This window comes from Trichosurus vulpecula, chromosome 5 (genome assembly GCF_011100635.1).
Source record: "Trichosurus vulpecula isolate mTriVul1 chromosome 5, mTriVul1.pri, whole genome shotgun sequence".
Lineage (NCBI taxonomy): Eukaryota > Metazoa > Chordata > Mammalia > Diprotodontia > Phalangeridae > Trichosurus > Trichosurus vulpecula.
Window position 1 is genome coordinate 194024386 of NC_050577.1, and position 54443 is coordinate 194078828.

At 41.7% G+C, this 54443-nt stretch overlaps 1 protein-coding gene across 1 annotated transcript; it reads left to right on the forward strand.

Annotated features, from left to right (window-relative positions):
- The first annotated feature begins 7927 nt into the window (after window positions 1–7927).
- Window positions 7928–48077, forward strand: CD4 (CD4 molecule). Its single transcript, XM_036761207.1, has 10 exons — window positions 7928–8071; window positions 22564–22729; window positions 22866–23039; window positions 42633–42791; window positions 43461–43709; window positions 44932–45273; window positions 45836–46060; window positions 46415–46533; window positions 47156–47223; window positions 47546–48077. The coding sequence occupies exons 2-10, from the start codon at window positions 22681–22683 to the stop codon at window positions 47553–47555; spliced, it is 1395 nt and encodes a 464-aa protein (XP_036617102.1). The 5' UTR covers window positions 7928–8071; window positions 22564–22680; the 3' UTR covers window positions 47556–48077.
- Window positions 48078–54443: the final 6366 nt, after the last annotated feature.

Genomic DNA, 54443 nt, shown 5'->3' on the forward strand with positions numbered 1-54443 from the left:
TACACAGGAGGAACCTATCTGCCAGTTGCAGATGGATAGTTGATGCCAGACAATAACCCAGATGGGGAGGATTTGCGTCAAAGTCCAAACAAAATGAAAGCTAAATTTTGGTGTTCTCTCTTTTTTTAAATCTTAGTATTTTATTTTTATTATTCCCCAGTTACATGTAAAAACAATTTTTAACATTTTTAAGCTTTGAGTTCCAAATTCTTTCTCTTCCCCCATCTCCACCCCTCTTCATTGAGAAAGCAAGCAGTTCAATATAGGTTATACATGTATAGTCATGCAAAATATATCTATAATAGTCACGTTGTGAAAGAAAACACAGACCAGAAATAAAAAATCAAGAAAAATAAAGAAAGTTTAAAAAGTGTGCTTCAGTTTGTATTCAGACACCATCAATTCTTTCTCTGGGGATAAATAGCATTTTTTATCATAAATACTTCAGAGCTGGCTTGGATCACTGTATTGCTGAGAATAGCTAAGCCATTCATGGCTGATTATCTTACAATATTGCTGCTACTTTGTACGCAGTACATTTCACTTTGAATCAGCCCATGCAATTTTTTCCAGGTTTTTCTGAGAGCATCTTGCTCATCATTTCTTATAGTACAATAGTATTCCATAACAATCACAAATACAACTTGTTCAGCCATTCCCCAGTTGATGGGCATCCTCTCAATTTTTAATCCTTTGCCCCCAGAAACGACCTGCTATAAATATCTCTGTACATATAAGTCCTTTTCCTTTTTTTTCTCTTTTAGGATACAGACCTAGTAGAGGTATTTGCTAGGTCAAAGGGTATGCATGGTTTTATAACCATTTGGGCATAGTTCCAAATTGCTCTACATAATGGTTGAATCAGTTCACAACTCCACCAGCAGTGCATTAATGCTTCATTTTCTCCACATCCCCTCCAACATTTGTCTTTTACTTTTTCTGTCCTATTAGCCAATCTAGTACATATGATGTAGTACCTCAGAATTGTTTTAATTTGCATTTCTCCAATCAATAGTAAATTAGAATATTTTTTCTTATGGCCATAGATAGCTTTGAGTACTTCTTCTGAAAACTAATCATGTCTTTTGATCATTTATCATTTGAGGGATGGCTCTTATTTTTATAAATTTGACTCAGTTCTCTATAGAGACATTTCTCAAACATGTTTGAGAAATGAGATCTTTATCAAAGAAACTTGCTTCAAAATTTTTTTCATAGCTACTATTGCTAACTGTATTTCCCTCCATCCTATCAACCCCCCCATTTATTCTATCCTCTCTCTCCTTTCACCCAGTCCCTCCTTAAAATGTTTTGCTTCTGACTACCCCTTTTCCCCAATGTGTCCTCCCTTTTTATATCCCCTTCTCCTCCTACTTTCCTGTAGGGTAAGATAGATTTCTATACCAAATTGAGTGTGTATGTTATTCCCTCTTTGAGCCAATTCTGATGTGAGTAAGGTTCACTCACTCCCCCTCACCTCCCTCTACTCCCCCCCACACACTGTAAAAGCTTTTTCTTGCCTCTTTTATGTGAGATAATTTACCCCTACACACACACACACACACACACACACGTATATATACATATATATATATATATATATTCCTTCTAACTACTCTAATAATGAGAAAGATCTTATGAGTTACAAATATCATCCTCCCATGTAGGAATGTAAACAGTTCAACCTTATTAAGTCCCTTATGATTTCTCTTTTCTGTTTACCTTTTTATACTTGAGTCTTGTATTTGAAAGTCAAATTTTTTATTCAGCTTTGGTCTTTACATCAAGAATGCTTGAAAGTCCTCTATTTCATTGAATATCGATTTTTCCCCTGAAGGATTATACTCAGTTTTGCTGGGTAGGTGATTCTTGGTTGTAATCCTAGCTCCTTTGCCCTCCAGAATATCATATTCTAAATTCTCTGATCCTTGATGTAAAAGCTACGAAATCTTCTTTCTGGCTGCTTGCAATATTTTCTCCTTGACCTGGGAAATCTGGATTTCTCATAAAGTCACTAGCTTCCACTTGCTACAATCTAATTTTTAAAGTAGTATTTTCTTCAGTGGTCTTTTGGACCTCCTTTTCCATTTGGCTAATTCTGCCTTTCAAGGCATTCTTCTCCTCATTGGCTTTTTGGAGCTCTTTTGCCATTTGAGTTAGTCTGTTTTTTAAGGTGTTGTTTTCTTCAGTGTATTTTTCAGTATTTTTTTGGGTCTCCTTTAGCAAGTCATTGACTTGTTTTTCATGGTTTTCTTGCATCCTTCTCATTTCTCTTCCCAATTTTTCCTCTACTTCTCTAACTTGCTTTTCCAAATCCTTTTTGAGTTCTTCTATGGCCTGGGGCCAGTTCATGTTTTTCTTGGAGGCTTTTGTTGTAGGCTCTATGACTTTGTTGTCTTCTTTAGGCTGTATGTTTTGGTCTTCTTTGTCACCAAAGAAAGAATCCAAAGTCTGAGACTGAATCTGGGCGCGTTTTCGCTGCCTGGCCATATTCCCAACCAACTAACTTGACCCTTGAGTTTTTCAGTGGGGTATGACTGCTTGTAGACTAACGAGTTCTATGTTCCACGTTTGGGGGGTAGGTGCCAGCTCTGTCAGACCCGCACTACTCCTTCCCCAAGAACCCCCAGTCCAGACTGGGCTTAGATCTTCAGCAGGCTGTTGCACTCCTGCTCTGATCCGCCACTTAATTCCTCCCACCAGGTGGGCCTGGAGCTGGAAGTAACAATAGCTGTAGCTGCCCCACCTCCACTGCCCCCGGGGCTGGAAGCCGAACCTCGAACTCCTTCCACTCCCGCAGCTTTTCCCACTAACCTTCTCCACAGTCTTTGGTGTTTGTGGGTCGAGGGGTCTGGTAACTGCCGCAGCTCACATATTCAGGGCGCTAGGGGCCCCATCCGCCCGACTCCAAGTTTGGTTGTTCCACGTCGCTCAGGCTGGGCTCTGCTCCACTCCGTTCCCAGCTCCCAGCTCCCAGCTCCGTGTGGGATAGACCTCACCCAGAGACCATCCAGGCTATCCTGGGCTGGAGCCCTGCTTTCCTCTGCTGTTCTGTGGGTTCTGCCGTTCTAGAATTGGTTCAGAGCCATTTTTTATAGGTTTTTGGAGGGACTCAGTATGGAGCTCACTCTAGTCCCTGCTTACCAGCCGCCATCTTGGCTCCGCCAATCCAATAATTTTTAAATTATCTCTCCTGGTTCTTTTTTTTTTTTCCAGGTCAGTTGTTTTTCCAATGAGATATTTCACATTGTCTTCTATTTTTTCATTTTTTGGTTTTGTTGTATTGTTTCTTGATTTTTCATAAAGTCATTAGCTTCCATTTGCTCCATTCTAATTTTTAAGGAATTATTTTCTTCAGTGAGCTTTTGGACCTTCTTTTCCATTTGGCCAATTCTGCTTTTTAAGGCATTCTTCTCCTCATTGACTTTTTTGGACCTCTTTTACCATTTGGCCTAGTCTGTTTTTTAAGGTATTATTTTCTTCCGTATTTTTCTGTGCCTCCTTTACCAAGCTGTTGACTCGTTTTTCATGATTTTCTTGCATCACTCTCATTTCTCCTCCCATTTTTTTCCTCTACCTGTCTTACTTGATTTTTGAAATCCTTTTTGAGTTCTCCCATGGCTTAAGACCAAGTCATATTTTTCTTGGAAGCTTTGGATGCAGGAGCTTTGACTTTATTGTCTTTTTCTGAGTGTGTGTTTTGATCTTCCTTGTCACCATAGTATCTTTCTATAGTCAGAATTTTTTCTGTTGTTTGCTCTTTTCCCCAGTCTATTACTTGACTTTTAACCTTTTATTAAAGTAGGGCTTTGTTTCTAGGGTGGAGGGCACACTGTCCCAAGCTTCAGTGGTTTTGTGTAGTTGTTTTCAGAGATACTGCTAGGAACCTGTAAGTTTTCAGTTTTTCCAAGGTGATATGATCTAAGGAGAGGTGTTTACTACTCTCCTGGCCTGTGCTATGGTCTGGGAGTGACCACAAGCACTCTTTTCTACCCTGGAACTGTGAAAAGGGTTCCTACTCCACTGTGGCTGCAAGCTCTGCTGTACTAGTGCTCCTTCTCACCCTAGGATTGCCACCTACCTAGATATATGCATGGACAACACAGCAGAGCCCTGCCTCAGTGCTAGCGAACTGACCCCTGTAACCTCCTTCTGACAAATTGTTAGGCCCCCTTACCATCTGTGAGCTGAGAGCTCCAGAAGCAGCTGCTGCTACTGCCACTGCTGTTTCAGTGGCTCCCAAGGCCTGCTCCTGGTTTGCTGGGGCTGGAGCTGGGCTGGCTCGGCCTGTTCCGGACTGTGCTCCACTCTCACCCAGGTGTGATGGACCTTTCCTGCTGACCTTCTAAGTTGTCTTTGGCATCTGTAGGCTGAGAGTTCTGGAAACCACTACTGCTGCCACTGATTCAGTTGCTCCAAGGACTGTTCTGGGTTTGCTGAGGCCCAGTCTGTGCTGGCATGGCCTACACTGGACTGCGCTCCCCTCTGACCCTGTTGCACAGATCTTTCCTGCCAACCTTCCAAGTTGTCTTGGGCTGCAACTTTGTTCCATTACATCTTTTTGTGGGTTCTGCTGCTCCAGAATTTGTTTAGAGTCATTTTAAAAGGCATTTGGAGGGGCTTGGGGGAGAGTTCAGGTGAATCCCTGCCTTTATTCTACCATTTTGGCTCTGCCTCCAGATTTTCTCTTGAGGTTTGGGGAAAGATGCCAAGACTTCCTCAGCCTGAAGCAAAAAAGAAGAAGAAAACAAGCATTTATTAAGTGCCCACCATGTGCTAACCACTGTGCTGAGTGCTTTTCAAATATCTCATTTGATACTCCCACCAACCTTGGGGGGTAGTTGCTGTTTTTTTCCCTATTTTACAGTTGAAGAAAATGAGACAGGCTGAGGTTAAGTGACTTGCCCAGGGTCACATGGTAAATGTCAGAGGATAGATTTGAATTCAGGTCTTTCTGACTCCAGATCCAGAGCTCTGTTTACCTTGAGCCACATAGCTGTCATTGGGGCTGCCTATTATGGAAAGGGATGGTGGGAAAAGGAAACTGTGGTCTGTGGCCTGTGCTCAGGAAATGGAAAAAAGCAAATTGTCCACCCATTTTTACAAGCCCAACCCAAAGAGAGTAGTTTCTTCCATAAAAGTCCCAGCCAATCAATTCTTTCCCAGTCACTGAGACCCATCTTCCATGAGGTGCCAAGGAGCATGTCCATACCCTCCATAGGAAGATGTAATCAAAGGCTTACCATCTTGTAAGCTCAAGTTAATTAGGCAACTCCCCAGGCTAGAATAAGCAGATCCCAGGCCCTTTTGAATATACCAATCACACACAGGCCAGGGGATACACTTATGAATTCATCAATCTTTCTAGCTGTTTCTGACTCCCTTCCATGACCCCAGTGGGGGAGTCTAACCACCTTGCATCTAGCAGTTAGGAAGCAGAATGAGCTCCATCACTTCGTAAAGTGTCACCTCATCAGTCTGATGCCTCAGTGTCCTCAGAGCTTTGCCCATCGCCTGACGCTTCCATTTTGGGGTCTGACTGCCAAAGACAGGGGAAGATGGAACTGAGTATCCTAAGGCATGAATTTAGAGTTAGACCACTGTGGCTTCCTCTCCCCCAGTGCAAAGATCTGTATAGATGTAGATATGGATATAGATATAGATATAGATTTTAATTTATTTTTTATTTTTGGTTTACAACACTTAGTTCCACAAGTTTTTGAGTTCCAAATTTTCTCCCTGTCCCTCTCCTCCTCCCTCCCCCCGAAGAAGGCATGTAATCTGACATAGGTTCTACATATACCTTCACATTAAACTTATTTACGTAATAGTCCAGTTGTAAAGAACAATTATAACTAATGAATCATGAGAAAGAAGAAACGAAACCAAAAAAGAAGGGGAAAAAAGAGAGCAAATAGTTTGCCTCAATCTGCATTCAGACTCTGTAATTCTTTCTCTAGATGTGCGTAGCTTTTTCCATCATGAGTCTTTGGAGCTATCTTTGAACCTTGCATTGATGAAAGGAGCCAAGTCTATCAAAGTTAGTCCTTAAAGATACCGTATATCTGTAATCATGTATAATGTTCTCCTGGTTCTGCTCCCCTCACTCAGCATCAGATCATGTCTTTCCAGGTTATTATGAAGTCCATCTGTTCCCCATTTCTTATAGCACAATGGTATTCCATTACATTCATATAGCACAACTTGTTTAGCCATTCCCCAATTGATGGTCATCCCCCTGATTTCCAGTTCTTTGCCAGCACAAAAAAAGCTGCTGTAAATATTTTTGTACATAAGAGTCCATTTCCCACATATGTGATCTCTTTGGGATACAGCCCTAGATGCGGTATTGCTGGGTGCAAATATATATTTTTTAAGATACAGGGTTTCCTCACAGGTCAGAGTCACTGGGCAAAAACCTATTGCTTCCTGTCCTTTCCTAGAGGAGGAGCATCAGCTCCTTTTTGGACCTTTGGAGGCTTTGGATGTAGGAGCTTTGACTTTATTATCCTCTGGAGGTGGGTTGGGGGGGGGAGGAAATCTTTCTGAGGAAGTGAGGAGAGGGCTCTCTTCGCTGCAGTCTCCCTCGTGACTGACAGTTTCTGCCACAGCTGCAGATGTCAGCTGCCTCAGCCATCTAGAGATCTTCGGCATTGAACTATTCAGATCTATAATGGGGGAGGGGTGGGCAGGCCCTAAGTACAGGGAGGGAGCAATGAATCTGGGAAAGGATCAAGTGGTGTTCAGAAGGATGTATATGTTTGTGCTGGGGGAAAGGAATCAGAATCTGAGGGAGTCAGGATCAGTTCTTCCCAGTGATGAAAGGAATCTCCATCTGGCCCAGTCTTAGCCAACATTTCCCACTCTAGCCCCTATAGGGGAATCCAGGCAGAGCTACTACCAAACTGTGTTTGGTAAAGAGCCAAACATAGACAGCTGCACCTGGAGGTCCTTCACTTTCCCTCTTGACAGGTTCTTGTCTCCTCTCTAACAACCTAAATCCTGAGCTTGAACATTCTTTCAGTTAGCTATGTCAAAGCTAGCTGCCCTTCGAGGCCAAAGGAAAACCTGAGGACCTGGGAGTAGGAGCACCTGGGTCTACTCTCTGACTTTTCCCACCTTAGTTTCCAAACCCTTTTGTTCTTTCCCACCTCCTCCATCTTGGAATACCTTTAAAACATCTTTAAAATTAGTAGTAATGAGGCAGTAGTCCATTATTAAAAAGCTTCTTGGAAGCCCTGGAAAAACCATTCTCCTGTCTCTCAACTTCTAGGAAAAGAAAGCAATCAGTATGTTCTTTGGTCTCCTTGGACAACACATGATGAAAGAAGTGAAGCATCAGGTCCAGAAAGGCCCACTGGGAGGGGAGAGAAAGGCGGAGAGGAGAGGAAAAGAAGGCAGAGGAGAGCTAGAAACAGTTAGAAAGATTAATGAATTCGTAAGAGTGGTTGGGTATATTAGTTATGAAGCAGCTTCTTGTTGTGACTGGACTTTCTGACAACCTTCCTGTAAAGTGTAAAAAAAATACTAATAAGTTCATAGGCATATCATCATATAATAAGTCATATATCATATGTCCACAGGCCCATCATTCACCCTGGGATAGTTCTAGAGATTCCCCTAACTCCTTTTCTTATTCCTACATGTCTATGTTCCTCTCTTCCTAAATTTTTCCTAGAAGCCCAGTCCAGACGACAGTGTCAACGTCTTTTGCAATTTATTGTATTTTGTTAGAAATTCTGATAACTGCAGTTTCTATTCTCTATTTTCCCTTGACTCAAGCTATTTCACTTTGACATTTTACCCTGAGTCCTGAATACGGAGAGATGATGAGGGGTGGGAACCAAACTAGGGAGGTGACGTGAAGGGGTAAGCTAGGCCCAAGAGTTTGGAGAGCTCTTTGCTGACTGATTTCCTGTGTTTTATCACTTCATTTCAGTCTTGACAGATGGCAAAACCCTCTCCCTACTGTATTTCTGGGTAAAGCTTCAAGTTCTCATGAGGACACACCTGCATCAACCAGTGGACCAGATATTGATCAAGAAGGGGGAGAAAAAAAAGACAACTTGAGGTAAGATAGACAGGAGTTCTACTTTTCATTCCTAGGTTGAGGGATCTAAGTAGGTGAGAGAAATAAGAACATATCATCAGATTCAGGGCTAGAAAAGCACCTAAAAGTGATAAATTTACCCTCTCCCCAACCCCTTTTGCAGATAAGGAAACTGAGGGCTGAGAAATGGTGGGGAACCTGGGATGAAGAGGGAGGATCAAGGAATAGGGATCTCTGGTGACTTGAGGACTTTCCATGGCAGGAGAAGCAAAGAAACATGCCTAACAGGAGATGAGGGGGTGGTGAAAGGGGAAAGAAAGGTGTGGAAATCCAATGTTGAATGCCAGTTCTTGGAAAGAGAAAGCACCAATTAAGGTTGAGGAGGAAGGAGGTAGAGGGGAAAAATAGGTATGGTGCAGCAGGAGAAGGTGTATATAAATGGAAGACACTGAGAGTGGGGAGGAGAGAGGAGAGGAAGGCAGAAGAGAGGAGAAGAAGGCAGAGGAGAGGAAGTCAGAGGAGAGGAGAGGGAGGCAGAGGAGAGGAGAGGAAGGCAGAGGAGAGGAGAAGAGAAGAAGGCAGAGGAGAGGAGAGGCACTGGCTTCTGTGGCCATTCTCTCTGGATTTTGGAATGGTAGAAATGACATGCCATAGTGTGGTGAAGACACTGATAGATTGAAGTCAAAGGACTGGGGTTCAAATGCTATTTACTACCTTTGTGGTATTGAACAAAACACTTTACTTTTCTAGGTCTTCAATTTCCTTTCCTATAAAATGAGGGAGTTCGTAGAATCATAGGATTCAGAACTAGAAGGGGCCTCAGAAGACATCTAATGGAACCCCCTCATTTTACAGACAAGAAAATTAAAGACAGAGAGGTGTTAAATGACTTTTGACTAAGTTCCGACAGGTAGTTGGTAGCAGGGCTGGCTCATGGACCCAAGTTTCTCTGATGCCAAATCCCTCAGTCTTTCCATCGCCTTCTTTGAACTGGATGGTCAAAAACAGCTCTTCCAGCTTTCAGTTCTGTGATTTTAGGCTTCTTCCCCAGCTGGTTCCTACAAAGCAACAGCTTTCCACCTATGCTTCCTAATTCTTTCCTCAGGACTGAAGCCAGCTCAGTCCCTGAGGCCCTGATGCTCTCCAGCTCCTCTCTTGACTCCCTTTAAAAAATTAGCTTTAATATTTTTTTGTTATTCTGAAGTTGGAAAAATCATGAACAAGTATGAATATTTTCATATATACCAAACAGAAAAAGAGGATTATGTGTGAAACTGTGAATCTATTATATATGCTAACATCTTTTTTAAAGTACAACAAATTCAACACATTCATTTCAAAGCTGTTGTGCTTGTCTGTTTCTCCTTCAGAACCTCATTCTATTCTCTTCTATGATTTTAAAAACCTTACAATGACCTTTTTTTGGTCTTTTCTTTCTTTTGGCATCAAGGTCAACAGTCCCTCTCTTCCCTTCTAACCCTCCCCACCACCAATTAAACAAAACACCTTCCCTTATAACGAATAAGCAGTGTCATGAAAAACAGATCCACACTTTGGGCGTTTCTGGAAATGTACTTCTTGGTCTTTTCCTGAAGTTCCCTACCTCTCTGTCAGACAGTGGTCGGGATGCTTCATCATCAGTCCTGCCTTCTTTTAACAGGCTTATTCTGGGAGGGAGTTCAAGGAGAATATAAGTCTGCTCCTGAGCGACAAGGAATACCCATATTCCCTCTTTCAGGGTTCTCCTTCACTGCAATTAGGTCAGCTCTGCTTTTAAAATAGGGTCAGGACTAGGATTTAATAGCCTAGGGTCCTGGACCTGCCTGAGATGAACCTACACCCTGGGCAGAATAAAGTGGAGGCTTGGGAAGTACAGAACAGGGGAGAGGGGGGGAGGGGGGTTGGAAGTAAGCATTTCATCTTGGCCTCATTTTCCTATGAAACGCTAGATTTTTGTCCACTAGACACAAAATGGCTGCTATCAGGCCCTCTGTGTCAGGGTTAGAAACCCTTTAGAACTCTTCCCCTTTGCTCCCTCTAGAAAAGCCAAACAAAGCACAGATGGGGAGGGGGTGGGGAAGCAGAATGGATGGCTTCCTTGAGTGGAGAAGGTCAATTTGGAGATTATCTTAAGTACAAAATACCTCTGGCTTCAAATGGGGAACATTTGAAGAAGAGGCCTCTCTGACACGGTACCCTGGGCCTTGTCGCTAAGTGAAGAGGAGATGGAATGGTCGGCAGACCACAGGATGGGAAACCAGATTCCTTTTCTGAGAGGCACAGATCAGGTGGCGGTGGGGGACAGTGGAGCTGAGGGGAGGAGGGAGCTGATCTCTGCTCGGCTCCTCTGGGTATGGTAGGGTATGAGGGGATGGTGGTGGTGGTGGAGCTGTACCCCTCCTCAAGTGGGTGCCAGAGTCAAAGGAGAGGATGGTAGAGGTTGCAGCAACTAGACCACAAAGATCCCTTCAGAGGGGTCGTGGTCTCTAGGAAGTTCACTTAACTGAAACCAGTAAGGGGTAGGTGGTTGATAATTGTGTGGGAGGGAAACTGGGGGCACATCCTATGGTAGGGGTAAGGGGGTAAATGGGCGGTCATAAGGAGGAGATAAAAGTGCCTGTGGGATCACATACAGATGATGTGGTGAAGCTGTGCCCTCTTCCTCTCCCCTAAGCCTACTCCCTCCGTCCCAGCCCCAGGGGCTGGGGACATAGTGCCAGACAACCTGGAGTGCTCTGTGTATGTGAATATATATTTCTATAAACATAAATGTGTGTGTTTTATTATCTCTTCTGTCTCTTTATGCTCCTTCTACACCTTTCCATTTTGGTTCTCATTTTTTATTTGGTCTTTGCCTCTATGTTGCATGCTCTTTCTTTCTCTCTGTCTCTCTGTCTGTCTCTCTCTGTCTCTCTGTGTCTTTCTGTCTGTCCGTCTTTCTCTGTGTGTGTGTGTGTGTGTGTGTGTCTCTGTCTCTGTCTCTCTGTCTCTCTCCCTATCTTGGCTTCTTTCTTTCAGTCTCTATTGTTCTTGGATTGTGTGACTGCGTGGGGTTTGAGTATGTGCATTCTGTGATGTATGTATGTATATCAATTGTTTTAATGAGCTGCTCTGGGGCTCTCTATCTTTATCTCTCCCTAGACTTCCTTGCTTTCTCTCCATCTGTCCTTTTCCCTTTGTTCACGTGTACCCCTCCCTTTGTCACCTCCCCTGTCCTCTGCCTCCTGGGCCCATTTCTGAATCGTGGTGTTTTAAGTTGTTGTTGTGGTGGTTGTTTTCAGTTCGAAGACCTGTTTCAGATCAAAGCTTACCAAATGTCTTGGTTCCTGCTAGGGAACAGGATGGTGTTTACAGACAAGAAAAAGAAAGAACAGAGTGGCAGCCGGTGATGAAGTTGCTAAGAATGGAGCAGAGGGGCTGGGGCTTAGAGCAAGGCTGGGAGGCACAGCCTCTTGAAGTATGAGACAGAAATGCAGTAGCAGGGAGTTCTAGGTATCAGCATCAAAAAGCATAGATACAGGCAGATATACTTAGGGCCAGACAGAGAGCTATGCAGAGACCCTTGGCTAGATACACCAGAGCTCATGTAAGCATCTCTCACAAGGGCTGAGGCACAGGATGTGGAGTCTGTCTCCATGGTGGCTGGAGATTGTGACAATCAAAGACCTCTCTCTGGGGCCTCCCAGGCTCAGCGGAAATGTGAGCTCCAGGCCTTCAGCAGAGGCAAACAAGCAGCTGGAAAACCTTAGACTCTGGTGAGCCCTGGGCCCAGAGGTAGCAGAGAAGAGAAGACAACCCCCACACAGACCCAGGAAATATGGGCTCTGGGGTGGGGGAGATGCAGGCTTAGAAGGAGAGTGGAAAATGTGGCGGGGAGACCCCCAAGGAGGGGAGGATTTGGTGTTGAAAGACAATAGCCCAACATGAAAGGAGGCAAGGGAAGGCAATCTCCAAGCTAGAAAGTCCTTCCTCCCTCCCCCACAACCTGTCTAGCATCCAATATCCATCCTTCTCTCCTCCATCCTGCCCCAGGCCCCATTCTCAGTGCTATACCAATTTTACAAATGACCTACTTTCAGCCCTTCTCAACTCTCATTTATTCATTTGGCAAATGTTCATTCTATGTCAACTCTGCAAGTCTTTGCGTACCTACATATTCAACCTCCTCTTGCTCGGAATAGCTATGATGTTTATTTTATTTCTTTTAATTTTTGTTGATATCTTTTATTTTTATATCATTATTATTCCCAGTAAATCTCTCCTATTCCTCCATACTGAAAACCATCCCTTATAATAGACAACGATAAAGAAAGGAAAAAAGCAGTTTAACAAAACTAACCAACGCATCACACTGGCTATTATATACAGTACTCCCCATCAATAGTTTCCCACCTCTGCAAAGGAGGTAGGGAGGTACATTCTCATATCTCTTCTTTGAGGTCATGCTTTGTCATTATGATTACATAGCAATGTTTCTTTTCTTCTTCTTCTTTTTTTTTTTTGCTCTTTTCCTTTATATTGTTGTAGTCACTGTGTATATTGCTTTCCTGATTCTGCTTCCCTTAGTTTGGATCCATTCACTGTCTTTCCCTACTTCTCGGTATTCTTCATATGCACACTTTCTTACAGTGTAGTAATATCCCATTATATTCATGCACCACAATTTGTTTAGCCATTCCCCAATTATAGTCCATTTCCTTTGTTTGCAATTTCCAGTGAGGGGGTGGACAGGGTAGATGGTCCCTTGTGGGTGTGTGTAGGTGCCCAAGGCACCTTTGTCAACTCCCATTTTGCCCTGCTTATAGGCTTCTTTCCTTGCTAAATTTTTCTCCAGGTTCATAAATAGTCTAGCAGATATGAATCATTGTTAATGACCACATACTTTAAGTCAGGATCACATAGCGTTAAAATAAGGTATATCAGGCCACGGTAGAACTTGAGGCAGGGAGAAGGAGGGTGACTTAGGTTTATTATTCCTCCCTTTGAACTTTACTAATTGGTGGGGGAAAGGGAAGCAGGAAAATTGGAGAAATGAGCTGGGAGTTAGGCATCCTTTCTATCAAGCTCTGCTGCTGCTGGTTCTCAGTGAGTTCGATTTTCCTTTGTTTATTCCCAGACTCACTTCTGCAGTTTCCCACTTTGTGTAGCATGAAGGCCAGTATACCTGTCACAGTTCCTCTGAGCTTGGCAAAGAGAATCCCAACCCACACTTCCTACTCCTCTGATTCTCTACGTGGTTTCTCCCTGGGAAAAAGTTCCCTCAGGGCCAAAAGTCCCCCACCCCAAATTTAGGGAACTGCTCAATAATATTCCTGTTACATACACCAAGTCTCCATGGTACGATCAGTTCATTTTTTCAGCTTCCTCCTCAACCCAGCTGGCAGTCTCAGTCCCTTAGCACCTCCTCAGAGAAGTGTGAAGGAAATGGTTTACATAAAACCATAAAAATTAGAGCTTAAAAGGATTTTATATATAATCTAGTCCAACTCTCCTCCTTTTTACAGATGAAGATTCTGAAGTCTAAAGAAATTCGGTGACTTGGCCAAGGTCACACAGGTTAATTAGTAGCAGTGCTAGAATTTGAACCCATATCCTCTGCATACAAATCTAGCTCTTTTCCTACCATACAACATTCCCTTTCAATGTGCTCAGTGTTTGTTCACAAATTGGGATGAAGCTGATTCTCTCCGGGCTTTCGTCTGTTCCATGTCAAGTGCAGTCTCAATGTCCCAAGATCCGTAAAGAGCAATCAGAAAGCCGTTTCTCCTAGAGTTTGGAAACAGGAAACCACTAATTTCCCTCTTCTTGCTATTTCCTTACCCCCAACCCTCCCCCTTTTTTCCACCCCAACCAAATTCACACTCCTTCTTTCCTAGAACTGAGGAAGTTGGGGGTGGTGAAATGCTTGGGGCAGGGGGAAGTGTTCTAGTAAGGAAGTGCAGGGGTGCAGGAAGGATGTAGAAGTGGAATACAGGAGTTTAAGCAGTGGAAAATGTGGATGGTTGACAGAGATCTTTTCTCTTAGGATACGGATCTGGCCACTCTTGTGTTTGTGTGTGCGTGTGCATCCACTTCAGCTCATTGGCAGCTAAGCTGATCTCAAAAGTGATGTACACTAGCAGTCAAAACTACTCTTTCAGCTAGGTTTGTTTAACTCTTTTGGGGGAGTAGACTTTGTGTGTTTGTTCATTGGGATATATCTACTATGTCAAAACAGATAAAATGTAAATATTTTTAAAAAGAAGAAAAGTTAATCTTTAAAATTTTTTTAAGTTATCAAGCATCTGTTTTCTCTCCCTCCTAACCTTCCATTGAAAAGCAAAATCCTTGTAACAAATATACATAGTTATGCAAAACATGTCTCCTTATTGGCCGTGTCTAAAAATTTGTGTCACATTCTACATCTTGAGTCCATTACTTCTCTGATGGGAGGTAAGCCGCGTGCTTTGTCATGGGTACTCAGGCATCACAGCTGCTTACAGCATTGAAAGCATTTCTTAAGTCTCTCAAGGTTGCCTTCCTTTATAATGCTGTTATTATATAAATTGTTTTTCTGGTTCTTTTCACTTCATTCAATAATAATGATCGCTAGCATTTATATAGCACTTTAAGTTTTACAAAGTGCTTTGCAAATCTTATTCCATTTTTATCCTCACGCCGACCCTGGGAGGAGTTGCTAGTATTGTCCTCACTCTGTAGCTGAGAAAACTCAGGCAGGCAGAGGTTAAGTGACATGCCCGGGGTCACACAGCTAGTAAGAATCCAGGTCCAGTGCTCCATCCCCTGGGTCACCTAGCTGCCTCTCAAAGTGTATATAAGTATTTCAAAATTTCTTCGAAGCCATCCTTTTTGTCATTTCTTACGGCATTATATTACATTCAATTTTATTCTATCAGTAGAACCAAACTCTTCCTTTCCTCTGATAGTTATTTTGGAAGGAGGGTCAGTTTTCACAAGGGGTATTGTTTCACAAGGACCATAATCAGTTGAACCATTCAATCATTTTTACAAATATACATATATATATATATATACACATATGCACATACACATATATAATATATATTTGTTCAGCCATTTTCTAATTGATGGGTGCCCTTTTAGTTTCTAGTTCTTTGCCACGACAAATAGAGCTGCTATAAATGTTTTTATACAGATGTGTCCTTTAAGAGAAATTAATCTTCCTAAAGAACAGCTTTGGTCATGTTTTTTTTTCCTCTATTCAAATACCTTCAGTGGGTCCTTATTGGGAATGACATATTTATTACATCATTGTGGTATTCAAGGCCCACCACAATAAAACTGAAATCTCCCTCTCCAGTCTCATTTCTTGTTTCAACTGTATGTCAACTCCCCACTCCAGCCAGACTTATGTCTTCGCTTTTGTATTTGTTCTCTGCATCTTTGTACATGCTGTTGTAAAATGCTTTGTGAATCTTGAAAGGGGAGGTGGGGACTGGGACTGTGATTCCATTGATTCAGAACTCCCAGGTGAGGAAAAATCCTTCTACCAATTCAGGTCAGTACTAGGAGGTTAAGGGATTCCCAGGGCCACCCAGCAATGTCTTCCTGGCTTTGAGGCTAGATCTCTGATCTTTTATATTCCATGGCTTCTAAATATGAAGTTACTACTGATGCAGATCAGCAACTGCTTTACGAATTACAGCCATAGAGAGTCCCTGGGGGCACTAAGAGGTTACATGATTTGCCCAGTCCCATAGCCAGTGTGTGTGTGTCTGTGTGTGTGTGTGTGTGTGTGTGAGACTGGAACCCAGAGCTCTCTGATTCATCTGGCTTTCTCTCCTTTACTCCATTGTGCCTCTCCTGGGCACCTCTTTTTAAAGAGGAATGTTGACAAACTATAGTGCATCAGAGGAGGGTGACCCAGACGGTGAGAGTACTGGTGAACTTGCTATTCGTGGTGTCAGCAGAATTTTGAATGCAATCCTGACTGGATCGGTCTCTAACCTGGGAATGGTCTAAGCAGAACAGAGCAGGCCAGAAGCAGGTGTGTCAAGACACAGAGTAGAGGTATAATTCATTTCACAGTGAGGAAAATGACTTACAAGCAAGGAAGCCCCCCCCCCCCCAACCTCCTGAGAAGGAGACCTTGATATGTAGGGGTAAAGGCAATGCTTATACACAGAAGTGGGCCGGACTATGACATAGTCATTCTTAGGTCTTGCATAGCAGTTTCCCATGGCAGGCTCATGCATGGACAATGCAGGCATTCCTGGGTCCTGTGGGAACAATCTCCAAGTTGATTGTCTCACAGCAGGGTACAGTACCTGGTTCAGTTCACTTAGCTGTTACAAGGAACAGGGACTGTGAACAAGTCAAGCAAGATGATGGATGACTCTCAGGTCCCTGGGAAATAGGGGACAGTGAGCACCTGGTGCTTGGTTAAGGCGATACACTTTGCCAGAGGGTGAGGTCATCCAGAGTGCAAAGGATTGTTGTTATGCCACACTCAGGGCCTTACTGGGCCTTAGCTCTGAGAAGCAGGGTGTCTCCAAAATATCTTGACATTTCCCCCTTTTGGCCAAATGGAGAGGGTATGAAAGAACCCCTATCCTTATGGCCAAAAAGGGAGAGGCAAATAAGCCAAGATACCACAAGAGGCCAGTTGGGCTAGGACAAGATGTTGCCCAGTGGGGAGCGAGGTAGTTCCTTAAGGGGACCTATTGGGGCCCAGGGTATCATTACTAGCCACTGTTTGCTTACAAGCAGAAAAGGAGGGGCAAGAACGTAGGGGTAGAAAATGGTAAGACATAATTACATTAAGTCAGGTACAGATCAAACTACTTAGAGAGCTCACAATGGACTAGTTCTAAGAAGGGAGATTTACAAGTCACCGAGGTAACCAAGAAAACTTAAACATAAATATCTTGTAGTTAAAGACCAAAGCAATACAACAGTTATCACCAATATTAATTAACATCAAGTCTCCTTGTATCTTAGTAATCCATTTTCAGTATCCATTTTAACCAGCACATTTTGAGTCCCAGATGTCTCGCATAGTTATCTGATCCCTAAATATCTTTTACTTAATATAATTTAGTACAATCACTTAAGTTTGGTTCTCCAGTTTTGAAATCTCAGAGAATCTCAGTTCATCTACCATTTGCTGTTTCTATCCTTACCTAAATCCTGTACCTGATATAAGAATCTTTTAAAAATATATGTCTAAATGAACTCTTCTGCCCTTTAAAAATTATCAGACAGATACTTTAAAAATGGGAAAATAATTTCACCTTCTTTACTACTATCAATATAATTTATGTGTAAAATCCAATTAATCCTTAATTAATAAAACCTTAATCCAATTCTGAGTATTTAATTCTAAAACTTAAAACTAAAACTCAAAACCTTAATTTCCATGATAGATAAATTTTGGAAGCCAATCACACATGTATATATTTCTTAGAGAAAACAGCCTAATCTTGTTGCTTTTTTCAAAATTTACTATTCCGTTTAATTAGAAAATTTTTGCATCACACCTTTGTCTTATTGCTTTATTTTATCATTTCCTCCTTCGGAGAATATTATCTCTATATTATAATTTGACCACAAATATAGGTTAAAATTGTAAGCTGTTCATACTAGCATCCTATTATAGCAACTTAGAGATGTTCTAGTATCCAGCTATTATTTAATAGATTTAATACTGTCCTTACAAAACTTCTTGATTATACAATTTGTTATAAAAAGAAAAAGAGGTACATGGTTATAACAATGTCACATATCATAACAGAGTGGAAAATTCTCTTAGCTCTGCTTGATTCCAGACATGAATCATATCTGACAGCCAATCATGTAGTCAGAGGTGTTATAAGCAAGGCTTAGAATTAAAACCAGGTGGGGAATTTTCCTTTTCAGAAAGGAAACAGCACAACGGGGAAATAGAGTTGGGAGATCCTACACAGGCCGTGTCTAAGGTTGTCCCCAAAACCTTTCCCCATCAGACATCCACCATTAAGCAGTTTTCAGACTGCCACACATGCCATTTCTACTATTGGCTTCATGACAATTCAGACAACTATCCCTGTAATCAAAGTTCACAATAATAGTAAATTACAGTATGGGAAATTTTTTTTTTACCTTAAATAGCAAAATTTCACTAACCACAACTCAGGGCTTGAATGTCTTTCCTGATGTTTCCCTAGCAGTTTCATTAATCCTTTACTTATAAATTAAAACTACCCATATTCTGGGACTTCAGACATACAGCAAATACCTAATAGTTAACTCATCATCACTATGTGGAAGGTACATCTTTAAACCACCTTATACATTTTCATAATAGCCAAGATTTTCAAATGAAAAATTGCTATTATAGTAAATACCATCATTATCATTATTAGTTGTAGTATTACCTGTTTTATAACTAAATATACCTTATTAAATATTTGTTTTCAAATATCTATTTTTAGCACATCCTCTTAAAAGCCCAATTCAAAATCTAATAGCATTCAGATTAAAAGAGAAGTTTTATCTAACAGTATTTCTATTACAGTAGTCTCTCAAATTTCACAATATGAGAATTTAGAAATACAATACAATTTAGAAATACAACAATAAAACAAACTATCATGTATTTAAAATATGAAATAAAACTTCAGATGATAACAATTGCATTTCCAAATTATCACACAAAAATCATCGATCTTATTACCTTTGGCATTTTAAAACCACTTTAGAGTTATCAGGCATGGAATAATTACATTCAATTAAAGAAATAATAATAATTACAAATCAGGAAACTGGGGAAACAGAGATAAGACAACTTGCTTAAGATTACACAGCTAATTAGTTTTTGCAAGCAGAACAGAGAAGGGTGGGCTTACCAGGGGCAGAGGCAGGCTGGCTGGCTCCCCCACCTTGTACTGCCATGCTAGGTGCTGCCGGGGCACTAGGACCCTCCTAAGCAGCATCGGGGCAAGGCCCTCCAAGGGCTTGACCATCCTTGGAGACACCAACTAACTGGGCTTTGGGGGTGTAGCAGAGGGCATAACCTAGGGGATTGGGTGGCTGGTGGCAGGGCCTTCCCATCGGTGGTAGTTCCTGGTGGCAGGGCAAGGTGAATGCTGGCCACAGGGTCTGAGCCCCTTCCTTCCCCCAAAAGCTGCAGGCACTGGGGTCACTTGCAGCTGTTGGGGCAGGGTGGACAGGATGTACTGTTTCCCCACAGTTCTCTAGCATTCTCTTTTTTCAATCTGATCTGAGATGATAGGGTTAACAGAATAAAAGGGAAAGGGCTTGTGAGCTGGGGTGGGGTTAACAAGACATGATCTTAAAGTGCAAACCATTTACCTATTTTTTTCTTCACTTTCTTCATTTTGGAATTTCTACCAACTGGCTTTCCTTCATTATCCTAGAACAACGAAACTATTAATCTTGCTAATTACTTTAAAAAAAACTTTTAAAAAGCTTTATAAGGGGCAGCTAGGTGGTGCAGTAAGTAGAGCACTGGCCCTGGAGTCAGGAGGGCCTGAGTGCAAATCTGACCTCATACACTTGACACATGTACTAGCTGTGTGACCTTGGGCAAGTCACTTGACCCCAATTACCCTGCCCAAAAAACAAACAAAAACTTTTACAAGATTTAATCCTTATTTTTCCTTAAAACAAATTCTACAGTGTAGTACCCCAAAACTTGCAAAGGTATTTCAGAAGGGAGTGAGTTTCTATAATTACTTCAAAGTCTCAGGAGTTCTCTACTGCAATCTTAAAAATGACTAATTTCCAAACTCCTTAATGATTAATCTTCAAACCTCCAGAATCTGCTAAAATGTTTTTAGCAGTTCTACGACTTTGATTATCTGACTTTATTTCTGTAATTCCAACTTGGCCAACGGTTGAAATGACAAGGGGAAAAAGTGTCTTATAGGTTTTTTCTTATAACCTAAACTCCCAAAGAAAGCCTAAAGTGGGGGGCGGGAGGGGGTGCGGTTAGTCCTGCTTACTGGGACAACTGCTTCAGCTATGAAAGTTCCTCATCAGCCTTTCCCAGTGTTCTGACTACAGTCCTTAGAAGTTTTTCTGGCTGGTTGCATTTTAAACCTTGCAAGGTAATAGAATCTAGTTCGCAGCCCGAACATGACACAGACATTCTGCATCTTACAAAGATGCACACACGAAATGACAAGACAAAAACAAACAACGAAGTGCACAGAACTTATTCTACCTGGTTGACACGAGGCATACAGATCAGAAGTATGAGCAATTACACAAACCAGAGGTTTATACAATTTAGAAAACCAATTACCAGAGCCACGCAGAGGGGCCAAATTACAGAGGTGCACTGTTAGCAAACCAAACACTCTCTTAGCCTGTGGCGGGGTGGGGGTGGGGGGCAAAGCTGGAACAGAGGCAAGTAAGAACCTGCTGGTTGGGGATGGGGTGAGGGGCACACTGGCCCTGAAATGTACAGAAAAAAAAAACCCAACCCAGAGGCACATAGCACAAAGAACCAGAGGTGTGCAGAGGGTATCCTTACCAGAACCAGGTCAAGGGAGGGACCCTGGGGTCTTCCCCCCAAAATGTGAACTCAATCAAGTCAGTAATGGAGCGGGAGTGAGAGCAGTGAACTTGCCAAATGAGGGGGGTTGGACTCTGTAGAAAGCTCCAGTGGTACCTAGTACATTCCCACTCCTACTAGAGGGTTCAAGACTTCACCTCCACCTCCATCGCGTGAACAGCTGCCACTAATTAATGTCAGCAGAATTTTGAATGAAGTCCAGACTGGGCCAGTCCCTAACCTAGGAATGGCCTGAGCAGAATAGAGCAGGCCAGAAGCAGGTGTGTCAGGACACAAAGTAGAGGTATAATTCATTTCACAGTGAGGAAAATGACTTACAAGCAAGGAAGCCCTCCCCCTCCTCCCCACCTCCTGAGAAGGAGACCTTCATATGTAGGGGTAAAGGCAATGCTTATATACAGAAGTGGGCTTGACTATGACATAGTCATTCTTAGGTCTTGCATAGCAGTTTCCCATGGCAGGCTCATGCATGGACAATGCAGGCATTCCTGGGTTCTGTGGGAACAATCTCCAAGTTGATTGTCTCACAGCAGGGTACAGTACCTGGTTCAGTTCACTTAGCTGTTACAAGGAACAGGGACTGTGAGCAAGTCAAGCAAGATGATGGATGACTCTCAGGTCCCTGGGAAATAGGGGACAGTGAGCACCTGGTGCTTGGTTAAGGTGATACACTTTGCCAGAGGGTGAGGTCATCCAGAGTGCAAAGGATTGTTGTTATGCCACACTCAGGGCCTTACTGGGCCTTAGCTCTGAGAAGCAGGGTGCCTCCAAAATCTTTAGGGATGGTTTAGCTTGGAGCTGGGACAATATGGACATGAAAAACCATCAGTGAAAGAAGCATTATATTTGTTCTAAATGCCTCTAAGGCCCCTTCCAACTCAATCTATGATTCTATGGATGAGAATCAAAAGATAAAAGCTGCCTAGAAGCAGAGTTTAGCCTAAGTTAAGTAAAAATTACATACTTAGAAGCTCCTGAAGTAAAATTTTGTTCTTCTTTGTATCCCCTGTAGTGACTAACTCAGTGGCCTCCACATAATAGTTGTTCAGTTGAGTCTGACTCTTCATGGTTTTTTTTGGCAAAGATACCGGAGTGGTTTGCCATTTTCTTCTCCAGCTCATTTCACAGATGAGGAAACTGAAGCAAACAGGGTTAAAAGACTTGCCAGGGTTAAATCACACAGCTAAGTAAGTGTAACAACAATGCTACTAGCAGCTTCTGTGGCTTGTAAGGCCAACAACACCAGCACACAGGAGGGCTGCTAGCACAGGTTCTTTGATCAGCTTTTCTAAGGAAAGCAACTTAAAGGGGTTTACAATCTCAATTTAATTAAACATACAGATATCATTCACTTAGTTCAGGGGAAAAAAATCAGCACCCTGAACTTCAGAGAAAACACAAACAGAAATTACAAGCAGAAATTATATAAACAGAGCAAATAACACAAATCAACAGACAGGGCTTCTAACCATCTGTCCATAGCAATACATACATAGTTACCGGAGAGAGAAGCGCCAATATCTGGGTTTTCAAAGCTGGGCAGCCTCTTACTGGCTACTCAGAGTCTCGCCTAGCCAAATCACATGAACACTCTTCCAATGAGTGAGCCCCCAAAGCAAAATGCTAACCTCCAAGTATATATACGTTTCTTCAGGGTCAGAGGGTGTCGCAACCATGTGACTCAAACTCATGTGACTTAGGCTTTCTTGTGACTTAAGCAAGGGCAAGACTCAATCAAATGCACTTGATTGTCTGAGTCCTGAGAAGCATTCCAAAAGAAAAAACAGCAAAAAGTCCCACTTTACTTGCCATTACAGTATGTATCTGAGGTCAGATTTGAACTCACGAAGTTGAACCTTACTCCAAGCCCAGACCTCTATCCACTGCACCATCTTGCTGCTCCAATATATCTCCACATGGTAGGCACATTATGAAAGGGTTGTTGATTAATTGAATTCTCTTGAATCCACAGAATCACAAAGGAGAGACCTCATTTCCCCAGAGCTCTGACAAGCTTCTCCTAGACCTCCTTCCCACTCTAGCACCTCTGGGAGGAGGTTCCATTCCTCACTTCCTTGATAAGGCCAGTATGGATAGAGGAGCTACCTTTCCAACCTTGCTTCTGGCTCTGCAGTTGGGTGAGTGATAGTCCTTGAATTTGGGGGCCGGGATGGCAAAGGAGCTGGATCTCACTGTTGGATCAGGGGAGGAAATAAAAGTCAGCAACTTTGCCTGCTTCTGGCCCTTACCTACTTCTCACTCTCTTGGATCCAGTTCTGTTACCTGCTATGACCGGAGGAAAGGAGCTGATACTGGGTGAGGCTGGGGAAACTGCTGAACTGCCTTGTAAGTCTTCAGGCAAAAAAAACGTGGACTTTACCTGGAAACAACCGGACCAACTTGTACTTCTCAAGGGTTTCAGAATAGGTTCACCATCGAAGATGATAGGTAAGTGTAGCCAATAGCCCTGGGTCCCTCCCAAAACTTTGACCTTACACAGACTGGGTCTGATCCTGAGGTCTAACTGACAAAAGGCCATTTTCCCTTTTCCCTCTCTGCCCCAACTTTGGGTTTCTCCAGGAAAATCTACAAATATCACTTATGAATAGGTTTCCCTAAATGAGGGCAACAGTATCCTCAGCTCCCGAACAAAGCATTCACTGTAACAAATGCATATCCATGTAGGACAGCCTTGATTTCATTCTACAGAAAATGGGACACAAGGGTACAAAAGACTCACTGGAACCCCTAAGCATATACAGAAAATACATAAAGCACTCATAATGGTTTCAACGTTCCATTGAGTGCCTCTTTAGCCCTATGGAGACCTTCCCTTCCTACAAACTTTTTCCTCTGTTCCTTACATAAGACACTTCATTCTCCCATCTCTGGGCCTTTGTGCTAACTGGTTCCTATACCAAGAACACACTCCGTCCTCAGTTCTATCTCACAGAATCCCTAACTTTCTTTAAGACTTAACTCTGTCACTACCTTCTGCCTTTTTTGATTTGCCTAACTGCTAGCACCTTCCCTCCCTTCTACCCTAATGACCTTGTGTTTAACAACTTTTTGCTTATTGTGTGTGTGAGTGTTTTCATTAGTTTCCGTCCCATCTGACTCTTTGTGACCCCATTTGGGGTTTTCTTGATAAAGACACTGGAGTGGTTTGACATTTCCTTCCCCAGCTCAAGTGACTTGCCCAGAATTACACAGCTAGTAAGTCTGAGAGGGGATTGGAACTCGGGAAGACAAGTCTTCCTGCTTCCCAGCCCAGTGCTCTATCTACTGTGCCCCCTAGCTGTCCCATTTTTTTTTTGCATGTACTTATCATCTCTTCCATCCCAGAATATAAGTTCCTTGAGATCAGGAACTGTTTCATTTTTGTTTTTTTATAGTAATGCCTAGGTCAATGCTTAATAAATAGGTGTTTAATAAATGCTTATTGATTGGCAATTGATAGAGATCTGTGAATGAAACTGACTTTTTAATTAATTGGGTAAAACCACAATTCAATCATTTTGAGCACTGATCTTGCTTTTTGTAAGTATAGGTATAGAAGATTGGAAAGAGTCTTTTTTATTGATCCCAGACATTTTATTTTATTTTTTCAGTGAGCATTGTGTTTGCCTTTTTCTCATTAAAAACAGTTTAGAAAAAAAGTCATATTATATTAATTGGATTCTGGTTAATCATATACAAACATATATATATATATATAATATACATATATATAAACATTTATGTATGTGTATTTTTGACAGGACCTATGATTGCATTGGTATTTCGAGTTACTTGTGAAGAACTTTCTCTACCAATGGAGGTAGATATCCGCTTTGCAACCTCCAGTGCTAGTGAGTGACTTGGGATGCTAAGGGGTTAGGTGCTAGTCACACAGCCAATATTTGTCAGAAGCAACACCTGAACCCAGTTCTTCCTCACTCTGAGGCCGGCTCTCTATCCGACATACCACCCTGACTCTCACTTAATATGTACAAAAAAACCCCAGAAAAATTTCAGGCAGTTTTTTTCTTGTTACAAAATTATTAATATGCACAACTTTCTGTATATTGTGTAAAGAAAGGCATATACTAGGCACTATGGCGAGAGACTGAGAAAAAGGAAGGCATGAAGTCTGTCTTGAGGAGTTATCTTTCTGTTCATATCACTCTGTTCCTCAAAATAACTGGCAAAAAAAATCCTCCCTGACTAACTCCGAGTCACCTAGTATGTATTTCCGTAGCTTGCCTTATGGATAAAGTCCATGACAATGACAACTCCAAGGAATTCTCCTATTTAATTTGCTATACTAGAACTGTTATCAAGCTGAATATTGCTCAAAAAGTAGGATTTCCAAATGAAAGTCTATGCTAGAGAGATTTTTATTTGTTGTGATGGAATTTCGTAGAAATTTCAGATCAGCAATGATCTCTCCTTGGCTAGTCACTTAACAGCTCAGCGCTCCAGGCAGGTCTCTAAATATAAGCTGAAGAATAATTCCTTGCTAGCTGTCCCCTATGTAGATGAAATTGAAAGTCCAATGGGAAAAAAGTCTTTCTGAGCTAGAACAGCTCTTTATTTTAACTGTTCCCTAAACGATTCTTGGACTAGATGGTCTCTCAGGTTCCTTCTAGCTCTAACCCTATGATCCTGAGGTAATGAGGATAATCAGGTTCTCATTCCCACCACACATCTACCGTATTAGAGCCAGGTCACAGGCTCAACACCATGTATTTTCCATGGGATATTCATAAGCTTTCTAGGAGATCACTTCCTGCTGATCAATCAACACCCAGATCTGGAGGCATGTAATCTCTTGAATCCATGAAGTTGTTTCCAAGGCTAGATCACGGGCTAGAAACCAGGGCTTATCACTCCCATTTCATTTATTCCTCATTCTGTTACTGCTGCTGCCACCACTACCACCACAATTATAGGTCTTTAATATTTGAGAGGCAGATACAATTATTATCCCCATTTTATTGACAGGGAAAAGTAATGTTCAGAGAAGTTAAATGTCTTGACCATAGCCATTAACCTACTTGGGCCAAAACTCAACATGTCTAATAATCCCTCATCTATAGGACAACTCCCTAGATACTTGAAAACAGCTACCATGTTCCCCCCACCCAAACCTTCTCTTATCCAGGCTAAAAAAACATTCCTAGTTCTTTAAATTGATCCTTGTATCAGCCATAGCCTTTGCCATAGTTATGTCCAACTCCTGCCTCCCCCAATAACAACTTGTTAAATTTAATGCCCAGAAGGAAACACAGTACTCTGGATGGAGTCTGACCAGAGCCTGACTTCTCTCATTTTGGATACTAGGCCTTTATTAGTGCAAACTAAATTCAAATGAGTCTTTTTGGTTGCCACATCAGTAACATCATTGACAATGCCACATTATTAACTCATACTGGGTCTCATGTTTTTTCCACATGAACTGCTCACTCAATTTTGTACTTGGACATTTAATTTTTTGAACCCAAGTACAGGACTTTACATTTATCTCTACTTTTAGATCCCAAGTCAGTCATCCAATGCCTTAGATATTTCTTTCAGCTTTATGACATTCACAAATTTTATTATCATGCCATGTATAACTTCATACAGTCTCCGATTTAAAAAAAAAACTGAACAGAACAAGGCCTACAAAGAGACTTGTGGAACCTACTAGAGACCTTCATTCAAATTGCCAGTGATCAATGTCAAGACTCTTTGGGTTCAGCCAGTCAAAACAACTCAATTCAAACACCTCCAAAAGTGTCTAACTGTACTACCATTCGGTCCATATCTCGGAATCTCACCTAGAAGTATAATTTATATCAACTGTCTTTTTGAAATCAAGATATACTATGGTTATAGCATTTCAATGATTGACAGATAAAATAGATTAGATGTATAGGTTAGAATAAAACAAAATAGGTTATCTCATATGACTTTTTTTTGCACTGCAGTGAAAATTTATTTCCCTTAAAAATATGTTATTAATGATTTTTGTTTTTTTATACCAATTTTTTCCTTATATCTCCCACCACCACCATAGAACCTTCCTTCAAAACAAAGGAAAATAGCTAAGCAAAGTAAACTGAACACAGCAATTTTGTCTAACAGTAACTGCAATGTTCCACACACATAGTTTACCACCTCTCTATCAAGAAAAAAAATAAGTATGTTTCAATATCTGTCCTTTGGAATAAATATTTTAAATTTCATTTCATCTAAATTATAATATATTTTGCTATTTTTTCATTGATTATATGGAAGGATGTGGTTCCTTTCCACACTTCAGTTGATATAGTCACAGAATATAGTTTCACAGGATGAGGATTCAGTGTAAACAAGATTAATTTACACCTTGATCTCTTTATGAAGTTTGAATGCACCATTGATTTGGTCAGCATAGGAACATTTTGTTTGGCTATACAAGCAAGTTAGTCAAGCCTCGGGAAGTTTCAAATGCCTGAGCCCTGAAGGAGTTTTCATAGTTCCAGAGTTGGAAGCAGTTGTAGGGTTATACCATAGAGTAGCAAGAAGGATGGGGAGAAGAGATTGTCATAAGAACCACTGGACTAGTTGAATGCATTGTATCCAGCAGGGAGCAGAGACACATATTCCAGACAGACATAAACACAGAGAGGCAGTTACCTGAAAAAGGAAGCAGGTTCAAAGAATAGGATGTCTACCCATGGACGCTGTGTATATTTGTGAGAGAGTGCTCCCCCCAAGTTTATGGGGGGAATGTTTTATGATTACTGTTCTTGATATGCCATTTGAGTAAATGACCTTAATAAGAGTTCATTGAATCTACTAAATGACTATTAATGGGAAGCACCCTGGTAGGACCTTGTGAGCCCATTTCAACAATCTGCTAGCAGCTGCTGAAGGGGTGTAAGACCCAACACCAGCACACAGAAAGCCGCCAACACGGGTTCTTTTGATCTGCTTTACTAAGGAAAGCAACGTTAAGGGGTTAACAATCTTACTTTAATCCAGCATACAAATATCATTCACTTAGTTCAGGGGGAAAAGCCAGCACCCTGAGCTTCAGAGCAAATACAAACAAATTGCAAACATTAACAGACAGACCTTGTCTGATTCAAATCTCAATTCATAGTTACCAGAATTTAACAAAGTCCGAATATTCGGGTTTATAAACTGGAGGGCTCTTAACTACAGCTGCCCAGAGTCTCCACATCAGCACATTGCCAAGAATGAGAGCCCTGAGCAAATAGCTCTGTTCTCTCTTTTTATGCCCTCTTTAGCTGTCATCAAACATCATCTGAGCCGCCAGAACTTAAACTCTTACTATTGGCTCTGGTCTTAGCAACTCCCCTTAGGACCCTGGGGGCTTCACGCCCACATCAGTTTAGCACCTAGTAGCTAGAGGTTTTGGACCTACTTGGGAGCAAAGATATAATCAGACCTCCCTTCATTGGCTCCACTTTAGTTACCAATGCAGAGCTAAGTGTAAGCCTATAGATCCACAGGGTTTCCTCTAGAACAGGGTTGGGGAACCTGTGGCCTTGAGGGCACATGTGGCCCTCTAGGTCTTCAAGTGTGGCCCTTTGACTGAATCCAAACTTTAGGTCCTCAAGTACAGCCCTTTGACTTTGGATTCAGTGAAAGGGCTGCACTTGAGGACCTAGAGGGCTACACGTGGCCTTGAGGCCTCAGGTTCCCCACCCTGCTCTAGAACTTAAGGTAATAAGTAGCTTCTCTCTGGGGATGAGCGAAAATTGGCAGAGCAGTACAGAGGTATATTACCTTTACATTACTGTAGTTATTGCACATATTATTTTCCTGCCTCTGTTTTCTTCTTTTTTATCAATTCACATGTCTTCTCACATTTCTCTGAATTCCTCATATTCATTATTTCTTAAAGTCCAACTATATTCCATTACATTCATATACCTAAGTTTTCAGCTATTTTCCAACCAATGGGCATTCATTTTGTTTCCAGTTTTTTCCTCATACAAAAATAATGCTCCCATGTATTGACTCGATCTTAATTAAACCATGCTGGCTTCCACTGACCACAATTTCTAAGTGCTTGAAAATAGACCCTTTCACTATTTTTCCAGGAATCCCTATCGAGCTCATTGGCCTATGGTTTGAATTACCAACTTTCTCTCACTTTTTGGAAATCCAGACAACTTCAATCCTGCGGCACCTCACCCATCTTTTCTTTGTACTACTTGATGACTCCCCACAGACCCCTGACAGATATTCACTAATCATATCCTCAAACGTTTTTCAGTATCTTTGGATGTAATTTGTCCAAATTAGGTGACTTGAATTCACTCACTGTAGATAGATAGGTGCTCCTTACCTTTGCCTAATTATCTTAGTTTTCAGTTCTCTGCCAACCATTTTTATTTTATCCTTCCTTCTCTGAAGACTAGTCTCCTTGATAAAGGAAGCAAAAACACAATAGGAGTTCTGTCTTCCCTCTTTCATATACTATCATCATCGTATCTACACCAGCTGAAGGACCTATGTCTTTCTTATTTTTTCTTTTGCTCCTAACATAGCTTTTTTTTTTTTAAAGCACTTTTGGTTGTTCATAGCATTGACTTCTAGCCTCAGCTTATATGCGGCATTAGCCTTCCCGACACTATTCTTCAGGGGCTGCATTGTTCCTTTAGTCACCCGATCATAACTATACCTGTTTTTGTCTCTTTTTAAAAATTAATTTTGTCAAAATCCTGAACTTAACCACCAAAAAGGAGGACACCTCTATATGCAAAGTAGAGCCAAAAAAAGGAGTAAAACCACAAATCTCGATTATGTGCGATCTGCTTTTTTTTAAGTGTAATAAATTTGACATTTTGCTTTCGAAGCTGTCTTGCTTGTCAGTTTTTCCTATTGAACTTCCTTCTGTTCTCTACTGAGCTTTAAAATAAATGTTTCAATCCTCTTCTTTTCTTTCTTTCTTTTTTTAATCAACACTGTTACTAGCTCTTATCTCCTTTCCCCTCCCTCACACATTCCATTGAAAAACAAGAAAGCCAAAACTCTAGTAACCACTAAGAATCCCTTTTGTTATTTCTTAAGGTGTAATAATACTCCACGTCATTAATATGCCATGATTTGTTTGGCCCTTCTTCAATTGAGGGGCATCTGCTTTTGTTTTCAGTTCTTTACTACAACAAAAATTGCTGCAAAGCAGTCTCTTTAGACCTCTTTCTCTCCCTCATCTGAATAATTTGTGAATCATCTAAAGTTCCTTCTTCAGTGCCTCCCATCACTTTTGAACTGTTTTTCCTTTAAGAATCTCAGGCCCACGGGACCCTGGCTTTTCTCTGTACTCTTTGAAATCTACTCTTTTAAAGTCTAAAGCACACATTAGGCTATACCTAGTGTTCCACTTTCTTTTCTCTTACAAATTCTAAGATGACATTCCCTCCCAAGATTCCTGTTGCTTCCTCTTTGGCAACCAATTTCTTCTTATCGGCCATTCAGGAATACTGAATAGTTTCTAAGAAGCCCCTTGATTTCTTGAAAGGGAACATCCCACTGACGAGAAATATTCTCTAAATAGCAGCTCAGGCGCAGGTTAACTGAGCCCATGGCCCATTTTTCTGGTTGCCCTGACCATGGATGAGACAGTCCAGCAGAACACATATACTCAAAAAGAGGAAGGTGCCTGCAAACATAGGCCACCATGACTATCCTGTCCTGCTGCACCAAAGATACCTCATTCCTTCTGTCCCTTGTGCTTGCTCTCAGTCTGATGACACAACTGTGTGGGCCAGCTGAGGGTCAAAAGTCTTTCTTATCTGCACTGACTAAGGGCAGCCCTAAAGAAGATGGTGTACTTCTAGGGGTTATGACAGTAGCTGCTACCTTTCTGGGCACCTAGGTGGCACAGTGCATAGAGTTCTGGGCCTGGAGTCAGGAAGACTCATCTGTTGTCATTCAGTTGTTTCAGTTGTGTTCGACTCTTTGTGACCCACTCTAGAGTTTTCTTGGCAAAGATACTAGAGTGGTTTGTCCTTTCCTTCTCTAGCTCACTTTACAGATGAGGAAACTGAGGCAAACAGGGTTAAGTGACTTGCCCAGGGTCCCACAGCTAGTGTCTAAGGCTGGATTTGAACTTAGGTCTTCCTGACACTAGCTGTATGACCCTAAGCAAATCACTTAGCTTAGTTTGCCTCAGTTTCCTCATCTGTAAAGTGAGCTGGAGAAGGAAATGGCAAACCACTCCAGTATCGTTGCCAGAATAGGTTGTGAAGAGTTGGACATGACTGAACGACAACAAAAACTGCCAGCTGTCCTACCTTCTTTGTTATGTTAACATTCATTTCTTTTGCCTTTTGAAAGATGAAATTAACATTAAGTAAATAAAATTTATCTACTTTTAGCAGATATATCTCCAGCAGATGCCTGGGTGGTTTAATATGCCTGGCACCTCTTCCCTACAAACTATATACCCTCTGCCCATGCCAACTTTGTGTGCATTTTTTCAATAATTCATCATACATTATTTCAGTCTAGATGGGCAATCTATAATATATTCCCTCCATGACAGTGCTTCTCTACTTTGCCCTTCTTTTGTGTTCATGCTCTTTCTCCGTCATGCATCCGATCTCAGGTTTGTAGATTTCTATAAAGCAATATATCCTCCTTATATACAAAACTATTCTGCAGTCTGTTCTTTGTTATTTTCCCCACAAATTTATTTATTCATTTATTTGTTCTCTTATTTTTATGCTGCAGATTCCCCCCCACCCTGCCCCACTGAACAACAACAAAATAATGAAAAATAAAACTATCATAACAAATATACATAGTCCAGCAGAATAAATTCCTGCATTGGCCCTGTCCAAAAATGTATGTCACATTTTGTATTTAAAGCTCATCGCCTCTCTGGTGGGAGGTGGGTAGTGTGTTTTATCTTTAGTACTCTGGATTCATGGTTTGTCATTACATTGAGCAAAGTTCTAAAGTCTTTCAAAGCTACTTTGCTCTAAAATGTTGTTGTCATTGTGTAAATTTCTTTCCTAGTTCTGCTCACTTCACTGAGGATCAGTTCATAGAGATCTTCCCAGTTTCCTCTCAAACTGTCTACTTAATTATTAATTATTTAATTTTATATTTAATTTTATTTATAAATTAAGTATTTAATTATTCTGTTACAATCACGTGCCAAAATTTGTTTAGTTATTACCCAATAGTTGGACACCCCCTTAATTTCCATTTGAGGCTATTACAAAACATTTGCTATAAATTTGTTGTTGTTAAGTAGTTTCAGTCGTGTCTGACTCTTCATGACCACATTTGGGGTTTTCTTGGCAAAGATACTAGAGTGGTTTGCCATTTCCTTCTCCAGTTCATTTTATAGATGCTAAAACTGAGGCAAACAGGGTTAAGTGACTTGCTCAGGGTCACACAGCTAGGAAGTACCAGAGGCCAGATTTTAACTGGGGTCCTTCTGGCTCTGAAGCCAGCACTAGCTACCTAGCTGCTATAACTAATTTTGTAAAAATAGGTCGTTTTCACTCATGATTGAAAGCGCTATCTACATCCAGAGAAAGAACAGTTTGAATGCAGATTGAGGCAAACCATTTGCTCTCTCTTTTTTTTTTTCTCTTCTTTTTTGGTTTTGTTTCTTCTTTCTCATGATTCATCCCATTGCTCATAATTCTTCTTTACAACTTGACTCTTGTGTAAATAAGTTTAAGGCGAAGGTATATGTAGAACATATATCGGATTCCATGCCATCCTGGGGGGGAGGGGGAGGGGAAGAAAATTTGGAGCTCAAAAACTTGTGGAACTGAGTGTTGTAAACTAAAAATAAGAAATCTAAAAAAAAATTTTTAAATGACAAAAAATAGATCCTTTTCCTCTTTCTTTGATCTATGTGGATTATTGTTGTTGCTCGGTTGTTCAGTTGTATCTGACTATTTGTGACCGCATGGACCTTATCATGACAATACAGTCCATGGGGTTTTCCTGACAAAGATACTGGAGTGGTTTGCCATTTCCTTCTCCAATGGATTAAGGCAAAGAGAGGTTAAGTGACTTGCCCAGGGCCACACAGCTAGTAAATGTCTGAGGCCAGATTTGAACTCAGCTATTATTGACTCCAGGCCCAGCGCTCTATCGACTGAACCACCTAACTGCCTCATGTGGGTTATAGGCCTTGTCAAAAATTATGCACTTTTGGGGCATGGTTTCAAATTTCTCTTCAGAATGGTTGAACCAATTTATAGCTTCAACAACAATGCATTAGTATGCCTGTTTTCCCTCAGCCCCTCCAACATTTGTCACTTTCCTCTTCTGTCATTTTTGCCAATCTGATCTTCTGCCCTTTCTAATTTTTATGAACATGGCGCGACCTTCCAATGTTGTATTCTAGTCAAACAACCTATAATGATTTTTCCCATACCCTGAATCCTTAGTTCTATCTATACAACGTATTTCACATCTTTTGCACTTGTTTATATAAGATGTAATGATAACATAATGAGACTTACTTTTTAATGTTATGTACCAAAACACAGACATCCAAATGAGAGCTATCCTTCAGAATAGTCCCTTTGACTTACCCACCTAACATCATGGATTACTTAAAAAACAAACAAAAAAACTTTAGGTGAGTCAGTTATTGCTCACAGGAAAAATTTTTTAGAATTAACAAAAATTTAGTTTCTTTTTTTCTACCCCTACCCCAGTCATTGGGGGAAGAAAGGACAGTTTGGGGGGGGGGGGTATAAAAATATGCATAGTTAAGCAAAACAAATTTCCTCATTGGCCACATCCAAAAAAAGTATCTCTCATTTGGCACCTTGAGTCCATTACCTGTCTGCAAGGAGAGGGGCAGCATGGTTCATCATCTGTCTTCTAGAATCCTGCTTGGTTATAACCATGCAGTGATAAGAGTTCTTAAGTCTTTAAAAGTTGTTTGGTTTTACAATGTTGTTGTTATTGTATAAATTATTCTCATTCTTTTTCATGTTACTCTTCATGAGTTCAAATAGGCCTTTTGATATTTCATTGAAACCATCCTTTTTCATCATTTCTTATCCTCCCTCCTTCTTTTCTTCCTTCCTTCCTTCTTTCCTTCCTTTCCTCCTTTTTTCCTTCCTTTCTTCCCTCCTTCCTTCCTATCTCCTTTCCTTCCTTCCCTCCTTCTTTTCTTCCTTCCTTCCTTTATTCCCTCCTTCTTTCCTTCCTTCCCTCCTCCTTTTCTTCCTTCCTTCCTTCCTTCTCTCTTTCTTTCCTATCGCCTTTCCTGCCTTCCCTCCTTCTTTTCTTCCTTCCTTCCCCCATTCCTTTCTTCCTTGAAGGAGCTGGATCTCTGAGGCCCCTTCCAGCTGTAAATCTGTGAGTCTACTTTGTTAGGAAGGAAACAAAAGGAAGAAGGCTGGCCTTAGGTTCTGCAGAGCTGAGGCAGATGACTAGGGTAGCAAGTACTGTGCTGAGGTGTGGCAGGGGAAGCAAGGAGGCTGGGATAAGGAATGCATGGCTACTGGAGGTGTAGGGATAGAATAAAGAAGATGGTCAGGAGGAAGGAGGTTGGGGAAAGAATCAGGGAAGTTAGGAGACCAGCCTTCGAGCTGGTAGAACACTGAGCTGTCTTTAGTGAGGAATAAGAGGAAGATGTTGAGAGTTGGTGTTGAGGAAGGAGCTGGGATGGACCTGATTATTAGGCAATGTATCCAGGAGAATGTTTCAAAAGCCACAGAGAGGCCAAGTAGAATGAGGACCAAAATATGCGTTTGTATACATCTATTTGTATGTATGTGTATATACACATATGAGACAGCTAGATGGCACAATGGATAGAGGGTTAGCCCTGGAGTCAGGAGGATCTGAGCTCAAATCTGTCCTTAGACACTTACTAACTGTGTGGGCAAGTCACTTAAGCCTATTTGCCTCAGTTTCCTCATCTGTAAAATGGGCTAGAGAAGGAAATGGCAAACCACTCCAGTGTCTTTGCTAAGAAAACCCCAAATAGGGTTCACGGAAAGTCAGACATGACTGAGAAGACTCAACAACAACGAATATATGTACACACACACACACACACACACATTTGGACTTTAATTGATGCTTTCTCTTTTGTAACTTCACTATCATTTCTGTGTTATACCACTTCAGTCCCACCCCTAGTGAACTCTTCCCTATAGAAAAGAAGCATGGTTAAACACACCAACTAGCACAATCATCAAGGCTGATCATATAGGAAGCATTCCACATCCATATTCCCCCAGTTCTCTAACAAGATGTGGGAGGTATGTTTCAACATCCAGGCCCAAGACTGGTGATTACAATTACTCCACTTCCTTTTAGTATCTTCCCATGTTTCTTTTTTTAAAATTTAAATTAATGTTTTATTGTTCTTTTGCTGTCACTTCGAGTTGTTTCCTCCCTAGTCCCTTACCCCCTAAAATAGAACCCTCCCTAGCAACCAAAGTATAACTAAATAAAACAAGTCAATATACTGGCCATTATCTGACCATTTATGCTTCTTTCTGCACCTGGAGTCCACCATAATAGGTGGTGGTTTCAGCCTGGCTCTTTTCTCCTCATAGGTCTTGGCCCTTGTCTCTCTACTACAAGAATTGGAATCTCTCTTTGATGTGATGCCTTCCCCCGGCCACCTTGATCCTTGCCAAGGTTTTGGTCTGGCATTGTTCACAGTGGAGTCCTTTTCTCTCTGTGTGGTCCACAGTCACACCAACTGTTCCCATCTTGAGCCTCTCCCAGAAGTCTGAATTAAGAGGTCAGAGAACGGAAGAAGATAAAAAGGGAAAAGAGGGTGCTTCAACATACAGAGGGCATCCCTTTATCCTGTTGAAGGATTTGGGGGAAGGATGAGATGAGGGAGGGTGTAAGGGTAATCATCTTCTGATGCCAGGAACATCAGAAAGCACTGCTCTTCCAGTCTTTCTCTCCCTAAGTCCTCTCTTTGGGCCTAGGGAAAAACAATTCAGAGAGATGAAAAGCCATCAGCTGGTTACTGGGCTACATGAGTATGAGGGGAAGTAGTAAGATCAAGAGGAAGACCATGAGCCAAGCTGCTTTCTGATGACTCATGCCTTAAGGATTCAGACATTTGGTTGATGACCAAGCAATCCCCTTATCAGCTGCTGAGCAGGGAAAGCTATTTACTCAGTGGACCTTTAAAAGGGGGAGTAAATCCATTCTTGTCATTCTCTTCCTTTGATCCTCCAGATGGCATCGTGCAACTCTGGGACTTCCTATGGAGGTGAAGAGAGAGTTGGGACATGTGGCTTTTCTCTGCCCCAGAAGCATGGCAACTGCTTCCAATAGTTGCTTGGGCTTACAGACCAGCTTCCTAGCTGGGCTTGAGCCTGGGCTCAGGCTCTCCCTTCTGTTTTGTGCTTCTTTGCTCATCCAACTGATGACCCACCCAGCAGCCATCCTGACATAAACATTTCCAGTCTTGGGGCCACCTTATGAGTTTGAAAGGTCCAGAGATCCTGGGTCTTCAGTCATGGTGGGAGTAATTCCCTCTCTCCAATGTAGAGGTTCTGCATTGGAGAAGATATCCACCAAGAGGAAGGCAGAGGGGGCCTCAAACCCTGGCCTGGCCTTTTAGAAGCAACGGCCCTGGAGAGAGTTGTTCAGACAGTGAAGAGCTGAGACGCTTTGTGGCAATTCCAATTTAGCAATCCTGAAAACTGCTTCATGTTCTGAAGTTTAAGACTCAACCTCATGCCATGACCCCAGTTATCACTGGAGGCTTAAGTTTCTGTCAATGCATGGTAGGGAGAGCCAAATGTATTTCCCATTTCTTCCATGCGAGGGCAATAAATGCTTCTCCCATACCTAATTTATATTGTATATTGACTTTCTTTCTATTATCCCTTTAAGAAGACTCTAGACATGAGCCAAACCCAAGGTTTAAGAAAATCAGGGTTGGGGCATAATAGCCATAGAGTACAAGAAGAGCCTGTCACTTCTTTTCAAAAAAGAAGGAAAGAAACATGCATTTATTGAGCACCTGCTATGTGCCAGAAACATGCATTTATTAAGCACCTGCTATGTGCCAGAAACATGTATTTATTGAGTACTTGCTATGTGCCAGAAACATTCATTTGTTACTTGCTATGTGCCAGAAACATGCGTTTATTGAGCACTTGCTATATGCTAGGCACTGTGCTAAGTATTTAATAAATAGCATTTCATTTGAACCTCAAAAACACCCTGGGATATAGGTGCTGTTGTGATCCCCATTTTACAGATGAAGAAAGTGAGGCAGAGGTTAAATGGCTTGCCCAGAGCCACGCAGCTATTAAATGTCTGTGGCTAATTTTCCTGACTCCAGGTCTGCCCTATTTTAGGTGATTAGGCTTCCCTTGGACTGAATCCAATCCATACCACATGTATAGGTCCAGTGCAAGGCCCCTTTAATGGAGAGTATGAAGAGGAAGCATCTCTGCCCCTTGGGTCCAGTAGGCTTTTTAATTGTTAGGTACAAAATGAGTTTCATGTATAGGACAATTATTTGTTTTCTCTTCCACTAAAGAAATGCTCAAAACAAAGAAAAATCATAGACACTCATTATCAAATACAAACATAAAACAATAATCTAGATCCAACCTATACCCATATAGTCTCCTAAAAGGTCAAATAAAGAAGCATTTACTATGTGCCAGGCATTGTTCAGAGTAAATTTCATGGAAAAAGGCATTTTGTGAGACTAATAAACAGATATCTCACTTTCACTTCAGACCTGCAAAGTTTGAGATGGTCCAGATTTCCTGACCAGTCAGGTCCAGGAGCGTGTTGGTAAATGTTTAACAGCTAGTTGGGGGGATGTAAACAGTTTCAAGTTTAATATGCATTATTAAACATTTTTCTCCATCATTTCCTCAAGTCCAGGCAATCAACAAAACAATAAGCCCCGTTTATAGCATTTGCTGATTTCTGAGATGTATATGCTCACAATGGAAATTAAGCAATTGGCTTGGAAGCTGGCTCCAGCATTATTCCTGTCTTTCATCTGCTCAAGTTCAGAATGATCTTGCCAGTTTACCCTCCTCTGGGAAGCAGTATAGCTGCAGGTATCATTTCTGTTGGGCAGTAAGTAGGTACTGACTTAGGAACCCAAGGATTCTCAAACTCATAAGGCTGGAAATATCCATTCTTCAGGATCTTGGAATTCCTGGACTCAGGAAAGAAACACAAAACAGAGGAGGCATCCAGGGACTTGAGGTGCAGTCTCAGGCTCAGCTAGGCAAGCACATGTTCTCACTGCCATATGCTCAAACTGCAGGCTGCCTTGCTGCCAGTGAGTGGGGGAGGGAGAAAAATCCCCTTCTTATATTGTTGGCAGTCCAAGGGAGAGCTGGCAGAATCCCAAAGTGACCTGCTCAAAAGATGAGCAGAGATTTTCTCCTCTATCCTCAGAGCCTGCTGAGGAGGGAGGTTCCTCTTGGTTCAATCTCCAATCATTTTTAGTGCAAACACAGTCAATGCAACCTCAGCCCCAAGGACTGACCAATCAGGAGTTGCTGTGTCATGCATGTCCTTCAGCAAGGGGCCAGCTCCATGAGAAGTGCTGCAGTCCATTTCTCTTATTTTTTTTGCTCAGTTAAATATTTGCAGTCCTCTGGGTTGCTTGCCCATATCCCCCATTCAATATAGTCCATTGGGGACTTGGGAAGGCTTAATTATTCTCCTTTAGAGTGCCTTGTACTAAAGAGTCTTAATAAAATCCAAGAGACATTTTCTGTTCTGGATACTCTTTCCTTGTTCTCCTCTTCACTCTGTTACCATTCCTTCCTAGTCTCCTTTGTTGACTCATCATCCACATCACGTTACCAAACTATGGTTTTGTCCTAGGCCCCCTTCTCTTCTCCCTCTACATTCATTCTCTTGATAACCTCTTCAGGTCCCATGGGTTTGACCGTCACTGGTTCTTTCCATCTGAGCTATAGCTGAAACCTCCAATATGTGTCATCTCCATCTATAAGGATGTGATCTCCTTGAGACCAAGGACTGTCTTGCTTTGTTAATTCATATCCTCAGTGCTTAGTTGTTGTTAAATTGTTTTTCAGTTGTGTCTGATTCTCTGTGACCCCATTTGGGATCTTCTCGGCAAAGATACTGGGGTGGTTTGCCATTTTTTTCTCCAGCTCATTTTACAGATGAGGAACTGAGGCAAACAGGGCTAAGTGACTTGCCCCAGGTCACAAACTAGTAAGAGTCTGAGGTCAGCTTTGAATTCAGGAAGATGAGTCTTCCTGACTCTAGGCCAGCACTCTATCCACTGTGTTACCTAGCTGCCCCTCAATGCTTTTTGCATAGTAATAATTTAATGATTTTGTTCATTCATTCATGTGTTGATTGTTTTACTGAGTTCCTTTTTTCTCCTTTTTAAATCTTCAACACAACTGATGGCTTACTGGAATGGGGGGAGAGGGTATATTGGAAAAGAAGGTGACAGAAAAATAAGATAGAAATAAAAATAAAATTAAAAATAAAATACATAAATGTTGTGTACATTAAATTTAGTATGTGAGCATCAGTATCCATTGTATGTGATTGGTGATTAAAATTGTCTTCGATTATAGAGTTGCTGCGGATGTGTCAGTTTTGCTGAACTAGTTTTTCTTCTTTCTTTTTTTTAGTCTTTATTATAAGGGATGACTCAATGTGGATAGAAGCGAAAGGACAGATTTGGAAATGAAGGCAAGGTGAAAACAAAAGAAGCTTGGGGTCATTAAAAAATCATTCAGCTTCCCAAAGGCAATCCAGTATATTCTCTTTCTCCTGCTCTGGGCTGAGCTTTTTGTTCTTGTGCAATATGTGTGCAAGATTACATATTATATATGTATATACACATGTATATATGTGTGTATATATGCAGGTCTATACACATATGTACACATGCATATACACAAGTATATAGTATATTGTGTATATGTAATATATGCATGCATGTATATGTGTGTATCCATGCATACATGTGTGTCCATGTGTATGTCTATATGTGTATGTAAATTGTATAAATGTGCACATAAGATATAGTATACTATTATCCTTCCACATTGCGGGGGTTGGGGTGAGGCATACCCCCCTCCAATCTGAAAAATCTGCGTAAAATTTTTTGGCCCTTCCTTTGTACCAGAGAAGAAATCTGAATTATTTTGGTATTAAAAGATAAAATATGTTGATAGTATACAATAGCATACTTATATTTTATGCATTTTTGAGTGTCTAAACTTTTTCTGTGCTGTCTGCTAGCCTTCATATGTCGTCTGTGACTTTTGCAAAATTTTCCCAAGATTCCCATTTAATTTCTTATGCTGACCCGCAATATAGCAAAACCACAACATGGAAAGTTGCAATGTGGAAGAGATAACTGTATATGTCTATAATATATATTATATATATGTATATATATAATATATATACATGTGTACATAACATATACACACATATATGTGTAATATATAATATGTGTGTATGTGGTATATATCATATATACATATGTGTATATGACATGTGTACAAAATATATAGGATATATGTGTATTGTGTAATACATACATGTGTATATATGTATAATATATGTATATGTGTGTATTGTACAGGATATTATGTGTATATGTATGCATTGTGTGGAGAGAGAGAAGAGAGACTATGTATATATCTATGTATATCTATGGAAATTAATAAATGCTAGTTGACTGACTTGTAGACATATAAATGAATAAGTATAATACAAGATAAACTGAGGAGGCAGAGAACACTGCCAGCTCAGAGCATCAGAGAAGGATTTACAAAGGACGCTACCCCCCAAGTTAAGCCTTTAGGGGAAGGAGGATAGGAGCAAGGGAAGTCATTGATGGACCTCTGGAGAGGCAGCCTTTTGCCTCAGCACCAGAGGATCTCCACAGTCTATTACATCTTGAAAATTGATGAGATTAAAATCACTTTCACAACAAGGTACCTCACTGAAGCCTGAAAGATCATGGGTTTTATAGGGAAGGATCTGGTTTTTAACTCTAGTGATTCTGGCTGATATCACAGACTGGGAGAAGAAGCTAGGAATTGTCATACAACGCCTGGATAAATGAGATAGAGTATGGAAGTTTCTAGATAAGAGAAGGTAAAGTGTTTATTTAGCCTGCTACAAATGAGCATTATGGATCTCAGAGAACCCCATAGATTCTAGGTCTTTTTGAAATCTCACATCTCCTTAGAGATGATCTCTTAGAAGGAGATGAGGTAATCAGAGAAGAGAGTGAAGAGAAAGAAGGGGATGCAGGAGAATGTCCAGGGGGGACATATCCATCAAGGAGATGAGAGGTGGATTCATCAAAGAACACCAAAAAGGAAGAGTCAGACATTTAACAGGTCAGAGGAGAGCCCCGTGACAGAAGTGTCAAAGCCAAGGGAGGAGAGACTGACTATCCAGGAGGAAGGGCTGGTCAACAGCATCTAAAGCTGTAGACAGACCAAAGAGGACAAGATCTAAGAAAAGAACATCAGACTTAGCAGTAAGGCTCTGGATCTATTGGACAGAAAAGCTTGGGGAGAGTAACTTCAGTAGAGGAGTGGAGTTGGAAACCACATTGAATAGGGCTTTAAAAAATGAATAAGCTGGTAAGGAACTGGGTGTAAATGATTTTTTAAAAAGAGTTTGCCAGTGACATCAAATTGTGGCACATGGATGGAATGGAATAGTATTGGGCAATAAGTAACAATGAATAAGAAGAATTCAAAGATGCATGGTATGATATGAACTGATGCAAATTGAAGGAACAGAATCAAGGAAACAAAATATTCAATGACTACAACAAAATAACTGTAAAAAAGTTTTTAAAAAACTGAATGCAGCAGAATGACCAAAGTTGGCTCAGAAGAGAAAATGTACATCTCTCCTTTCTGTAGAGAGGTAGGGACTATGATGTGGAACTATGTACTGTCAAATATCATTGTTGTGTCGATTAGTTTTACTGAAATGCTTTTCGCTCCCCTCTTATTTATTCTGTTTTTCTCTCCTCTCACCCCTTCTTATCTCCTTTCCTTTCTTCTCTCTTCCCTCTTCCTCTCTCCCTTCTTACTTCTTTCACCTCCTCCTCTCCCCTCCCCTCTCCTCCCTTCTCCTCTCCTTTTCTTTTCTTCTTTTATTAAAATGGATGGCTCTCTAAATTGGGAAGAGGGAAACAGTATATTTGGAAATGAAGGTAATGTAAACACAAAAGATATCAATAAACAATTTTTAAAAGAGTTTAGTAGTGAAAGGATCTTATAGATGCGGTGGGTAGAGTGCTGGGCCTTAACTCATTTTCCTGAGTTCAAATTGGACCTCAGACACTTACTAACAGTATGACCCTGGCCAGGTCTTGTTTGCCTCAGTTTTCTCATCTGTAAAATGAGGTGGAGGAGGAGATGGCAAAGCACTCTAGTATCTTTGCCAAGAAAACCCCAAGTGGGGTCACAAAGAGTCTGACATGACTGAACAGCAAAAAGAAAAAGAAACCCAAAGGCCCTGGGGTGCTAATTCTTCTACTCTATATTTCTGGGGCAAATTCTGGGGTTCAAAGGCTTTCTCAAAGCCTCAATCCACCAGAAGAAGACCCCATACTGAATTTTGTTACAATTTATACTTTTAAAAAAAGGAATACCAGAACTCTTTTTTCCCTCTGGTTTAGGAGAGATGTAGTTCATTCCACAGACAGAAATGGAGCTTCCAATATGACAAGTAGAGGATTCTTCGGACTGAAGGAAATCAAAGAATTTGGAGCTGGAAGGAATATTAGCGATGATTAGCCCAACCCCTTCTTTTTGTAGATAAGGAAACAGAAGCCCAAAGAAGCAAAGTGATTTAGTCACATTCACACCTATAGGGAGCAAGATACAGAGCTGGAATTTGAACTCAGGTCTTCTGACTCAAAATTCAGTAGTTTTCTCCCCCCACTTCTCCATCACCTTAGCTCACTCTGATGACAGTAATCTTCGGATGACTCAAAGCAAAAATGTCATGGGTGTTTAACATATTATAATAGTTAACGGTGTTCCTCTATCGAGAAAAAAAATATTCTTTCATTTGAAGGAAACACAAAAAAGAAAGATAGAGTGGATTCCTTAACAAATCAATGGGACGGGGGCAGCTTTCCTCTGATCATCAAAAAGTTGGAGATGGCAGACTCGGGGACCTACTTCTGTGAGGTGGAGAACAAGAAGCAGGAAGTCCAACTCCTGGTGTTCAAGGGTGAGTGGAAGAAAAGAATCAGCATATCCCCCCCTTTCTTTCTCCCTAGATTCTTCCCGTCTCTGTCCTCTCCCCCTCCCCCTCCCAACAGAAGGCACCTTGGCTTCCAGTGAGACCTTTCAGAAAATCTCATAATAATAGCTAGCATTTCTATAATACTTTCAGGTTTGCAAAGCATTTTCTAAGCGCTACATTTATTTACATATATTACAAATGCTTACATTTGATCCTGACAACAGTGTGAGGTAAGTGTGAGGAAACTGAGTTGAATAACTTTTCCAGAGTCTTACAGGCTATTAAGCGTTCAAAGCAGGATTTGAACTCTTATCTTCCTGGAGTTGGAATTCTAGCATTCCACGCACAGCCCCATCTGGTCACTTCTCTCTTTTATCCATGGATAAAAGGAACAGAGAAACTGGGATGAGAGGGAGAGGGAAAGAATAGTAGGGCCAAAGATGAGGAAAAGAAGGAGGGATAGAGGAAAGAAGATAGAGAGGGAAAGGACACAGAGAGGGAAGATCTTGGGGACCCAGAAAAGTGGCATGGTGGGTGGGGGTGAGGGGCTAGGTGTCCGGGTTGAAACAAAACTTCTGGGGCTTCTGTCTGTTCCCTTGTTTGGGTGTGCACTGTGTATGTAACTTGGAGCTCCCTCCTCCCTCCCGCCGCCAGTGACTGCCAGCCCAAGTGGCTCTGTGTTCTCTGGAGCCGAGGTGACTTTAACCTTGCACGGCTCTTCCAACCTTCCTGCACTCAAGGTGGAATGGAGTGGTCCTGGAGATGAAAAAAAAAGGATCCTGAGTCAAGACAAGAAAACTCTGAACTTGGTGAAAGTGGGGCCCAACGAAGGGGGTCTCTGGGTCTGTACCATCTCTGTGAATGACAAAACCCTGAAATTGAGCAACAGATTAACAGTAGTTGGTAAGAGAAGCAAGTTCTTTCCTCTACTGTCACTTTCCACCACCAACTTCCAGTGCTTCTATTATCTTGATTTTCAGGGCCCTTCTTTTCATTCCACCCCCCCCCCCAACCTTTGTCCCTTGGGATCTCAAGATGGACATTGTTCTTCCTACTTCTCCGCACCATCTGACATTTGTGATGGGTCAGTGTGTGGAAAAAAGGGCAGAAAGAAAAACCTTCAGTGCTCTAGTGGCTTCTTGACCTTATACAACTCAGAAAAGGGGAAGAGGAGGGGATCCTTTCCTTTCTCTTCATCCACACCCCCCCTTCCCATACTCTAATTATTCTACTCAAAATAATTGGTTGTTGTTTTGTTTAATAATTTAATGATCTAATAAGTACTTAATAATTTTATTTAATAATTGTTTAATAATTTTGTTTTTTTTATTGGCATATTGAACTCAAAGGGGAAAGAAATTCCATCTACCAATGTAAACTGACAATTTAAAGTGTTAGGCAGTTGTCTGGTTTGCTAAGAGGTTAGGTGATTTGCCCAGGGTCACAAATACCTAGTATGTGTAAGAAGCTGGGCTCAACTCCATTAGCATCAAAAAAATCTAGTGAATACCTACTATTGAATATTGATTAAGTCCAGAGTTAGATGCTAGCTCCAGAGCATATCCAAAAGAGGCTGAAGACCAGGTCCCTGCCCTCATAGAGTTTAGAATCTATAGGAGAGATGAGATGGGTGGGGCAGAAAGGTAAATAAGATGGCAAACCCTAAGGAAACGGTGCTGCGCTTACAGAGAATGCTATAGGAGAATTCTACAGGGATTCAGAGAAAGTAATGACTCTGAGAGAGGGGAAGGTTCCTTAGAAGAGGCGAGACTTGGGCTGGAGGAAGGACTAGATAAGCTTTGAGGAATATGAAGGACATTCTGGGCAGAGGGACTGAAATGAGCAAGCTCTATCTAATAGCCAAATAAACTTGTGGGTGTATACAGAAATGCGAACGGCATTTTGGGGGAATAATGACTAAGTCACTTTGGCTTCAGTGGAAGGGTTCATGTAGGGGAGTAGTGCAAAGGTATATATATAAATATAATCACGTCTTTTAAAAATTGTTTTGAAAAGTCTTGAATACTAGACTGAGTTTGAACTTATTTCCATTCTCTTCTCCCTCTTCTTTACCTCCACTCCATTCCTCTGATCTTACCCTTCCTGTCTCTATCACCACCTACAGGTTTCACATCACCCTCCCAGACCCTCTATAAGATGACAGGCAAAGCCGCCAAATTCTCCTTCCGTCTGAATTTAAATGAGCAGGAGCTGAACAGAGAACAGCCAAATGGAGAACTGAAGTGGCAGGTGGAAAGTGCTGCCTCTCCCCCACAGTTGGCCAAGTTTTCGTGGAAGGGTGACTTGACTCGAGAAAATGGGGCTCCAGATTTCAATCGTGATCCCAAGTTCCCGCTCACCATCACTCTTTCCCCTGTCTTGCCCCAGCATGCGGGCTCAGGAGTCTTCTCACTAAGGTTTTCTTCGGGGACCGTGGAACAGGACGTCAACCTTGTGGTAATGAAAGGTGAGCTGGTGAGGGCTGAGCACATACCCCCTCCCTTACTAATACCACAGAGCTGGTCACCCCAGAGTCAGGGTAGAGACCCCAAGGACCTAACTGCCTAGCCATGGTCAATCTCCTCCATGCCTCTCACTAGACTCCAGGAACCAGGGTGTGTTCTTATTCCTCAACCACAACTTGCTTTGTGCTTATCCTCACTAGCAATCTCCAAAAAGCACAGAATCAGAGTCAGAACGTTTTAGTTCTGGGTTTTAATTCCAGTTCTCTATCTTGCTGCTGTGTGATATTGGGCACCTCTCTCTCTCTCTCTCTCTCTCTCTCTCTCTCTCTCTCTCTCTCTCTCTCTGTCAAATGGGAATTATAGCTCCCCCCAGGGCCACCTTACATAGCTGTGTTGAGGATAAAATGAGTCAATGCAAATGACAGAGCTTTGAATATTATATAGTGCTACCTAAATGCAGACACTTGTTTTCCCTGTTATCCTATCCCTACCTCATACCCCAAGAGAGAATAGGAACCCACTCCCCATTCCAAGTCCCCAGTTTCTGTCTCTTGCTCTCTTCAGCTGTGTCCCAGGAATCACCACATCAGCTACTGCGCTGTGAAGTGCTGGGCCCCATAATCCCTGGGCTGAGTCTGAGATGGATTCGAGAAAACCAGACAGAAATAAACCAGGAGGTCTCGAAGGAGCAAAGGCAGCTGGAGGTGAAGGAGCCAAAGGCTGGGACATGGGAATGCCAATTGCTAAACCAGTCTGAGAAACTACTTAAATCGGATTCCTTCAAACTGAGTAAGAAAAAGCTCCCTTCCCCTTACCCCTAACCCCCCCACCCCCACTGCCACCTCCGGCTCCTCCACACCCCCCCATACCCCCGTTCCAGGTTGGCTCAGTTCTCATAAGAACACAAAGAGCAATGCTCATTCCACTCAGCCATGCTAATCTCCCACAATCCTACAGTTTAGGCAACTTCTGCCTCCCTGGGGGTCTCACCTAACTTCCTCCTGCTGGGACCCAAGAGTCCCATTTCCCAGCCTAGTAGTCTGTGCTCCCTCTCTCCAACCCTCCCTTTTCTGGATCCTTCCTGATGTTTGAGACTATGGCCTAGAAGGTGAGAGGGCCTCTGTGTGTGTGTCTCTCCTCCAGTGCCAAAGCAGGAGTGGAACCTACCCTTTTATCTGGGCATCAGTCTGGGTGCAGGAGCAAGCCTGTTGCTTCTCTCTGGACTCTGTATATTCTGTTGTGCCAGACGAAGGCACAGGCTGGTGAGTAAACTTCTTCCCACTTTACTCCAGACATTCCACCACTTCCCTAACACATCCACCCATCCAGTTCTCCTGACCCACCATGGTCAAGCTATGGAGCCAACGGAATGACAGAACCATAGAACATCAAAGCAGAAATGGACGTAGCAGGCCATCCAGAGCAAATCATTTAACTTCCCTGGGTCTCAATTTTCCCATGTATAAAATGAGGTGGGATTGGACTAACTGGCCTTGAGAGGTTACCTCCAGTTCTAAATCTACTAGCCTAACCTCTTCATTTAAGTGGATGAGGGATGTGAGGCCCTGAGAGGTAAAGGGGATTGTATACTTTGCATTGGAGGCTTGGGAATGAATACTTTTATCTTGCAAAATTCATAATTGCTTTTATGTTCCTTACTCTTGCCTCCTACCTGCTTTCCCCGCCATCCCAATGTCCTAGATCCAAACTAGACAGGGAAGAAGTAACAGCAAGCTTATTATGGGCCAGATGGCCTTGGCAATAGTAACTCCTCTAGTCTGAAACCTCCTCCTATATCCCTATTCTGCACTCTGGTCTCATGGACCCAAGTCCTTCATGCCTCTCTCTCCTTTCCTCACCTTTCTCCTCATTCTCCCTGGACAGCGCCGAGCAGAGCGGATGTCTCAGATCAGGCGGCTCCTGAGTGAGAAAAAGACCTGCCAGTGTCCCCAGTAAGTTACAAAAGGGAGAAGCAGGAAGATTCTGAAGTAAGGGTGGAGATGGAGCAGGGACTGAGGGATTTTTAGGGTTCAGAGTAAGGAACATGAACAGAATGCAGGAGAGGACGGAGCAAATGAATGCAAGAGAAGATCCCAGGGGAGAGGGAACTGAGGACCAAGGAGGGAGATGAGAGTCACAGTGAAGGAGTCCAAGAATACCAGGAGGAGACAGGGATGGGGGTGGGGAGAGATGTGTGTGTAGCAGAGAGAGGAAATAGAGCACAGAACTTTCCAAATTGCCCTTAAACTTTCTTCATTCCTTTTTTCTCTCTAGTCGTTTTTAATAAAACTGTAGCTTGAAGAGTTGAATATGGACTTGCCTGATGTGTGAAAATCCTCCATCCCTACCTCAGCCTACTGGGAAGAGCAGGGAAGGTGAATGTAGGATTGAGACATTTCAACTCCTTCCTAACCTAATCCTGGACATTGTCAGTGGCACCCTGCTCCGTATTCTGCTGCCCCATGATGCATCCACAACCTGATGACTAAGCACCCCTTTCTTCCTCTGCCAATGTGCCTCCACATTTCATTTCATCTCCTCGTGCCTTTGGGCAGGGGGCAGGATTGCACTTCTCTCAATCCCGAGACTGAGAACAGGATGTCTGTGGTTTGCATTTTCCAGCTTCTTATACCCCTCCGTTAGAAATGTTCTGAGTCTATGCTTATTCCCTCTGGCCACTCTGCCCTGCTCTATCTAATAGCCAAATAAACTTGTGGGTGTATACTCAGGGTGTCCCTATCTCCATCTTACCCTACCCCAAAGCCTAGTAAATATTCATCCTCGAGGTAAGCTCCTTGAGGGAAAATACGGCTATTTGCTTCTTTTTGTATCCCCAGCACTTAGCACTGTGCCTGGCACATAACAGGCACTTAATAAAAGTTTTTGTTCGATATGATTAACTGTCTTCCCTCCTCCCTCATGATCTTGGGCCCTTCATCAAGCTTTTACTGACTAATCTCTCTCTTTCTTCCTCTGATGTGCCAGACTATGGATGCCAGTAGAGACCCAGAGAAAGGCGAGAATTATGTTTGTAAACTTGTGAAAAGGTCTGGGTTGGGTGCCTATATTCCTAGTTACTTGGCTATACTTGATTCTGTGACACAGTTTTCCATATTTCACCCAGACCCTTCTCTCCTTCAACCCCCTAACCCCCATCAAGACTCTAGAATGTAGGAGGCTGGAAATCAGTCTTCTCTTCCTGGATCAGTCTTTTCCCCATGCCCCCAGCCTTTGTTTCCACCTTAGTCTCTATCCCTCCATCTCTTCATATATTCCTTCTCTTCTTTCCAGTCTACCTCTCAGTCTGCCTCATTTAAGTGGCCTGCTCAGGGGCGGCTCAGGTAGGGCTCCCTATCTATTCCATGGAGTGATGTTTCCCTTCCCTTCTGAGTCAATGAGAAAAAGTTAATAAACAATACAAAAAGAACAATCATATTATTTTGTCTCCAGCTGGATCCTCCCCATGGGCCTATCATAACTAAGGTTTGGGTAGAATACAGGAGAACCTTTCTCTGAGGGCCAGGTTTCTGCTAGACTCAGGGTTAGGGAGCAAACACAGGGACCCTTCCCTGAAGAAGAGGCTTCTAGCCTCTCAGGAGCCAGAAGCAGTGGTCTGGGTCCTATAGAAGGAAAGGGGGCCAGAGTATTGGGGGATTGAGGGGAAGATCCCCAGGGTCTCCACAGTTCAGGCAAGACCGGTCCAGCTTCCTAGGGGTGAGAACTCTCCATTGTCTTGTACCTCATTAATAAGATAATTTTTCAATAATTCAATGGACTTGATCTCTGCAATTGGGGTACTCCTTTCAATGCTATAGACCAAGACTCATTCATGCTTTCTTATCATAGGTAATTCTTCTTTACGTCCTTCCGCCAATCTTCCAAAGAAGATCTCCCTAAAGCACTGGAGTTCTTCCTCTAGGTCTTCTACTATTCTTAGAGGACCAGTGCAATGCTTAGGTTTTTCATATAATCCCTCACTCTTAATACAAATGACCAACTCATTTCCTTTTCTTATTATCTGTATTCTGAATGATATCTTTCACATAATTTCTTGTATAAAAATCATTGTTGGTTGTAGTCTGCAGCCTGCATATGCCCATCATTGCCTTTGGGCTACTTGGAATTTTGAGGTTTTAGAGATAATGATGTTTTATGACTTGAGGCCACATAGAATTATATAGCATAATTGAAAAAATAGATTTCCCCATAATACAAAGTACCATTTTGATACCTTGTAAAAATATGGAGGCAGCCCTTGGTTCTTGAGGGCTAATGCCAGGGAATCAGAAACTCTGGCAGATTCTACCATGTTGGAAAGTCTTTGATCATGGCTCTAATAATGGCTCTGCTTCATGAGGACCAACCTAGCTTGGTATGGAGAGGCACATCACCAGCTACTTGTCACTAGGTAATGAATTTTTCATCATGGCAACCCATGAAACAAAAAATTTAAATACAGCCCTCTTCCTTTCCCAGTGATGGTAGAATAATGGTGTACAAAGGAACATAAAGCTCTAAGAAGAACACAGTTTCTGGAACATCCATAAACTTCAAATGGACTGTAGGCACTCTAAGTATGAGATTCTTATTCAATGACATGCTGTGAACATGCTGCCAGAGGAAATTAATCATATAAATCTTGACATTCTTGCTATAAATGGAACAAGTAGAAGGAAAGAAGTAATAGTTAACTGGAATACCTATGGTTCATAGGTTTTTCATTGAAGAGGCAAAGAATGAGTGGGTATTGCCATACTTTCAAAGGCAGCGAGAAATCTCATTTCCTGAGATATCTGTTAATCACATATTGCAGTACCAGTGATAAGTATTTGCAAAAAGACCACCAAGAAAATAATTGTAGTTTATGTACCAACATTGGTTGAAAAGGTAGAGAACTTCTATGAAGAATCTGATAAGACCCTCTAGTTTAAATCAACATAGTCTGATACTTGGTGACTTCAGTGCAAAGGAGGGAAAAGGTGAGGGTGGGGAGAAATACATGAGAAAGGAAAAAATAATGAGAGAGGCCAAAAACTCATAGGTTTCAATGCAGTCCACATGCCTTTATATCATAATCACTTTCTTTGAAAAAGGAATTGTTTAGTGCTAGCCTTGGCAAACACCAAATGACATCACAAAAATGAACCACCTGGAAGAGATAAGTCATCGCTCCAGTTTGTCATGACCCTCCACACAGGAAAGATCACGCAGATAAAGTATGTCACCCAGATTACAACATACATTTGAGTGGACAACCTATTGTTCTCAGTACAACAAAATGTATGTCTCAGACAGACAATACAGATGGACAATACAGATGGACACAGAATTGAACAAAAAGAGGATAGCAGGCTGAATTGCCTTTGGGAAATTGCAAAGTCCCTTTAACGACCCCAAGCTTCTGATGACAGCAAAGGCCCACATTTTTAATACCAGAATTCTAGTGGTATTGCTGCATATCAGTGAAACCTGAAATGTAATAATCTCCAGATGGCAATGCAAAGACACATGATTGGTATGGACAGGCTGTAATATAATATTTGAACAGATAAGGGCTTCTTTCATGGGAGGTTTGGTTCATTGAAGTCCCTGGGAGATAAATGCATGAGTTCCTGTGTAAGCAGATGCCCCTGAGATTTCCCACTTACATCCTACGTGAGGCTTACCCTTTCAAGCTTCCTCTTAGCTTTAGGGACTATCTGTGTTAGGTCTAGAGGTATAAGTTATGGTTTACATTTATGTGCTCCCTAATTTATGTGTAGAATAAATGAATGAAAAATGAATAAGGCATTTTGTTAAGTACTTAATATGTATAAAGCACTGTGGGATACAAACAGAAAATCAAGAGCTTCTGCTCTCAAGGAGCTCATTCTAGGAGGTGAAACAAGACATGCAGAAAATCTTAGCCGTAAGTCAGATAGAAAAGTATGGTTCTTAGCATATAGAAACAAAACAGATGGTTATGCAATAAAATATCTGATAAACCTGGAAGAGATAGGTAATCACTCTAGCGTTTGTCCTAACCAGACACAGAGGAACAGTCAAGCAGATAAAATATGTTGCCCAGATTACAATGCACATTTGAGTGGACAACCTAGACGTTCCAGTCATGAAGACCCTTATAAGACCCTCTAATTTAAATTAACGTAGACATATATTGACAACAAGATATTCCAGAAACTGATGAAATATCAGTTTCTGATGTTGAATTATTTGATTGTTCCAAAGGCTCTGATGACAAGAACTTCCTTTCTGGGTCTTCAGTAGCTATGGCCCTGGCATTTATAGGAGCAGCTTGTAATAACCTAGGGGATATAATTATGGTACGTTTCTCTTAATGATGGGAAACTCAAACAGGGTCCCCATGTCCACCTATCTGTGTCTTATCTCATTTAAAGGATCAGAGACTTCTTTCCAAATTAGTATCCCCAGGTAGCATTAATGACACAAACAAGGATGTAGATGGCTGCCAGATTTTTGCATTTATCAGATACATGGACATAACAGGGACTTCTAACTAGATCCCAGTCTCTCCCTCTGTCCCTTCCTCTCCAAATAGAGTAGGAAAGAAAGTAGGGTCGGTAGCAAGCATCCCACAGTTCATCTGGGAATTAGATGAGGTTTTACCTTTTAGCAAGCATCCAGAAAAAGGATAACACTGAGGCAATCCCAACAGTTCAAACCTCACCAAGGCGCTGGCCAGTTTTTGTTAATCTGTCCATATCCCATCAGTTTCAATTGCTACTATCCTGCCCCAGTCCCTACAGAAGTCCAGAAGAAGTTAGTATGGAGACAGAAATGCATCCAGAGATCTGCTGTGCACATCTGACTCTCCTCTACTCTTTACCAACATGGAGTCTCTTCCAGCTTCTCTTTCCAAGAAGTCTTGATGCTAAGTCAAACCATCATTAAACTGGTGAATTCTGGGATAGAATTTAGCCATTTTCAGAACCTTGAAATTTCTGCAGGCAACAGCATAGGAGCTGAAGGGTTACATACCAGTGAGGAATTCCGAAGGACAATGGAACTAAAAGATGTCATCATGGAACTGTATGATAAGAAGAGATGAACTAGTCATGTAGCGAGGGTGACAGACGATAGGTGGACAGCCAGAATGCTCCACTGGTACCCTAAATGTCAGGAGAAATCAAGGGAGGTCTTCAGTATGCTGAGTGGACTACTTGTGGTGAACTTATGGGAAGACGTGGACAAAAACGCATGGGCAGGCCTGGATGGGTTTTAATCTGCACTGCGAGCATGAACTCCCATCCATTTGGGTAGGCTCATGGCAGCATTATCTGTGATGACAAAAAGCTAGGCACAATGATGGGGCAATGCCTGAACAAAGTGGTACAGGAATACAATGGAATATTATAATCATGGTAGGAACGAAGAATATGAAGAATTAAGAGAAATCTGCAAAGACTTGTATGAGGCGGTGAAGGCAAAACCAAAAGAATAATGTACATACAATCTCTACACCAATGTAAATAAAGTCCCCCAATGAATCTGGGGGGAAATAAATAGAGGAGGACTTGGGATGGAGGAGGAGAGAGGAGTGGATAAGCAGATTGTTTCAAGGGGGATGGGAGCAGGAATAGGAAAATGGGGAAGCAACCAAACTCTGGTCAAATAAAATGGTCCAGATTAGTCCCTCACTGTCAAAGTTAAAAGACTATTCTGTTAACAATAAAACATAGTTGGAATGTTTTTTGTAAGGGAGGGTCATTTGGGTGTTTATTGGGAACTGTCTGTTGGGGTTTTTAAAAAGGAAATATATCAATAAATACTGAAATACATAAATACAGCGATGCCGTTAGAATATTTAAAAATAAAAATTAGGAAATAGTTTGGGACTCTTGTTCAGTTGTTTTCAGTCATGTCTGACTCTTTGTGACCCCATCTGAGGTTTTCTTGGCAAAGATACTGGAGTGGTTGGCCATTTCCTTCTCTTTGTGTTAGAGATGAGGAAACAGTTAAACAGGGTTAAGTGACTTGTCCAGGGTCACATTGCCAGTACATGTCTGAGGCTGAATTTGAACTCAGGTCTTCCTAACTCCAGGCCCTATGCTCTATCCACTGTGCCACTTAGCTGCCCAGTTTGGAACTACACTGTACAATTTTCTGAGGAATAATAATAATTTATGTTATAAAATCTATGAAACCACTTTACACACAGTATCATAGGTTTTAGAGCTGGAAGCGACCTCATTTGACAGATATGAGTACTGAAGCCTAGACTTGCCTATGACCACTAGGCTCAGGGATTGAATCTCAGTCCTTACTACTGAGATGTCCTTACCATTACACAATGTTGCTCTAAAACAGCCCTGTGAAATAGGTACCACAAGTATTATCATATCTATTTTTCAAGTGATAAAAAAATGAGCCAAGGTAAGTGACTGGCCCAAGGTCATTCAATCACATGTCAGTATTCTTCTGACCCCAAGAAAGTTGATTAATCTATTTACACTTTGGTATCCTCATCTATAAAATGAGGTATACTATCTCTAAGGCCCTTTCCAGCTCTGATAGCCTATGAATTAATGACTGTACATCCCAAATCCAGAGCTCTTTCCACTGAGCTGCATTGCCTGTCTTCTGGATCAAGTGCCTAGACTGGAACAGGAAAGGTGGGACATAGTTTTAGAGTTTTCTAAACCTAGCCCTAGCTTAATCAATAACTCAAGTCCTCATCCAGACCTTTTCAACTTTCCAAGGGTCTCCCCACTTTCTCACTCAGCCCAGAAAGGGCATGGGGTAAGGGGGTGGGGTGGGGGGAGCTTGTTTCCCTAATGTGTGTTGAATGTATATGAGGGTCTGTGTGAGACTGTGAGAGGATCGGGGCTGGGGAGGGAGACTGAGAGGCTATATGGGAATCCAAGTATTTGTGTACATTCTCTGTATCCATATTTGGTGGATCTCTGTGTTGTTGAGAATGTATGTGTGAGCACATATTCTCTCTCCCCCCACACACAAGCCCTCATACACACTGCACAAGCAGCCACAGAACCAATATGGATGTTCCACACTTGCCAACACAACCCGCAGTGCACACATCGTGACACATCCCCACCCATAAGCCATGCCCAGAAACACATGCATACAAAATGATACCAATGACACACATTCCCCCCACTTCCCTGGATACATCCCCTCAGCCCCCACAAAA

What these genes read in the sequence shown, in the direction of transcription:
- CD4 (XM_036761207.1), top strand. Translation starts at nt 22,681, where the DNA reads ATGGATAGAGGAGCTACCTTTCCAACCTTGCTTCTGGCTCTGCAGTTG. An exon ending in TTCACCATCGAAGATGATAG is followed by an intron (nt 23,040 to 42,632) that starts GTAAGTGTAGCC and finishes TTTCATTTGAAG; the next exon opens with GAAACACAAAAAAGAAAGAT. An exon ending in CCAACTCCTGGTGTTCAAGG is followed by an intron (nt 42,792 to 43,460) that starts GTGAGTGGAAGA and finishes TCCCGCCGCCAG; the next exon opens with TGACTGCCAGCCCAAGTGGC.